This window comes from Halichoeres trimaculatus, unplaced genomic scaffold, assembly GCF_033239565.1.
Source record: "Halichoeres trimaculatus isolate MK-OKI-2021-1 unplaced genomic scaffold, fHalTri1.1 fHalTri1_scaffold_13, whole genome shotgun sequence".
NCBI classification, from domain to species: domain Eukaryota; kingdom Metazoa; phylum Chordata; class Actinopteri; order Labriformes; family Labridae; genus Halichoeres; species Halichoeres trimaculatus.
The window spans coordinates 4,772,080-4,844,168 of record NW_027437191.1 but is presented as its reverse complement, the minus strand read 5'-3'; the positions used below and the strand labels follow the sequence as shown (position 1 = coordinate 4,844,168).

Here is a 72,089-nt window from a genome sequence, read left to right as displayed (position 1 = left end):
TTTAAACCTGTACTCTGTTTTTACAGATTCAGGCTCTGAATGTCCTGGTAGGTGTGTGATTAGCTCTTGTTTGTCTGCAGTACCGTGACACAAAGTGGAAACACACCTTGGCTTTGGTTAGCTGGAGCATATAGTCACTCTGTGGTCTTTATAGCCTTTTCTCCGTTCAAATACCAACAAAACAATAACTGAAAATGCTACAGTGTGCTTCCAGACCAGCAGAGGGTGGTATAACTTAAAAGTGGACACCACCAAAGAAAGACCACCTTCTTAAAGGATAAGTTTGGTTAATCCAGCTTTTACATTGTTTATAGAATGAAGTAGAACAAAAGACTCACCCAGAAGGCTTATCAGATCCAAGCAGTGCATCAGGAGATATTTAGATCCAAAATCGTGCAGCAGACGTCTGTATAATGGGATCCATCGGGGCATAGACAGCGCCGCTCCTAAAACTGCATTTATCGAGAGCTGACTCCACTTCCTCCTTTCTTTGAGGCAAACGTAAACAAAGTCTTCGTCAGTTCAGAGGTCAGTACAGCCACACAGTGCTGTCTGGAGTGACACAGACTGCAGCAGAGGACTAACCCGGAGCGGACCATGATGGAATATTGGTGAGAAACATGAGTTTTTGGACGATTAATGCTGGGTCAGAGTCTCCTCTTAAGCTGCGTTTCCACCAAGCAGACCTGTTCAGTTCATCTCAGTATGACATTTTGTGGTGTTTCCACTGAATTATCCTGGGACAGATCCCCAAATAACCAAGAAAAAAGTTCCAGACTGAACCGATCTACTCTGGGAAGGTGGAGCAACACACTGCAGACCGCTGATTGGTCAAAAGAATCGTCACTGATCCCAACAGCGGCTACATTTCTCCTGGCAGCACACACTCTTCTCTGAAACAAGACTTGATTGTTCTTTGTATCAAAGAGCTACATGCCAATCACAGAGAGGACGAAATGCTGCATGTCTTCCATCTGTTCTCTTTGTTTACTGTGTCGCATTTTTCTTCTTCGTTGCATATTTGTGCTACTACGGCGTCACGCTATTGTTTAACAGCTGCAGCTTTCGGCATCTGGCTTACAAGCCGCTTACCACGAGAGGGCATAGTTTGCTGTAGAAATGCAAGCGGGATCAGGCTTAACTGTACCAAACCGTGCCAAACCGCACTGAATTGAACCAGACTGCTTGGTGGAAACGTGGCTTTTGATGGGCATGCCCTCAACACCTCTAGATAAAAGTGTCCAGGAGGCATCATCACCAGATGCCCGCACCACCTCATCTGGCTCCTCTCGATGCAGAGGAGCAGCGGCCCTCCTCCCAGCATCTCCTGGATGTCCGTGATCCTGTCCTTTCAGTCACTACCCACAGCTCGTGGCCATAGGTGAGGGTCAGAGCATAGACTGACCCTTAAATTGAGAGCCTTGCCCTCTAGCTCAACCCCTTCTTCACCACAATGGACTGGTATAGCGTTCGCATCACTGTCAATGCCACCTCGATCCATCTGTCAATCTCTCACTCCTTTTTTCTCTTACCTTTGAACAAGACCCAGGGATACTTAAGCTCCTCCACTTGAGGCAAAGACTCCCCTCCAACCCGTAGTGGTCAGTCCACCTTTTCCAGCCAAGAACCATGGCCTCGGGCTTAAGCCCCGTTTCCACCAAGCGGTTCAGTTTGGTTCATCTCAGGATCGCACAGATTTTATGTAGTTTCCACTAATTAATCATGGGTCAGATCTCCAAACACTGACACGAGCCTTTCCACTTTTTGGCACCCTTCTGCAGGGGTGCAAAACGAAACCGATCCAATCCCAGAAGGTGGAGCTACAACATTGCAGTCAGAATTGTCACTTATCGTTTCTCCTGGTGGCACACAGCCTTCCCTGAAACAAAACTTGATTGTTCTTTGTATCAAAGAGCTACATGCCAATCACTAATAAGACGAACTGCTGGATGCCTTCCATCGTTACTCTTTGTTTACCACGTTGTGTTTTTTTTCTTTGTTGGATTTATGAGCAGGGTACACTAATAAACAGATGTGGCTGTTGGCATTTAACCTACACGCTGCCTACCGGGGGGGTCACAGTTGGCTTGTGGAAACGCGAACAGGATCAGGCTTAACCCAGTCAGCCCGTACCAAACTGTACTGATCTAAACCAGACTGCTTGGTGGAAATGGGGCTTTTGAGGTGCTGGGTTTTATCCTGGCTTCTCCAAAATTGAATCGTCTATTTTTTCAGTTTTTCAGCTGTACGACACCACGCAGGAACTCGGGCGCCCCTTAGAGCCAATAATACCAGATCTCAATGAAACACAAATGAAACTTCGACGTAGCCAGATTTTGTAGACATTATGCTGTTGACATGTATTATGCACGTTTCAAATGAAACAGTAATTCATGTAAGAAACAAAACAGAAAACAAAAATTTAAACCAGAAATACAACAAAAAATGGTTAAGAAACACAACCAGGGTATAGCGCCAGTCTGAATTCTGTTAACCATAAACAGGAAAATAAAAACATATTTTGTTATGGAGCCCCGAATAAAATCTTGAATATGTCCAACTTTCAGTTTAATGAGAGCACCGTAACGCCAAAAAAGTAAAAAAAAAGAACACGAATAACATTTTAACTTTTCTTTTTCTTGTGTTGTTATGTGTATATTTTTGTGCATCTTTGTTGGATGGTTGCTGTATCTTAGCCCCTGGCTGCAACTATGTGTATATTGTTAATTGTACTTCAGTAGTACCAAAAACAGAAAAAAAGGACTCCAAAAACAAAAGAATCTCCAGTACTGTAATAACTTTAATTGCACATTCTTACATAAAAAAAAATAAAATAAATAAATACACGAAGAAGACCAACTTCTGGTTTGCCTTTTCCGCTATGTGTTGATGATATGGCGATGCTCAGTCCCTGCAGATGCTCTTGCTAAAATCAGGGACGTGAATCATCAGGTGGACTTGGATTTAACAGCTGAGTATGAAGAGCAGTTAAAGAAGCAGACAAGCTGTCAGTTAGCTTCCTGTCTTCAGAATCGACTATTTCACAAATAATTCAGAATCCTGAGAACTGACACTGTGGATCTGAGGAAAGAAAAGTGTTTATTCTCAGAAAAAATCTAGTAAATCACAGAATAACAATCAAAGATCCCTGTTATCTTCAGACGGTTGTGTGCTGACTTAAATCTACATCTTTTTTAATCTAACTCTTACAATCTGTCAGTTTTTCCGAGCAGCGATTCTTGAGTGTGTGGTCACCGTCCCTGAAACGTGTGGGGGTTTATCTTCCACATGCTCTTCTATCTGCAAACAGACTGGTTTCATTTCTCCTCCATGACTCATGACGTCATCTGAGCAGGGAGAAACTGGTTGACCAAAAGTGATGAAATTCTTAGAAATATATTTATTGAAACGTTTGATTTGAGTCTGACATCAGAGACGGAGCAGCTGCTCCCTCTTCCTCCCTTTCTTCCTCCCCTCCTCCCCGTCCCTCGTCAGCGCTCGTCCAAACAGACCGGCGGTGAAATTATGAATGAGAGCTGCTCTAAATAACAAATTAATTCATGATCCCAATTAGCGCGCTCAGGCTGCTCCTGTGGCTGAAAAGCAGTGTGTAATTACATCATGCATGAGGCAGAGTAAACAGAGACTTTGGTGCTTGAACGTGCGCCTCTGTGCTCCTCCAACATCTTTGACTCTGCAGAGGAGAGCGCTCGTCGAGCCCTCAGATTATCTCCTGCAGACACTCCCAGGAGCGACCAGGGATTCATGCAGATTAATGGAATCCTAAGTGGCACACGGTGCAATTTATAGACCAACAGGCGAGATATTATGACCCAAATTCTGTCCATTATTAAAAACTGCAACATCCCTCTCTGCCACCGCTAGCCTATTTATGTCACCCAGTTGCCATGGCTACCATGCCATAGATAAAATCTAAAGCACACACAGGTTTCTGAAGTGCAACACCAACTTTCCCCTGCAGAGAGGCCTCACATTCATGAAAGCATCATAGAGGCAGACACGGAGGAGGTTAACGTTTGTTCTCTCAGATAACCTGCATGAATATTTAAAACACTGAAGGAAGGAAACGCTGGAGGTTTAAAGAGAGGGAAGCAGAGCCAAACATGCACTTTGATAGAAACCCTGGCTGAGCGTGAACAGCTTCATTCAGTGCTGATGCTGAGGTGCCTGTGAGTAACGCAGGACTCAGAATCAGAGGAAACCTTACCTAGCATGGGCTCACACATTCAGACCTGGCCATGGAGGACAACGCTGTGTGGTATTGTGAGCAGGCGTCACTAAAACACAACTACAGCAAAGTGGATGAACTGAGCGTTTACTGTCACATTTTCAATGAAGGCTGATGTAGAATGATTGTTTCCTCCCAGCCAATCACAGCTCTTTCTGACGTTAAGGTGGTGTAGTTAAACACGTCTTTACTCTCTATGATCCCTGCTACACCTATTCTACACCAACGCTACTCACACTCTCCTGCTGCTGCTGGTTAAACTCCCCCTCCCGTTGAGTCTGTATGTGTGTATTTCACCACGTGGGGGATTTTCTAAGGCACTTCCTGAAAAAACAAAGCAGGCTGCTTGGCTAACCCAGGGGATAGTATGAGCAAAAGAGCCTAAAACACCAAACCCACTACACAAAAATAAAAATAAAACACTTTTTCTATTCCTCAAATTTTCCACGAGCTGAACTCTAGATTTCAGATTTTTTTCTACGCACACTAAGGCTGTATTCAGACCAGAAAAGTCCTTTGGTCCACTTGTTTGGTCCAGACCAAAAGCGGACTTTATTTTTTTTGTTTGGTGCGGTTCGTATTCAGATTGTACTTTTTGCAAGTGGACTATATTCTGTAAACACATCCACGTGTGTGACGATCAGTGCTCTCATTGGACAGCACTGACAAAGGGCGGCACACAGAATACAGACCCAGAAATGGAGGTAAACATGTGTGTTTGTGCTCTTATTAGAGCTGCTAAATCATTTTCAGTTTCAAGAGCAGCTCCTTCAAAGAGGGCTTAACAACACCGTTTACAATTTTGGAACAACAAAGACGAATGTGCGCAGCAAGGAGACGCTATGCTCTGCCTGTCCTGACCCACAACATGCTAGCAACAGCATGGCTAAACAGAAGACAGAGGATCAGGTATGAACCAAAGACGGTTAGGTTACAGTGGCTTTATAGGCCCAAAAGGCGCATGTATCCTGTAGTTAGTTCAGATGGACCTTGGTTTGTATTCAGACCTGCACCAGAGAACCACAAACCGCACCAGAGTTCCTCTGGAAGCGGACCGAGACCACCTCAAAAAGTGGGTCTCGGTCCGGTTGTTTGGTCCGCACCAGGGTTCTTTGTGTCTATTCACACCTGCATGAAAAGTCCGCACCAGTGTGGGAAACGAACCCTGGTCCGTTTGAAGTGGACCAAACAGTCCAGGTCTGAATACGCCCTAAAGGACTATTTCTCTCAAACATTGCTCACTAATGTGTCTATGTGTATGCCTTCATGTAGCTGAGTATCTGGAAAACTGCATATATTTTTTTAATACATTTACATATACGCCTGTCATCCACGCAAAACTGCAGTCTCATGTCACTTTGAACATTTTTTTCTGAAAACTCTGGCCAAAGTTAAGATTTTGGAAATTCTAGTTTTGTGGTTTTGTGTGGACAGAAACAGTTTTTGGCTCTTAAACCTCAGAGCTGAATAATTAGGGTTCATTCTGATTGGCTGGAACAGGTTTTTTTATATGGGTTTGGAATGCTTCAAGGCACACCTATTTGCTGATTTTCCCAGTGTGTGTGGTAAGAAGTATTTTTAAAAACCAATGACTATGTGTGTACAAGGCCTAAATCTGTGTCAGTGTGCACTTCCCTTTTACTGAGGCCATGTCCACATGTAGCTGGGTATTTTCAAAAATGAGTATCCCCCCTTGTTCATTTAAAAAAATACTTCCATCCACACGCAGTGGGTAAATCAGCCGGTGAGTGCGGCTCCAAGTAGGCCAAACCCATAATGGGCAGTGTTTTTTCCAGATGTAAAACCCATGCCAGCCAATCAGAATGAGCCCCTGTCATTCAGCTGTGACGTTGGAGAACCGAAAACTCTATTTACCGGTGTCCACACGAAACCATGAAACTGGAGTTTTCCAAAATGTTCACTTTGGCTGGAGTTTGCAGAAAACATAGTTTCTGGAGACGTAACACTGCGGTTTCGTGTGGACGACAGGCGTAAACGTATAAAAATATATGCGGTTTCCCAAATACCCGGCTACTGTACATGTGGACATGGCCCGAGATAATCCATCCATCTCACAGGTGTGGCTTATCAAGATGCTGATTGGACAGCATAATGATTGCACAGGTGTGCCTGAGGCTGGACACAGGGGCTGTTTCCCAAAGCCCAGGTACCTTGCCTTGCCTTGGAAGGCAGTGCCTCCGAAGCCACTTCCTTCCAATCCAAGGCAAGTGTTCTGCCTCTGCTCAAAAGAAGATGCTAATGGAACAGCCTACAAAGGCATATTTTTTACCATCAGATTCCTGTCACAAATGTTTGTGTAATTGGAGTTACATTGTCTCACATAACATGTGTTGCACTGTGGACAGTGCTTGGAAAATTTATACAAACGTGGGAGTAGACTGTATGCTTAAGCGGCTACAAATATTGTCATGGCTTGCCACTTTTGTACGCTTCATGCGGTTTTATTGTCACATCGTTGACACTCTGCAGGTGCAGCTTCTCAGTAATTATAGTTACGTGAGTGACACACAAAAGAGTTCGGTGTTGGACATGGTATAAGTTGTTATTTTCAGAGGTGTATTTTGTTACTTACGTTTGATTTGGAATTTACTGAGCGCCTCCACTGGAGTGTCTCTCTCTGGTGCGTCTTTTCCTTCCATTCTTTTCCTTTTTTTGTAGATTCGCGCATTGCGTGTTGGGTAGCCATGGCAAGGCAGCGAAGGATACACCCGTGTATCCTTGGTCATTTAGCCACATGCTAACCAAACGGAGGACATATGCCTCCAGAGGACATGAACATTGGAACAGCACTTGGGCAGCGACTGATGATGTGGATGCCTGCCCACGCCCACATCAGACCAAGGCAAGGCAAGGTACCTGGGCTTTGGGAAACAGCCAATAAAAGGACATGCCAAGGGAACAGTCACACAGGCCATTGGAACCATGCTGTACTCAAACATGTTTGTGACATGACAGTGCTGACGCAGTGATCATACGTCATGGATCATACCTGATGATGGCATGAAGTGAAACGTGCCAAAGCCCACCTCTTCAAAGCACGCCAAAGCAGCACAGCACAGCACAGTTGTGTTTACACTTAACAAACAAACTGGATTTTTTGGGGGTCTGAAAACCAGTCAGTATCTGGAGTGACCACCATTTGCCTCAGGCAATGGGACACATCTGTTAGGCATAGTGTTGATCAGGTTGTCTCTTGTGGCTGTACCTGGATATCAGCAGGAACTGACCCAGAGAATCCCAAACATACTCAGTAAGTGTGTGCTGGCCATGCAAGAACTGGGATGTTTTTAACTTTCAAGGATTGTGTACAGATCATAGTGGCATTAGGTTGTTTGCTATCACTCTGCAATATGAGCTGATGGTCGTGGATGAATGGCACCACATCAGGCCTCAGGATCTCATCACATTCAAAATGCCATCAGTAAAATCCACCAGTTCTTTGTCCATCCCCACCATGGGCCACCTCATTCACAACAGTGACATCAGCAAACTACTCACCCACACAACACCACACCACAGGTTGTCTCCTGTCTGCCCTGTATGATGAAAACCAGGATCCATCAGTAAACAGAACGCCTCTCCAAAATGCCAGGCGCCATCCAAGGGCCACATCCAGTCAGTAAAAATGAAGCCTATGCGGTAGTGCTAAATGTTGCTGTTCATTGAGAATTCGCTTGAGGCTGGCTGAAGAAAGATCTGAAGTCACTTAAACATCCAGCCATATATACAGACTTTTACGGCATCAAAAACATATTTACAGCCTTGTTCAAAAAACGTCCATGTTTTATGCATCCTATGGCGCCACTGATTGTTGCAGTTGGCTGGTCCCAGACCATCATGGATATAAAGGTGCTGGATGTGGAGGTCCTAGGCTGGTGCAGTTACAAAAGGTTTGCAGTTTTAAGGCAGGTTCGATGAACTGCCAAACTCTGTGAAAGGCCTCTCAAAACTTGTGGCATGTGCGGCATTGTACTGGGTGATAAAACTGCACATTTTAGAGTTTTATTTTGGACGAAAACTTAGCATGAAATACTGAACTATTCAGTCAAGTTTGGGATTTTTATTGCTGGAGGCGAGTATTTGGGGAAGTTGGCGCTGGAGAAAATCTGTGTCTGTTCATCCTGCTCAAAGCTCCAGTTTGGTTTTTAAACTGCTTGAAATCTAAGATACCTGGGGTTAACATTCAGACACTCATTCAAGTAAAGGAAAAATGTTTTTCCAAGCAAATGAACAAAACTGAAGCTGTCCTGCCGTGTCAGAAGTGACCATATGTAGACATTAGGGTGAAGATAGATAGATAGATAGATAGATAGATAGATAGATAGATAGATAGATAGATAGATAGATAGATAGATAGATTGGAAGGATTGTCGAGGTATTAAAAAGGCACAGCAGACTCTTCAGGGTGTCTTTAAGTACAACCAAACAGAACATCTTTGTTATCTCTGTGGTAGAAACTTCCCAACCTGGGAATACCTCCTTAAATCCTTCTGCACTTTGTGGCTTCCTCTCGTCTGAGTTTCAGAAGAAATTAGACGAAAGAGACAAAATCTGCGCAGATAGCGAAAGATGTTCCTCCAGTGTTGGATTTTGCTCAGGTTGGTTATTTTTGGTTGAGGCTGAAAAATCTTTTGGTTAAATTTTAAATTACAGTTTTCATTTCAACATCTGAAAACCTGTTGTTGAATCACTATGGTAAAGATGATGATTTATCTATGTTACATAACCCTACAATGCATTCACATTGCTTCAATGGTGTTCATAGGGTGTGAGTGTGGGGGGTGGGGTGGGGAGTGGGTGCTTAGTAATTTCATTTATTTCAAATCAAACTCAAAATTTAGACTAAACTAACCTAAAATTTCCAAACTGTTCAATGAAATATTCGCTGTAACCAAACCAGATGTTGCACAGGCAGCACAAGCTGTCTGTGCTTCACATAGCATGGACAGGCTGCCTGTGCTAATATCATAGATAAATCAAAGTTGAGTGATTGTCAGAACTGAAAATCATCGTTATTTCCCTGTTTTTCTATGTTTTTCCATTTGGCCACTTTGAACCTTTTTCAATATATGACTCTGATGTTGATTCCAATCTTCAGCCTTACAGTATCACAATGCTGATTCAATCACTTTTAGCTGTCTGGGTAATGAAGAAATTGTTTAATTAGGAAATCAATCAGCTTTTATGACCATTTTCTACGCCTTTTCATAGACTTCTTTACAATAATTTTCACTGGTAGTCGCCCCCTGATGGATGGAAAAGAGAATCCAGGTCAAAGACGTTTCCAGGATGTGTTCCTTTGTTGAACCTGGAAGCTGTGCTCACCTCTGTGGTTACCTGTCCTGGAAAAAACAAAGCCCACATAAAATTAAACCAGGACAACAGGAGCTGCTCTTTGTTTATAGCACACACATACACACACATACACACACACACACATGCACACACACATGCACTCGCACACACCGTCCCTCTGAGAACAAAGAAAGGAGGACAAAGCTGGCAGCAGAGCGCTGTCTTCCTCCTTCCCACCAGTTCAGTGAGGACAGGCAGCGGCTCGCACACAATACCTGAAGGCTGCAGGAGGAAGATGACATCATTTCTCCACAATGAAGTGACTCATTCTTCCCTATTTAGTATCAACTTCACACACACATACACATACACACACACACACTCTCTCTCTCACACACAGCAACAAAACAGAAGCCTTTGTCAGCAGAAAGATATTTCACTGCAGGTCTCATTCAGGGTCTTCACTCTCAGGACTGCACTGATGTAACTCAGCCTTTTTTCCTCTTTAGATAAATGAATAAATAATCGCTCGTCTGCTCGTCTGTTGCTCCACCTCTGCATCAGGTCAGTGCGGCCTCAGTTTGACATCAGCAGGATTCTCTTTGATCCTGGACCGTGCTGCTCGGAGGATGTGAGCAGCCTCTTTGTCTGAGAAAAACAGCTCCACATGCACCACATGCACAGCAAACCCTGGATCTGTAGCTCCACCTGCTGGATCCACCAGGCAATGGCAGGCAGCTGTACACTGATGTAATATGTTTTTTGACCCTTTTAAAGGAGCTGTGGGGTGTAGTTTGAAAGTGATCTTGAAAAAGTCTCCCTTCTAGTTGTATAGGGGAGAATGGGGTAATGTGAGACAGTGGGTTATGTGAGACACCTCCTGTATCCTGGCAATGGATCATATTTGTGGTCATCTGACCATTATGTTTTCAAGCCCCTTCCATTTCCCCTTGGCCATGAAGGAGTAGAAGTGTAAAAGTAAATTTTATTGCTGTCAAATTAATCAACTGTCTTTACAGTCTGGTGTATTTCCTGAAAAGATGAAGATTGCAAAAATGATCCCTATCAACAAGGCTGGTGATAAACAGGAATTCACAAATTATAGGCCTATTTCTATATTGTCACAGTTTTCTAAGATACTGGAGAAGTTATTCCATAAAAGACTATATGATTACATAGAGAAACATAATTTACTCTGTGAAGAACAATATGGCTTTCGACCCAATAGGACCACTACTTTAGCTATAGTAGATTTAGTTGAAAAAATATCTAATGCAACTGACAATAAACAATACTCTGTTGGAGTGTTTTTAGATTTAACTAAAGCTTTTGATACTGTTAATCATGAATTATTACTTGCAAAACTGTACAGATATGGAATTAGAGGTGTGGCCTTATCTTGGATGGGGAGTTACTTGAAAAACCAATCTCAGTATTTCCCCATTAAGGCACAGATTCACAAATGCTGACAGTGACCTGCGGTCTCCCACAGGGGTCAGTGTTGAGCCCTTTGCTATTTATTATGTATATTAATGATTTATGCTTAGTTTCAAAAGTAGTACATTTCATTCTATTTGCTGATGACACTAACATACTCTGTAGTGGGCCAAATTTAAATACACTGATAGAAACAGTTGGGAAAGAACTAAGTATGGTAAAGAAATGGTTTGATTCAAATAAATTAACTTTAAATTTACATAAAACAAAATTTCAAATTTTTGGACATCGTACAACTGTTGTGGACAAAAAATTAGTAATAAATGACACTGAGATAGAACAAGTGAAAGAAATCAAATTTCTTGGAATAATTATACAAAATAAACTTAGTTGGAAACCTCACATAAACCAAATTAAAGCAAAGTTATGCAAATCACTAGGAATAATTTCTAAAGTCAAAGAGTTCCTGAATGAAAAAAACTTATATGTTTTGTATTGTTCCCTCGTTCTCCCTTATATGACCTATGGCGTAGAGGTGTGGGGGAATACGTATAAAACTAACCTTGATCCGATTTGTGTGATTCAAAAAAGAGCAATTAGAATTGTAAATAAAGTGACCTACAGGGAACACACAAACAAACTTTTTATCAAATTGAAAGCTTTAAAATTTAGGGACTTGGTTGTCTTTAAAACAGCCCAGTTTATGTATAACATAAAGAACAAGTTACCTGTTCACATTCAGGGATTCTTTCAAAAGAGAGATATGGTTTTTAATTTCCGAGGGGGTGAAATATTCAAAAAACAGATTGTAAGAACAAACATAAAGCAGCACTGTATTTCTGTTGCTGGGGTTAATATTTGGAACAAGTTGGACCCAGAGCAAAAAGACTGTTTATCATTATTTCAATTCAAAAAGAAAACCAAGCAAAACATTTTAAATTCTTATGTTGAGAATGACCGATGACTGTTAAAAAAAAAAAAAAAAAAAAAAAAAAATGCTGAAAAGTCTTTGCATCCAGCATATTTTGTTTTGTCTCCTGTTTTAAAGCATTGTGATGCATATCGGTTTAAAATGAATTGTTAGTTTCTCTTAAATTTGTGATGTATGGACTGGTAGCCATCCATATGTTTTAAAAACTGTGTAATTTGTGTTGGGGGCGGGTAAAATAAGCTTCAGCTTCAGCCTGCTCCTTTTCAGACTACCATGTTGTTTTGTTGCTATTTCTTGCTCAGTAAATAAGTTTGTCTGAATAAACTTAAACTTAAACCTTAAAAACAAAACAAAAAAAAAAAAAAAACTGTAGTGCCAAAACAAATTGATTCAGGTAGAAAAACTTACATATGTTAATGAACTATCAACATATACAACCATGTGGTGATGCTAGCTGAATATTAGTCTGACTTGCTAAGAGAGGTTGTTTTTCAAAAATTGTGGCAGTGGGGTAAAGTGAAACAAATGGTGTGGGGTAAAGTGAGACAGTGATCACATAATTCTTTGGGTTAACTAAGGCCAACTGATGTTGCCACAAACCTAAATCTTATAGTAATGAATTGTATACTGTAGGTAGAGATTGGTTTGGCAGCTTCTTAGCACATCTCCACCTCTCTGTTCAAACTCCAGAGGCAACATCCCTGGAAAGGGCTACAGCCTTCAATAAAACAGCTTGGAGTTCTTTGGGCAATTGTAAACTGGTGATTGAGAACATGGTCCACAAGTGTGATGCATCTTTACTGTCCTTTACAGGTAACTTGTTGCCACTGACTGTGCAAAGCAAGGTTATAATAGTTTTGGATTTGTCATTATATTTTAGTTTTAGTTAGTTTTGACATTTTTTTTCCATTACAGTTTAGTTTTAATTAGTTTTAGAGCAGGCATTCTAGTTTTTATTTAGTTTTGATTTTTGCAACAAGGCTTGGATGGATTTAGTTTAGTTTTAGTTTTTCCTTATTAACCAGGTGCAGGATTCAAAAAGGTCAGAGTAAGTATTTTGTCATACTGTTTATTATCAAGGCCATCATAGTGCTCACTGCTCAGTCAATGCTGATACTGAACTGTTGGCTGCTGCCTTAAACACATGAAAATAATATAAACTTAGTATAAAAAATATAAGCTTAAAATGAATAAAATAATGTTGACAAAAATTACATAAAAATAATATTAACATAAATTATAAAAAAACAATATAATATAAGCTCCAATAAATAAAAACCTGGACTCTGTAGCAGTTTAACTATTACAGATGCTCTGATTCATTGCTCCACTACGTTTGGTCGCAGCACAGTGCACAGCCAGTCAGTGCAGTAAACAAGCATGTCCCTATACGCCGCTATGATGGTGCTGTGCAGCACTGACAACTGCCGAAAACTGTCTAAAATTGGTTGGGAAAATGTGTCGGATTAATTTAAATCCTAAAGGCTATTAATATTGTCAAAAACTATAACTAAGGGAATTTTGTCCATCATTTTAGTTAGTTTCAGTTAGTTTTGTGAACACAAGATACAGTTTTAGTTTACTTATTGTTTTTGATTTCTTTTCTACTTTTTATTAGTTTGAGTTAACTGCAATGTATTTTAAATTTCAGTTTTCATTTTTAGTTTCGTTTTAGTTAACTGTTACAACCTTGGTGCAAAGGAAAGTACACATATATACTTACCACTTGATGGTTCGTGAGATGAACCTTTGAGCTATTTCAAAAAACTGGTTGATCATTGGTTGATCTGATGCTTCACACATTTCCATTTGTTAGAGAAAGTCACGATTGACCAGGGAGAAATTTTCCAACTCAGACAGATTTAAAAAAAAAAAACAGTTTAATAGAGTTGTGTGGAAAGATGTTTGACATATTATGATAACTTGTTCAACCTTTTTACATGTAAAGACTTATGAACTAATGGCTAAATGTTTTGTAGGCTGAGACTATTCAACAGAGACCATGATAATCCATTTTGATCACATGACAAAAGCAGTTGATAACGTAGAATATAGCTAAAATTTGTACATATTCATTTCCATGGATGTCCCAAACCATCTGCAACTTGTTCAAAGAAATGAGAAACTGCTTTTTGATGTGCACAAGTGACACAATGATGTGAAGATTTAACTAGTTTTGAGAATTTCAATTCTGATCTGAGTAATGAATCAAAGCAACTGAGAAAAACTGTAAAACATTTTGAATTATATTACGCTGTATTTGATTTTGTTCAGAGTTACTTTTAAGTATGTACTTTAATGACTGAACCCCATGATTCGGTTACTAGTCTGATTACTATTTTTTGCAACAATCGTATTTTCACTGCCCTTCGTCCTGAACATGTTCTGATGATTTCCATTGCTAGGAAACAGCCTAAATCAATGGGACATGTGTAATTTTGCTGATACATAGTTTCAGCTCCCTTACAGAGGCGCAAATGTAAAAACTGTCTCACATTACCCCGTTCTCCCTACCTGATCATAATCCACATTTTAAAATGAGATTATCAGCACAAATATTGATTTTCCTAAATGCTACTACTTCACTTCCTGATTAGTTTGAACAGGACTGGATTGATTTACAGCACGTATAAGTCTCTATGACAACACCACGCCGGCTGATGAAGTTTAATAGAGAGAAAAAAGATCTGTGTTTTTCTTTGCTGAAAAATGATTTCTGTGATTAATTTTGTAGTGATGGTGGACACTGGAGCCTAACTGTCAGACAGAAAAAGGACAGAAGAGCAGAATCTGTGTTTTTCTTTGCTGAAAAATGATTTCTGTGATTAATTTTGTAGTGATGGTGAACACTGGAGCTTTAATGCCAGACAGAAAAAGGACAGAAGAGCAGAAGAAAGATGAACAGGGGAGAGATAGAGCACAAGCTAAAGGCTAACACAGGAGCTTAACTGTTTGTGATAATGTTCATTCCAACCAACATTGAGTTATTCTACAGTGGTCTGTTCAAACTTGAGAGTCTATCAATAAAATGAAGAGTGAGATTACATTAGCTCTGATTGATAAGGTTGGATACCCTTTCAAAAATTGAAATATTATCAAGTGTTTTTGTCTTATTTTCAGTAGGAAATGTCCTTTTAGGCTGAATATAAGCTATAATCACCTGACCAGCGCAAAAAAAAGTCTTCTTTTACATTATTCAAAGATGAAAATGCTTGTGACAAGTAAACAAAAAATCTGCCAAAGGAACAAGAAAAAGTAACCTGTATAAAGACATTATTCAAGTTTCAAGCACATTTTCCGTAACCCATTGGCAGATTCTGTTTGTTTGTTACAAGAAACTTAGACAAAATTTTTGACTTGAATAACTTGAAACAAGACATTTTTCTGTTCTGACCAGTTGGATGTGGCTCATATAGTGTAAACTAAGACAATTTTTACTTAATAAGATTTCAGTTTTTTGGATTTTTTAATATTGCATGGTGTTAAGATGTCTCAGAACAATGGGCTTTGATTAGCGCTAAATATTGACAGCTACTAAACTGCAGTACAAAGTTTGCTTGTTGTCACTTTTCAGACTGTAGTGCTTTGTAACTGTTGAGAAATACCTGTCTTCAGTGTTGAGTGTGAACGAGTAGAAATGATTGCCTTCTCTGAGTGCGCTTATATTTTAAAGACTGTTGAACTGAACCACTCAGTTTGTAACTCATGAACGGGACCGTGAGCGTAGTTCACTCCTGGGGCGGTGAACGGCAGGTGCAGAGAGATGCCGAGCACCGTGATTTATAGCAACAGAACTTAGATCTACTACTACAGCACTCTGTGCATTCAGCAGTTCATCCTGCAGACAGGTCATACAGCATGGTTATGATTTTTGAACTGACTGTCTGTGCTCCCTGCAGTAACAGCATACTGAGATTCATTTCTTTGAGGAACTGGCTTGAAGGATGGGGGTTAAAGCATAGATGGCTCTACTGAAAAAGAAGAAAAAAAAATTGAATGTGAACTAGTTCATTTTTTAAGACCATGAGCTAAGTTCAAATTTTTCAAAAATGAACCATATACATGAACCAGTTCATTTAAATTGATGTGAACTGAACTTTGAGCTGGCTCACTTTCTGTGTGAGCTGGAACAACACTGGTTGTCTTAAGCAAAGAAAATCGGTTTGAAAAATAAGATCTGATCTCTATTTATTTCCAAAACAAACACACTCCTTGTTAAGTGTCACGTCATCGCCACAGTGTGATTCCAGCCAAAGGTTCTGCTGCAAACCACTTCAAACAAATAGTCCTCACAGCCTCTTTAAGCAGAAATGATCTTTGACTTTCCAAAATGCATTAAGTGCAATAACAGCCTGTAGGCTTTGGTACAGAAGATAAAGTCTCACTGACTGAGATTATGGAGTCATTATAACCAGAAGATAGTGAACCACCCCCTCCTCATGTGAGCTTTATTCTTCTCTCTCATCTGAATCCTTAGGGTCTTTAAGAAACTTGGAACACAGATTTACTTTCTGACCTGAGACTGCAGCAGCCAGTTTGGCCCTGACCTGGTTCACTGGTCCTGCAGGGGCTTCTTCCTCACTGAGCTGACACTCTGCTGGGACTGTACTCTGGAGGAGTCCTCCAATCCTTTACAGCTAGGGGGTCAGAGTGGGTCCAGTGGATGTGGACTGCAGAGGCTCCATTGTCTGTGAGAGATGTGAGTCCTGGGGGTAGGGGGGGGGGGGGGGGGGGGGGGGGTCAGGGTTAGAGGGGAGATCCAGAGGAATCCAACTACAGAACTGATTTGACTTAACAGAGACCTAAAAGGGACCTGACAGAGACCTAAAGGACACCTAACAGACACCTGACAAAGACCTGACTGAGACCTAAAGGAGACCCCGAAGAGACCTAACAGAGACCTCAAGGAGACCTGACAGAGACCTTAGGGAGACCTCAAGGAGACCTGACAGTGACCTTAAGGAGACCTGACAGAGACCTGACAAAGATCTTAAGGAGACCTGACAGAGACCTAAAGGGGACCTGACAGACACCTGACAAAGACCTGACAGAGACCCCGAGGAGACCTGACAGAGACCTTAGGGACACCTGACAAAGACCTGACAGAGACCCTAGGGAGACCTGACAGACACCTGATAGACACCTGACATAGACCTGACTGAGACCTAAAGGAGACCTGACAGACACCTGACAAAGACCTGACAGAGACCTAGAGGAGACCTGACAGATACCTTAGGGAGACCTGACAGACACCTGACAAAGACCTGACAGAGACCTAAAGGAGACCTGACAAAGACCTCAAGGAGACCTGACAGTGACCTAACAGAGACGTGTTATTAGACCCTGCTATTTTTCAAAGGCCTCAAGTCTCTTTTCAGTCTTTCTAAGGTCTCTGTCAGGACCCTGTCAGGTCTCTGTCCCATGATGTTCTACTATGGTTTGCTGGAGTCTTTAGGCCTCTATGTCTAATATTTAACGAGTGGGTCTATCTGCATTTACTCTGACACAGTGATGTCTTGAGCGATGCTTACATGTCAGGTGAGATCTCAGAGGTATTATATTCAAATTCCACCAGAGATATTTCCTGTTTATTCTGAGCCTCAGGTCAGGGAGCTCAGGGAAGACCAGGTTGACTTCTGAATCTCTGTTTGAGTCAGAGCCACATGGTGCCATCATATCACTCTGGTTTAAGCCTCTTTAAGGTGGCCCCTGTTGGTTTAAGGATTGGCTATAAGAGCCCATTGACTACCTGTTAGACCCTTCATGACCCCAATCCAGATTATATTTCAGACCTTTTAATCCCTTATGAACCTTTGCCTAGTTTGAGATCTCAGAGCTGTGGTCTTAACTGGTTTTGAGAACCGAGGTCAAGTTATTAAACCTTAAGAGCAAGTGGATAGAAAAACAATAATTACCCATTTTACTTTTTCAACAAGGTTTTATATTCCCTCTTTTTTTTTTAACCTACTGCTTCTAAATCTAACCTGCTCTTTTATTTGATTTTAAAATCAGGACTTGATTCTAAGATGTTTTCATGTTTTTAATGCCCAAGTTAAAGGTGCCTGAGATTTAAAACGGATGATACACACAACAGAGAGCAAGACTCTTTTCACCATTCAGTTTATTACATAATGCCTTACTCACTGTCATATTCTGTATGTGGGCTCCCATTCACTGAAACAGCACTAAACCAACTGTGTGTGTTTGGGTGTGGTAAATGGACTCTTACAGCTGAAATACACCGGATGTGTCTGGTGCGGCTCCGTTATGGCACAGGATCAGACGGGTTTCCATTCAAGTCAATCTGTTGACTTGCACTGTGTTTGCTTCATTGAGGTCCAGCTGTGTGCCTGGTCCGGCAAGTTGCAGCTAATACGCAATGCATGTGAAGAATCAATTCAGTGTAGGGAATATTGAGCAGGACAGGAAGTTGTGACCAGAAACTACCTAAAAACATCCAGTGACTTTCAAAATAAACTGTGTCAAAATCAGTTTGTGTTTATCTTGACGACAACAACAAATGGACATAATGAGCGAAGCCAGACCAGGAGTCAACAGGTTTGAGGTTTTACAGCCCAACATGACTGATCAGGCTTATCAATGGAGTAGGAAGCGTGGGAACTTCTCAATCTGTGACTCCAGCTGTTGGACAGCTGTGCAGCTTGCTGGACCGTACATGCAGCTGGTGTGAGTTGACAAACGCAGCCAACACGCAACACAACGGAGCTGAACCACAGATGCCTCTGGTGTATTTGAGGTGAACAGAAACTCATGAGGAGAACTGGTGAAGAATCACTCCCGTACAGTAACAGATTTAAAGTCAGACTCGTCTCTCTCTTTTAAAAACAGAGTTTCTAAAATGAAAATAAAATCTGAAACATGAGCAGACAGAACCAAAGTGATTGTGCAAAAATACTCCAGGGTTATGAGAGAGAAACAAAACGAGAACATCCAATCCTTCTTTCAGGGTACATTTTGAATGCAGAGCTGGTGGGAAACATTTTCAGCATACATCCTTCCCACTCCCCTCAGGAAAGACTCATTCAACGCTCATTACATTAAAAATAGCTTCTTTTTTGTTTGTTTTCTGCTTTTACCCCAACTAAACATCACATAAAACAAGCACTTAAAATGCAGGCAACTCCTAAGGCAACATGTGAACTAAAAACAAACTAGATACTGAAGAGGGAGCTACAGGCTCCTGTGTGTTGTGGGTAGACCCACACCAGATTAAATATGTCCTAATGCAGAAATGACACCAGAGCTATCGTACAGAGAACTACTGAATAGAAAAGACAAAAAAACATCGACACACAAAAACAATACTGGAGTCAAAAGAAAGGGAATCCACAGCCCCCAGCAAACGCCCCCCAAGAAAGAGTTTTTACAGAGCACAAGAGGCAAATTATTAAAGGGGTACTCCATCATTTTTAAACCTGGGTGCTTTTTCTACACATTTTGGGGGGCCAAATAAATAAAAGGTACAAAAAAGTGAGAGGGGGCTAACCAGCAGGTGTGAAACAGACCATAGAGACTGCAGTAGGAACATCTCAAGTAAATGAAAAGAATGACTAAATCTATTAAATCTTAGTCGCCTAAGTTCTTGTTTTTTCCCTGACAGGCTCAGATTGTGGTTCAAATGGAGCTTTTCAACTGCAGAGGCTCTCTCCAGGAACTAGGGTCTGAAGTTACCCCTGATAACAGCTGATTCTGTTGTTGTCTTACTGCCCTCTACTGGTCTGGTGATGTGCTGCAGTCATTTATATTTTTCTCCATGAGTCACTGGCCTGGGTGTTACATCATCTACCTGGGCTGAAACAGACCTGCAATGATACCCAGGGACCATGTAGTTCCTGGGAATATTTTACTAATAGCTAATAGTTCCTGGAACTTCAGATCAAATTGTACCAAGAGTGACATCAGTACAGAGTGGATCCGTACAAAGAGAGAAACAGCTGTCACATTGTGTTACAGTAACAGTCATTTTTCTGTGTTATATATTGGAGTTGCTGGTCTGCTGGAGCAGGGAGGACTCTGTCTATTTAAAGTTTGGATCAAAAGCTGGATTTTTGGTTGAAACCTGATTAAAAGCCAGTCTCTATTTGAAACCTGTCCCAAACTGAGGCAGGATGAATTTATAAATTAAAAAAACCAAAAAAACCAAAAACAAAACGTAAGAGCCACCAGCTGAAGTTTTACAGCCTGGTTACAGTATTGGATATGAAAACAGCTCACAGCTGAGTTACAGCTGAAGACAAACCAACATCCAACATTAGAATTTAGGGCCAATCCCAAGTGTCACTCTTTTCCCTTCCCCTTTGTCTTACCCCTTCATCTACCTTTGGCCCTCTGTTTTAAGGGCCAAGGGGAAGGGGTGAAAACACATCTCTTAGAAATGAGACACCACTTGAATATCGCTACCTCATCACACCTAGATGCTGGCTGGCTGTGTCGTAGGTAGAACAACTGTTTATTGACTTGAGATGAGAAACTGATGTCATATTAAGGTGACAAGCTCACTGCAAACAAACTTCACTATGATGTACAGTATTACACCAGTGATTGGACAGCTAAGCTATAAAAAGGGACTGTTAAGCAAACCCTACAGCATTCAGAAGTTATATGTATATGTAGCTTCTGAATACTGTAACGTTAGCTTGTGTAGCTGATGCAGCTCCTGAATGCAGCTTAGCTGTCCAATCATTCATGAAATACAGTTCATTGTAGGGAAGTCTGTTTACTGTGAATGTGTCACCCTGGTGCGACATCAGTGTAGATACCATTAGCTGCAGTTGCCGCTAAAGCAGCGATAGCTAAATCGATATAATGAGAGGTTAAAAATACAACCAACAAGTCAAAACATGGATAATATAACATGGAGTAGCAAACGATTGGATATCTATAAAAAAATATTGATCTCATCAGAAATTTGTCATACCCCTTGGTTTCAAGTGAGGTGCTGGTTTGTCTTTGTTTTAAGGGCTGAGTAAGCCTTCCCTTGATCTTATGGAGAATTGGGACACCACTTCACTAGACGTACACAGGCAAAACCAAGGGCTAGGAGTAGAATTGGAATTGGCCCTTTAGGTTTGGGGGATCAATTTTTCAGGCATATTGGATGAACATCAGAAAAACTATCTCTTAACTTGTAAAAAAAAGAAAGTTCAAGGTTTAATGTGGCCTGACTGGTTTGTTTTTCAGTGTTTATAGGTTTCACAGGTGCTGATGGGAGACCTCTGAATTTGCACTGACTTCACAGGTTAAATAATTACTCTTATTAGTGGAGTCTGATGATGTTAAAACTGTTTCACATTAAAAATACATCCTTCCTTTTAAAAACAAAATTAAAAATACTCCACAGGGATCATATCTGTTGTTGGACACACAGATTATCAACCCAAGCCAATCAAGGACGTCTATAAAAACTTTTAGTACATGTTTTGCTTTTCAGGGCTACACTGCAGCCTGTTTCATGGCTCCGTTTTTTTTTTTGTACCAATTAGTCATTCAGACACAAAACGTGCAAAAAGCAGAGGTGCAGCAGGTTTAAAACTCCAGGAGTTCCCGTTTAACTCTGCATCTCTGTGACTCACACCCAGAGTTTTCCGTCCCTGCCTGAAGTGGATTCAACAACTGAAGGAAACTCGCCTCATGCTCAAGACTGGAACAGAACAAAGTTAGAGATAAATACGCAGATTTTAAGGGGTGTGTGTTTTGCATATCGGGGTTTCCACGCTCACACACACGCGCTGCAGAACAGGTTTCAAACATCCCCACTGCTCTCAGACAGTCTGCACACGATTCACACGTTTTACTGAGACGCCTTTTTCACATTCTGGAGGACGGTGTGTCTGTGTGTGCGTGCCGCTCAGCAGAGGACGCACACTGAGTGAACAAGAGGAAACACGCACTCGTATCGTCCAACGGTCCGTCCCGGGGCACAGCAGCAGGGTCAGGGGTCAGAGGTCATCATAGGGGCAGGGGTGCAGTGATTGTTTGGTCTGCAGTCACAGGAAACTGTGACGATGTGCAAATGTTCAGAGGACATCATCTTCCTGCCGGACAGACGTGAGGGTCTACGGTGGGACATGCAGGACACAGTAGAGTGCAGGTCTCTTTACAGAGCTGGGTCAGAGTGTGTATGTGTGTGTGCGTGTGTGTGTGAGGGGGGGTAGTGTTACAGTGAAGAGGACAGGGAGGGCAGAGGAGGGTGATGGCAGCAGTTCTCATGTCTCTGTCTCATCAGGACGTGCCCTGTCTCTTCTGTTGCTGCACCCGGATCAGCTCCAGCTGTTTTTTGCACTTCTGGTAGTACGTGGACAGACTCTTGTTCTCCTCCATCAGCTTCTTGTGCTCCTGAACCAGACGGGACGTATTCTGCTGGTCCTTCTCGTCCTGGTCCAGCTCGGCGATCAGCTCATTCCTGCACGACATGGACATAAAGACACATTAGTCCTCTGAGACTAGAAAGACGTGTGCGCACATCCAGCCATCAGCGATGAAAACAGCATGGGGAAAAAAAAAGCAGCATGCATGGGCCAGGTTACAGCCCAACTGAGCATTAAATTTAATGAAGGCTGACCCCACCATTACAGGCGCTGAGGGCAGGATTACAGCTCTTTAAAGACAGACATTGTGCTTATACGTTACAGTCTCAGACTAACGCCAAGCTCACATTGGCTCCGGAACCGTTGCAGTCCAGATACCCTGAGGATTTTCCGCAAGCTTCCACTCACATCAGCTCCAGATAGAGGCTGCGGCTGGCTCTGGTGCCGGGTGCGGAAACTGCACTCGCGAGAGTAGAAGCTCATGTGGGTTCACTTTCTTGTCTGGACTTGCGCGAGAGCTTTATTCCCCTAATGTTTATTATTCTTAATAACGTTACTTTTTTCTTTTCTTTTATTATTCTTATAATAGTATGGGATGTGTAATATAAAATGGGATGACTTTCCACTTCAGGGATGAGTCTCTCGTTGTCCCTTGTTGTCAAAATGCGACCTCCTGTCACCGGGTGTAATAATATTTACATTTACTACTAGCGCGACTGTGCTGTCAAAGAAGAGTCAAGTAACATTTGTTCGTACACTGATTTTATTTTAAAAAACAACGGATCTTCATGCCACCCGGCAATTCACTTCCTGTATAGCTCGTCATATTTCATTCAGCTTAACGCAGGCCCTCTCCGGCATCGGGAAAAGATAGACTTCTTGGGGATTCTTTCCGTAGTGCCATACGGCTCCCGCTATGGACTCGCACCGCGCGGGGCTAATGTGAGCCTACAACAGTGATTTTAATGATACGGATTACATGCGGAAGCCGCACCGGACCCGCACCGGATTCAGTGTGAGCCTGGGGTAGATGTGCAAAGACAACGGACACAACATTTCTCAGTGAACAGATGAGATGAGGGAGGCAATAAAAGTCTCAAACTGGCAGGGCTTGCTGTCATCAGGTTAATGGTCCTGACTTGTGTAAGGACTGGACACCCACACAGGCCCTGACTATCCACACTCACCAGGCTAATCTACCGATAAGTGCTACTCGAAGCATGCAAACCCATATTTGGCTGTTTTTTAAGATGTAAAACCCACACTAGCCAAACAGAATGAACCTCCGTCACTTAGCTGTGACGTTTGAGAAACAAAAGCCCTGTGTCCCAGATTATAATTCTTAAAATTCTTTTTTTTTTTTAAGACAAAAAACTACGGAAGTGAATGCGTGAGCCCACTGCGCAAACAGACATTCAAAGGACGTTCTTCAAGGGTCCCATATTATGCAAAAACCCCTTTATTAAGTCTTTTAGTGAAACTTGTGGGTCTTTGGCTTTCCTCCCAGCCCACAAAATGTGATATTCAAAGACAAAAATTGTACATAGCAGCGCTCGTGAATGTAAAATCCTGACCTAAAACAAGCTGTTGGGATTTTGGGGATTTGCTCTTCCCGCTGCTGGAGAGAGGAGTGTGGCTGTTGTTGGCTGTAAACAGCCACAGAGTTCCATGCTCAAGGTTCCCATCTCAGAATAAGACAAGACTAAGTGGCTAGAGTTCATTTATGAGGGAAATGTTCCAGCTACACTCAGTAAAACTGTGCATGTGTGTGCTAGTCACTTCACGGCCGACTGCTTTTCCAACTTTGGACAGTACAACAGAGGGCTAGCGTATAGACTGGTCCTGAATCCAGGTGCATTACTAACCATCCGTCAACAAACCTTAGACCCTGGAAATGTGAGTATTTTAAATGCTGTGTGCTGTGGAGCAGATGTAAGAGCTTTTCCTCAGTGTCCCCCTGTCTCTGTGTTAGCTTCAGGATGCTAACTTTAGCTGCGGTCAGCCTGTTGTTTTAGCCTGTAATGTTACGGTGAACAAGCTTTGCTGTTTTCTAAACATTGTGCACTCGGAGCTTGTAGCACTGCTCTCAGTGACGCAGAAGAGTGGGGCGGTATCAGCGGTGGCTCATTTACATATGAAGGTCACGCCCACTAAATCAGAGCGTTCTGAACAGAGGGGCTATGAGAGCCTGGAAACAATGCTGCTGTTCTTGATTTATTGGCTTTTTGGACCAAAACATGTTACTACCATTTCATGAAGACATCAATGATCCATATTAAACTGCAGAAAGGGAGCAGAATATGAGACCTTTAAACATCAAATTTTAAGCATTAGTTTTGAATAAAAGTAATATCTTGTTGGTTTCCATTTCCTGTTTTTCCATTCTAAAATGGTGATGTATTGTTTGGCTCAGCAGCAGCTTAGAAGTGGAAATGTAGAACACCTTCGTCTGTATTTACAGTTACCATCTGCTGCTGAGAAAATCAAATAAAGCAACAAGAAAATGAACCAGACCAGTCTGAAACCTTCAGAAACTGGACTACAGTTAGACACAGAAACAGGAAGTAGCATAAAACAATAAGAATGCAGAAAATGGCTGCAGTGGCATCAGCAGTGACAAAAGCTCAGTTCATAGAGACTTGGTTTTGGAATTGTAGAGATTCTAGTTCATGGCCTGGCATGGACAATTTTTTTCATTTTTTGAGTAGCTCTCATACAGAGGTACTGTTGACATCATGGACATCTGAAAAGACATAATCTGGAGTAACAGTCTGCACCTTCAGGAGACCAAAGTTAGACGTCCAAATGACATGGAAAGAACATCCTTTGAACTTCTCTTCAGGACGTACATTGTTTATTCTGGTGGTCTAGAAACTGGACTTACTTCCTCTGGATGAGCAGGGCAATCTCCGTTTGCACTTTCAGGTATTCCTGAGCCATCTTACAGTGCTGCTCGAACACCGCCATGGACTCTTTGGAGTTTGGACAGGGAGCAAGAGGCTGTGGGTAAAGAGAGGACAGTGAGCACATTTCAGAACACCAACTACCTCAGAGAGCCTGTTTTTTGAGGTGGCCGTCTGCTGTCCTACCTGCAGCTGGTGATCCAGGGTCAGATAAGCCATGGGAATGGAGTTGTCTGAGCCATTGGTGTCTGAGAGGACAGACAGGACAGGTTTGTTTATGACCGTACACCAACAAGTCAATGTCCAGGAAGAGGAGCGTCCTCTGCTGGGGCTGACCACAGTCAATACAACCACAGACTAATCCTGAACCTAACGTGAGCAGTGCAGTCTAACAGATTTACAGCACTCCAAAATGACACTGATGCTATTCCAGCTGCTGTGATCCACCCTGTTACAACACATTAGCAGCTTGTGTGTCTAAAGTACCGTTTGTGGTAAACGCTAAAAAGCTGCAGCGGTCATTCCTGTGCAGTGGAAAGCTGAAACTAAAAAAAACTGCAACAAAACTATCGTGCAACATGGAATGAGAGGTGATAAAAACAGCCTGATAACCAGGAGACACTTTTTACTGTTAAAACTTTTCCTTTGGGGCTAAAAGCTGAACATATTCTCTCTCTGTCCACAGGAGTGCCGCAGCTCTTTGAAAGTTCAGTACCTGTGGGGTCATCTGGGGAGAAGTAAGCCCTGCCGCTCGTCTTGTCAGGTGGCCTCACGCTGGGACTGGAGGACCGGCTGCTGTTCCTGCTCCCCTGAAAGACAGAGACACTCACTTGAAACCACCGAGAGACGTATCTACCCTTTGATGTGTGGACTGTTTTAGGTTTGGAGGTAAAACTGATCCGCTGTGGTGCTGGTGATTTACTGGCAGTTCCTACAGGAGCCTATAAATGAACTTAAGTCGTAGACTGCATCAGAGCGATGTTACCTGGGAAATCAATACAAACAAAGCAAAAAAAAAACCCCTCTTAGGGCTAGATGGAGACTGGCGAACTTAAGAGTGGGGAACTGTGCCTTTTCTTTAGTCTTTATTCTGTTCCTCTGGTGCTCCCTGCTGTCTCTTTAGAGCCCTGTTTCTGGTCTAGATCAGAACAGTTTGGTACGGGATGGCTCGACTAAGTCTGGTCCTGTTTGTGTTTCCACAGAACAACCGTGCCCCCTCGTGGTAGGCGGCGTGTCAGCCAGATGCCAATAGCTATTGCAGCGCGACACAGAGTGTCCCCGCTATATAAATCCAACAAAGAAGAAAAACATGACACAGTAAACAAAGAGCAAATATGGAAGACATCCAGTAATTTGTCTTCTTTGTGTTCGGCATGTGTCTCTTTGTTACAAGGAACAATCAAGCTTTGTTTCAGAGAAGACTGTGTGCTGCCAGGAGAAATACAGCAGCTGCTGTTACACAGGAAGTAATGATTATTTTGACCAATCAACAGTCTGCAGTGTTGTAGCTCCACCTTCCAAGATTGGATTTAGTTTAGTCTGGCACCCCTACGAAAGGGTCCCAAAAAGTTTGTCTTTCGGGATCTGTCCCAAGATTAGTCAGTGGAAACACCGTAAAACGGGTGCCGAGATGAACTGGGCTGAACTGCTAGGTGGAAATGGGGCTTAAAGTGATACTCTGGGATGGAACAAGTTGGGTCCTATCACAAGGTTTAGGGCAGAAATTACCCCTACAGCAGTGTTTTAGTGCAGCAGAAGCCCAGAGCGCTCGCACCAAACACCCCCTCCCTGCTCCTCTGCCGGTTTCCTGCACTCAGACAGAGCCACATTTTACTTGACCAAAAACACAAATAAACGGACTCCCACCGAAAAAATCTGATATCGGTCTGCATTCACGCTTCATTTAGTGAATTTTCAGCGCATTACTTTCACACAAAAACACCGCTAAATAAGGCTCTAGTTCTCATCGTGTCTCTTCGTCCTGGCAGACTACCTGCGTTTGTTTATATCTGGCACGCCGCATGCGGACTGATACACTAAGCAGCGAGCGCCTCGTAGCCAGCTGTGGCTCATTTGTATGCATTTTCAACCAAGAGTCACTTTGCATCGATTAATGGTTAATTATGGGCGTGCCAGGGGCAAAACCTGCTGCTTCTCCACGTGCACACTTCTCCAAGTGGATTCTGATCTTTAAGGGAACTCTGCATGCAGGTGTGCGTACAATCAGTTTTATAAATCTGAATAATTTTGGGCACACATAATTTCTGATTTCCTCACACATATATTTTTAATGAGGATTCTACGCACTCTCTTATCAATTAATCCCCTGTTGAATTTCTGGTGCTTTTCTTAGACCAGAACGTTTTGATCAGTTTACAAACAGTTCAGGGACTACTTCGCCACATGGGGGACTTTTCAAAACCTGGTTCGTAAAGTTTCTACCACATAGGCTTTTAACTCCAGCGAGACTTAAGTTTCTTTGCTTGGTCTTATTCTCTTTTATTTTCTTTTATTCCCTTTTACTTGCTTTTTATTTGCTTTTTATTGTTTTTACAATGTTTTTCTTTTATTTGTCTGTTTTTACTTATCTGTTTTTATCATTTCATTTGATCTACCTGTACAGCACTTTGTCTACAGCTGTGGTTGTTTTTAAATGTGCTCTGTAAATAAAGCTGGTATGGTATGGTATGGCATAGATTTCATATATATATGAAATATAAATCCTCTACCTTTAAAAGCAGCAGGTTCAGTTGGAGTTTTTAAAAGATGTCAGATATCTTCACCAACACACCTTTGGTCTGATTTGAGAATGTCTCCAGAAATGTTTCCATTAAATTCCTGAACATCTTAAAGTCTAAAAGTAAAGTTTTGTATGCTGCAGTAAAACATGAGGTTAACCCCGTGTTAGCAACAACGGCTGTCTCAGAGAATCTTTGTGTTATGGGAATCAAACACTTGACGATCAGCGAGTGTCTCGGCTCTGTGAAGCTGCAGGGCAGTCAGATCTCAGGTATATTTATCTCCTTTGGCAGAGTTATATGTGTTCAGGCTTTGAGGTGAACTCTGGGTGAACTCTGACTGCACAGAGCTTCAGGTTTTCCACCAAACAAACTGAGACAAATGTTTGTGGAGAGCAGGAGAAACACTACCAGTTGGTAACACGGTTTGATGCTGTGTGTTTGAGAAGAGAGCGCAGAGCTGGTCCTGCACTCGTGTCTTCATCTCGTCAGAGCTGACATATCAAACACACGTCATGTTCAGAGACCTCTCCCTGTGGGTTTCTCTCTCCTGACGAAGAACGTACGAGATGTGTTTGAAAGCAGACAACATCAGTGAGACATCTACTGAGGCTTCACAGCAGCCTGTTACAAACATGTTTTACACTCTGAGAGCAGAAACAAAACCCTCTGGTCGGGGTCGCACGGAGTTCAACTTTTATCTTTTATCGAAAAAATAGTTTGTTTCATTTAAAATGACACTTAATGCATCATTAACCTCACATCAGATAAAACATTAGAAAGCTTATGTCGTGGGTGCTCATAAGCTACGCTGTCTAAATGTTCAAGTCTCTTTCTGCTGTTGAGAATAAAGTGAGTCAAAGCGAGACGCAGATCATTCAGAAATGTCCCTTTAGTCAGGTGGGTGGGACTGCCTACATGTTTGACTGACTGGAGCTCCGAGAGGTGACGAAACAAACTTTTCTCTGAGGTTTAACAGTTGAAGAGGGCATGGGGTGTTAAGTTCACAGCCGTGTTTAAGTAGAAGGACTGAACTGTCAAACATCTACTCTGACAGATGAACTTAAAAGGAGAGCCTCCTGCTACACAGGGTATTAATCATAATCCAGACGTGACAACATGATTAGAGTGATTCAGTATGGTTTAGTATTAAAACATCTCTGGTTTTCATTTTTACATTTTCAGTCTGAGTAGTGTTAACCAATCAGGTATCAGCAGACTGTGGTGTCTGTAGGGAATCATTCTGTGTCTGTATGGAGAGCAAAAGCAGACGCAACACACTCCACTTTTATGACTATCATTATATCTTAGCAGTAGGGGTGGAAAAGAAAAATATGTATGTATTAACAAATTTTAATCCTTCATTTTAGTCATTAAGTTTGTTTATAAACTGGGTTGTAAAAAAGTTACCGCTTTTCTCCAGCAGAGGGCGAAATGTTTTTCTAATGGTACGGCCACTCCAAACGCGAATTTGCGGCGAGATTACATTCAAAGTCAATGCAAAGACGCGTTTAGACGCCAATTCGCCCCGGGCGGTGCGTTTAGGGCATTCACGCGTTTGGGCGGCAGATGCAAATTCGCTCAAGTTGAAAATATTGACCTTTTGACGCAAATTCGTGAAGGCTTGCCGCGGCCGCCAATCGGTGATGACATTCCCCCACGATGTCATTGATTTGATGACGTTGGGGGGGGAACCGCCACCTGCTTCGGCTCCAACCCCGCTGGAAGATGGAGGAGAAAATAATCTGTGCGGTGTGTCATTATCCAAAATTATACGATACGACGTGTGTACTTTACAGTGACCAGGAGCAGGCTTGGGTGAAAGTCTTTGAAAAAAACCTGGTGAAAGGTTTTGAAGGCAAGTTCTGTAAATATTTGTTTCCAGCTGGATTTGCCTGCATGGGTCATCACTGAGTCCGTCTGTGTTTTCCTCAGCGGAGTTTTGAGCCTGATGGAGAGGAGGAAAGAGCGGGGCAGGGGCAGAGCCAGGGAAAGGATGGAAGTTCTCTGTGCTCCTCTCTTTCTTCCACCCCTTCACTATCCCCAGGGAGACCTCCGGGAACATGGGTCACGGGTTCGGGGGGTCAAGGATGAGATCGCAGTGAACAGCCAGGCAGGGCCGGTGGATTACCAGGGAGAGGCTGCAGGCCTTGATTGTGATCTCCAAAGCTTTCACACACTCTCCTGTCATGCTTTTGAAACCACAGCTCATTGTCTTTCAGATGCTCTTTTGGGCTTTCTGTCTTTAAATGAACAGGCTCTCTACTCCGCATGCACAGTACCGCGCTAACGTGCGTTCGCCCCTAAGCTTGTCAAAATAGTCCAGCGGCGAGACTCGGGCGTTCACGGGGCGTGTTACAGGCGTTAATTCACAAGTTCGCGTTTGGTGTGGCCACAGCATTAGACTCACGTGATGTGGAATTTATGGTGAATTCTGGCTCTTGATAAAGTCTGTATACATCTGTTTTACGATTTTACATGTTCTAGTGTTAAAGAAGCAAAGTGAAAATCACTAAATTGAAAGACTTTAATTGGGGGAAAGGCATATTGTCCCAGCCCTACTCAGCAGTGATCTGTAGAGGACACAATTTCCCTCTATGAACAGATATCTGCATTAAAAGCAGCTAACAATCAGTTTGTTTACATGTACGCAACGGTCCAACTAAATTCATAGAGAATCAGAATTCTGGCTAAGAATTTCTCACCCAGCTTGGACAGGGGGCGCTGTGTCCTGTTTTGATAAGCAAAGTTGCGTGTGTATCAGATTAGTTTTGGTTCAACCAAAGACAAAGCAACATTCTAACAACAATGGCGGAGATGGATGCAGCTGTAGCTCTTTATGTTTCTGTCTGTATGTGCCATGGTGATTATTTGCTGTGTTTGAGCCATAGACCGTATGCGACCTATTTATCATGTTGATGTACTCTTAACACTTTTGACAAAATCACTCTTAACACACCCCACATCACAGCAAAATGAGACACAATGTGGTTTGAAAACATCAGAAAATCTGTCCTTTTCTGGCTTTGATAATAAAGGGGACATTAGCCACGTATATATGGACCCAAATATTCCACTTGCATTCAGTGTATTTGCTCAAACGGAAAGAATTTAACCTTTGTATACACCTCATTCTGAAAGAAAAGTTCCAACCTGAATGGACATTTAATCGGTTTCACAGGGGTGGAATATTCCTTTCCCCAATCCAACCGAGGTATCATGTATTCACTCAGATGGAAATTGTCAGGGTGCGTTCTTTCAGCACATGCTCAGATATGACATAAGACGCAACTAGAGACGTTCCTCAACTTTAAAAATGGCGGCGAGCCGTTAGCACTGGACTGCTGCGGAAAGTTTGTTTTTGATCCAAACTTTGAAAGAAATGAACATAATTTCAAGATTGGACGGACCGTGATAAACAAACTGTCGTCCTCCAGCTTTGATAAATCTTGTGATGTTTACGTTTTTCTGCGCATGCCCCATTGACTATTCTGTTTGATTACAGCGGCGCATGTAGACCAGAGATTGGAATATCCCTCTCCATGTGCATATTGTTTTCGGAAAAAGTCATTCAGAAAGATTCCATTCGGAAAGACGAAAAACTCCTCATGCAACCGTGGCTATTGAGACAACAATCAGCCTGATTATCTTGTAATGTGTACACACCTCAAGCTTAGGAGGGATAGAACTTATTTCCAAATGTTAAACTAAACAGCGGGGTGAAAAACACTGGTGCACAGATACTCTTCTTCAACACAGCACAGGTAACAACATGGCATTCATAGAGAAGTACTGTGCAACTTGTACAAAATATTAATCGAAAATAAGCAAACAACTTAAACAATCTGTTAAAAAAAATAAATGAATTAATATTAATGAATCTCCACTGAGTTTAAATTTATAATTTATCAGCAGTAATACCGACTAATATCAACTCTATGTATCTGAATTCTACACCCCTTTCTTACCTGGCTGGACTCAGACCCAATGCCGGGCAGATCCTGCACAGATCGGCGTCTCTGGGACTCACATGTTGCTGTGGACGGACAGAGAGAGACAGATGAGAATGAAACAAGTTTGTAAACATTGGGGAGGTAGACTGTTTTAGAAGGATACTCGCACACACAGATACACACAGAGGAACACACAAACGCACAGCTACACAGGCATGTCTAATTCTTTGAGTTTCCCTTAACTGGTGCTAAAAAAACACTAACAGCATGTGGGTGGTTTGAGCTGACTATCTGCTTTCAGTCACAGGGTCTGGACCACAGGTACTAGATTAGTTTTTAGTGACATAGAATCATGTAGAGCTGGATGGTGTGGATGAAAAAATATATATCGGGAATTTTTTAAGACTGTGATGGTATCACAGTATTTCTCTTTCACAAATGTGTTAAACCGGTAGTTCTATAATAAAAAATTAGACCTATTTACATGGGATTAAAACTAAATGGAGACCTCTGGTAATTTTAGAATCACACCCTGATGTCAGATTTTGGTGTGGCACATTCTCACACCTGTAAACCACTTGGTGTTAGCAGCAGCACCTCACTCTGCAGGAAAGAGGACCTCCACATTCGGCTTCAGTCAAACAATGTGCATTGAAATTTTCTGAAAATGCGTAATAGATTTAATTACCTTAAATGTAAAAGCTACTCTGCAAAGACCAGTTCTTATAGAGTCCTATCCCAGAGATTCAACCCTCAGAAATGTAGATTTTGACGTGTCTGTGCAAGTTTGTGAAGCAACAATAACTAAAGCGCTGTGATCTTACTTTGATTCTGAAGTCTTAAAGAAGGAAACACAGTTCACCCTTCACGCCTGTGCAGGATCAAAAGTGATATAAATCTAGTGTTGGCGTTTTTTTATCGTGAAGATTTATTGCCATTACTGATGGAAACTACAGGCGCAGTTCATGTGTTAAATTGTGTCAAACTGTGACTCTGCTTTGTTAAGGGGTCAGAGCCCGTGCAGCACTGACACACATACGAAGCACACGGAACCAAGAGTCAAACGCATCAGTGAAGAAGGATGATGGATGAATATCTATAGCAGATTTTAATGACACGCAATCTAAAGAAGATACACAGTTGATAGGGAACCGCGCCACGTAACTGTGTAACAGGCGGTGTGACCAGAGTGTGCTGAAAGCAAAGGGGAGCTGAATAGCCTGCATTAAGAGCGTGTGGAGGAAAGGGAATAATATGAGACGTGATGGTGAAGAACAGAAATATTCATCAGGCCAGGAAGGATTTTTGTTTGCATTCTGAAGTTAAGCAGTGTTTAAAACAAAAGGAATAATCTGAAAAGTTAGGACTAAAGCACGACAGTTGAGAGATAAATCATAATACCAACCAATCAAAAATAAAGAACATTTTTTCCTACTTATGGTAAAACCTTGGCATCAGTGTGATGCAGCTTTAATCAAGGAAAACTTCTAAGAGAGTAAGTGAGTCTTTGTAATCCTGAAGTTGAGTGGGGATGGATCAAAAACTAAAACAACAGCCTGGGCTCATCTTCTCAATGCTCACTACAGTCTATGACACAGTGAAAACACAACATTTAACCACACACACAGACCAATACAGCACACACCACAGAGGACTGGAGCAGGTTAAAATGTTTGTGAACATTTGGTTTGACAAAAATAGCAATACACTGCTTTTCTGAAGGTTTTCTGCAAAATAATTTTATCCATACACTGATCTTTAAACACTGACTCCTGGGCACATTTTCATTAAAAAAAAGGAAAAAAACTGATCTTTATGAAATATGTCAGCAGATGCATGCAGATCTTTGAGCAGTATTCATTTGGATTTTCTAGAAATGTGTTGGGTTACTTGCACTGCCAAACTGCGTTTGATGTCTGTATGCACTGATCCAATCCTGGTATCAGACACTGGCCTGATGCAGTCTCATAAATTTCAGTGACTAAGGACTGATCCGTGGGATGTATCTATTGAACTCAGTTCTATGGTCTATGGCAGGGTTCTTTAACTCCTACCCTGGAGGGCCGAGACGCTGCAGGCTTTCACTCCAACGAAAAACTCCACCAGCTGATTTCATTGATTACCTCACCTTCAAGCAGAGAGCAGGAACTAATCAGTGGAATCAGCTGGTGGACTTTTTGGTTGGAAAGAAAACCTGCAGTGTCTCGGCCCTCCAGGGTAGGAGTTGGAGATCCCTGGTCTATGGTCTGGGTCCTTGCATGTAGGCTAAGCAGGGCTAAAGCATTTCAGCAGTTTGGAGGTAAATGGGGCTTGTTTCTCCAACAACGCTAACAGCAACTTCAATATGTGCAGGTTTGATACCTGATTACAGTTAAACTGTAATTCCTGTTAGTGTTGGGGATTTACACACATCTTGCCTCAGAGCGATGCTGAGAAACTAGTCCATGCTTTCATTTCTTCTAGGCTGGACTATTGTAACTCTCTTTGATCCAGCTGTCCTAATAAGTCTATTAGGACTCTTCAGCTGGTTCAGAACGCTGCAGCTCGGTACTGACTTGGACTGGGAGGAGAGAGCACATCTCTCCAGTGTTAGCGTCTCTAAACTGGTTACCTATAAAATCTAGAATAGAGTTTAAAATTCTTCCTCTGACTTACAAAGCTCTTCAAGGCATCAGGCCTACCTTAAAGTGATACTCCGGGATGGAACAAGGTGGGTTCTATCACAAGGTTTAGGGCAGAAATTACCCCTACAGCAGTGTTTTTGTGCAGCAGAAGCCCAGGGCGCTCGCACCAAACACCCCCTCCCTGCTCCTCTGCCGGTTTCCTCTGCACTCAGACGGGGCCATATTTTACTTGACCAAAAACACAAATAAACGGACTCCCACCGAAAAAATCTGATATCGGTCTGCATTCACGCTTTATTTAGAGAATTTTCAGCGCGTTACTTTCACACAGAAACACCGCTTAATAAGGCTCTAGTTCTCATCTTGTTTCTTCATCCTGGCAGACTACCTGCCTTTGTTTATATCTGGCACGCTGCGCAAGCAGACTGATACATTAAGCGGCGAGCACCACGTAGCCAGCTGTGGCTCTGCAGCTGAGGTTGCGCCGTTTTACGACACTTGTGATAGGACCCAACTTGTTCCATCCCGGAATATCACTTTAAAGAGTTAATTGTTCTGTATTATCCGTCTAGGTCACTGCGTTCCAAGCATAGAACTAACGGGTCTAGACCTGTTAATATTTTTGGAAAGTGTCTTGAGATAACATTTGTTATGATTTGGCACTATACAAATACTGATTGATTGATTAAAATAATAATAAGGACAGTTTAATATATCGTGCATCCCTACCAGTCTTATCTCACAGTAGGGTATCTAGGTTATTATTTAACACTGATGTCAGACTGGTATCAGTATAGGTCAATACCCAAAGCCCAAGTATCACTAAAGGGACCAGAAAGATTGGATCGGTGCATCTCTTGCCCAGGTATCAGGTTAGGTACCAGGACTGTGGTGCGCACTATGACTGTACTCGAAGCCCCCATCACTTCAAATATGGCCGTGACAGCTGATTGGCTTAAAAAATCGTTCCAGAAACAAATGGGTGACCTCAGGGAGACTATGTCCATACAGTCTACGATTGGATGTGAGGGGGGATTTACTCATTTGTAAAAAATGTGTATAAAATGGCACAACCTGTTCAGAACACACAGGCTGAGTTCTTAAAAACAGATATCATGCCGAAATATTGATTTACTTCCTTAATAACTTCAATACCAAAGCTCCAGAGCTTCATTTTTCATATTATAACAAGGTCAGTGAGCCAAAATGACATGTTCTGGTAAAAATAAAAGAATATTGAATCTTCAGTTTTAATGTCTACTGAAATAATCTGCATTAAGAGCCCTTACCGGATCCACTCCCTAGATTGTGCACTTGTGTACCACTCCACTCATACCTACTGACTGCGGCTGATTTATGAGCTGTGACCAACGCCTGACGTCCAGGTGTGCACATGCCAGGATAGGTGCCCTACCTTCATCAACATGCACAGGCTGACTGCCTTAGTCACTGCATTAAATCAGCCACTCATTCAACGCCTCTCCAGAACAGCAGTCTTTTGTGACATCCAGAGCTGTCCCCGTTCCTCTCACCCGTATCTCTGCTCGTAATAATAGCTCTGACCCTCAATGTGGGAGAAATTAATCACAATGACTTTTCCAAAGTTAATGGATGTAAAGAGAGCAGGAGGGAGACAGAGGGAAAAAAAAAACACAGCCATGCTTTGCTCTACGCCCTCTAAGCGTGAAAGGCAAGGACGAGCTGGATGCAGAGAGGTGCTGCTCTGATTTTAGCCCCCTCCCCTTCCCCATGATGTGCTGCAGCCAAGCCAGAGAGACGACAGAGAGGACAGGGCCATGAGTTAGGAACATATCTCATCTGTGCCACCTCATCACACTCAGTAAAAACATCTTAGGAATCATCAGAAACTTCAAATGTGTTGAACTGACAGAGGATATGAAAAAACTCAGTAGATGTTGACATAATTTAGTGGCTGGGAGCAGATTTGAGGGATGAAATGGGACACAGGATGAGAATATTAACTCATGTTCTGCTTTTCAACTGAAAACCACAGAAGACAGAAAGACACTGGACCCCTCTGATGTGTGTTACTCCTAGACAAGTTCATTTGAAGCATTTTTTGTTTGTAGAGACTGTCCTGAAGATGTGTTCAGACCAAAGCAAAAGCACAGTTTCACCTCCTGATACTCGCGGAAGTTTTACTATTTTGCACAGCTCCCTGGGATTTTTTTTTTTTACCTCATTCTCTGGTATGACCAAAGTTTCCCCCTTAAGTCTGCAATAAAGAGTCATTAAATATTTGATGGGGCAGATTATTACTGCTATGAATAAGTTTTCTCTTCTTTAGCATTTGTTTAAAAATCCCTTCCTTTGGGGATAAGTTTATATCCAGAATTTAACATTTAGATGTTAAAACCAATAATGAATGATTAAAACAGAAGTTAGAAAATGAAAAACTTTAGTTGACTTGTGTTTCTGTACATGTTTGGGAACATTAAGGCCCATTGTGTTTGTACTGTCATACATATCAGGGTCTCATTGACACTTTAAGGGGATTTTGAGGTTTCTTTTGCTGAAGAGGCGTCTGTAAATGATCCGTGGTTACGCTTTGAGATGTGGTGGAGAACCAGACTTTTGTTTTCTGGTTTCAAAACATGCAGGGTGAACTTTCTGAGTCAGGATTTTCAAATAGCAATTAACTGATATGAAAAATCCAACAATGACTGACACTATTTCCTTGTCTTGAAAGTATTTCCTGAATTAAGTGTTTACCAGAAACAGCTAAGGCTAACTCAGCTGACACAAAGTTCTGTGTGGAGCTTCTTTATATATTAAACAGTGCTGAGATCAAGTGCAGACTATTTGGTCATATAAGCATCAGAGAAGTGTCAGACAACGGAGCGCACCGAGAGTGAGGCACCTTTTTTTTAAAAATGTCCATCCCAAGCAGCTAGGTAGTTATCAGAGTCCAGTTTGACCTGTAACACAGGGATAAGACTACCAGACGTGTTTGACGTGCTGTGTTGGTTGTGTAGTTGCTTTTCAAGGGAACCTCAACTAAGACAACTAATGGATATTGTTTGATAAACATTTGTATCAGCGTTAAAATGGCTACAGACTGTTAAATTTCTTATAAATGTCCAACAATTAATTTTTGCTCAGGGGCCACCATTGTTGTTTGATTGCAATGCATTTTAGGTCTGCTGAAACTCTTAGTTCATTTAAATCCAGGTTGAAGACCCACCTTTTTACAGCTGCCTTTTATTAGAGCATTTTAACAATTCACTTTAATATCTTGTCTTTAATTCTGCACTGCAAATTTTATCTTAAAATCTGTTTTTTATTGATTTTTAATTGTTTTATTGTATCTTTTTAATTAATCTCCTTTTTAATTGAATTTAAATTGTTTTCTATCATTTCTTCTGCCTGTAAAGCACTTTGAATTGCCATGCTGAAATGTGCTATAGAAATAAACTTGCCTTGCCTTGCCTAGGTAATGATGTCAAATGGTGTATACCACTGTGTTGAAACTCGTAACAGTATGTCGCCATCTAGTGGCAAAATGTTCCTGTGCTCCTGTGAAACACGATACAGCGTTTGTATTTTTGTCTGTTCGTTGTTAAACACAAGTTATCGCTTTTTTGAAAAAAAAAGAAAAGAATATATACACACACACACACACACACACACACATATATATATATATATATATATATATATATATATATATATATATATATATATATATATATATATATATATATATATATATATATATATATATATATATATATGGTTTCCTTTCAGGCTATATGAAGAAAACTGTTAAACCCATCACTATAATGACATGTGAGGTCCCGGATATATGGGAAATGAGTTGAAATCCAAAGAAACCTAACCTGATCCAGCTATTGATCCTGACTATTTCTCTAACAGGCACCAAGTAACATTGTAGCTGTGCAGCATTGATCCACCTGTCTTTGCTCGGGGGGCAGAGTCACCTTATTTACTACTGATTTAAATGTCCCAATGCTGATCAACTCAAAAGTACACATTCCAAAAGACTTCTAGGTATCCACACCTTTCGTGTGAGGAAAAATATATTACTTAAATGGTAAGATTCTAAACCTCCAACAGTAGCTGGATGGCACAAAGTTATCTTTGATATCTTACCCATGGAATATCTGACTTACAGATCTAAGTGTATGATAAATGTTTTCTATGACATCTAGTCCCCATTTCTAAAATTGATTGGTTTTAGGCTTATAAGTATTGTAATGAAAGGTCTGATAGACCATAGGAGTTTGTGACTAACTCTTTATGAAGTTTAACACATTATGATACAAGTAGGTGTGTTATAAGGCTACCACATGCAGGGTGGTGAAGCCTGGATGCTGTCTCTGACTATGTTGTATTGTGGTTTGTAATTTTCCATTTTTGAAGTGTAACATGGCCCCCCCTGTTTTGTTTTGTTTTTTTGCCTTTTTTTGTTTGTTTTGTGTTATATCTGTATATGTGTCCATAGGTATGCATATATATGTGGATATATGTGTGACAATATACACCTGTTATATACCATACATATGAAAAAAAAATCTATAAAGATATTTGGACAAAAAAAAATGTCCTAAAGCATCACTTAAAGTTCTGCTAGGAAGATGAGTTAATGTTAACACTTGCTTTGGATTGACTTAGGATTGTGTTATTAAAGGTGTACGATCCTCCCTGAATTTATGTCCATGAATTAAACATACATAAAGTTTATACACAGTAGAGGCTTTGCACTGACCTGCATCATCTTTTCTTATCTTTTTGCTTATTTTTGGTCTGAACCCACCCTGAGGCACAGAACAGATTGATGTAAATGAGCAGTTTGTATTTGCAATCGTATGGAGTGACACACGTGAGAGGTAAAGTCACAGCACTGCAACCCACAGGTTCAGCTAAGCCAGCTCCACCCGGTCACCATGAGGCCCAGTGGTTCCAGTGATACCTGTGACGACGATCTTGGGGATATCCAGAATGGTGCCGTGTGATGCCGTTTTACGGTGACCTCGTTTAAACTGGGGATGTGCTGCGAAAACACACACACACATACACACTCACACTAACAGCTGCAAACACAACTAGCATGCAGACTTAAGACAGACGAGGGACCCACAGCTTGTCCTGAACTGTGGGCGACACACATGCAGAGCATACATGGTAACGTGCAAGGGCAGCATGCACCGCATCCATTCAAGGCGCTGCAGAGAGGTGCTGCAAACACTGTAAGCAGCTGCTGCATTTCTCAGCACCAACAGCAGCAGGCGTTCAGCTTCCATGCTGTTTGGATACAAGGTTTAACCTGGCAATGCACAAATAACAGAAACTTCCTTTGTTTTAACTCTGGGATTCTTCAACAGAGTCCTGTTTTTACTTATTTCTGGCTTTAAATGTCTAAAGAGAACAAACAAGTTTGGATTCACTCCTGTAGATTGCCGCAGCTTGCATCTGTGAAAGACTCTGGACTGACTACAATGTAATCTTAAAGTACAGAAGCTTCAGGTCAAACTGTGCTCACTTTTAGTTTTTTTTTGCCACCGTCAGTCTTTGTTTCTCATTTTAAGTTGCTGACAACTCCATCTAAGGAGACTACATCAACAAAAGAGTGACTTCAGAGTGCGGAACCAGGGGCCTGTACTATGAAGCTGGATTAGCTCTTAGAGAGATAACTTCCTGGACAAGTTTCGGGTTTTCCGTACTACGAATGTGGATCTCTTTTTATCCCCGGTAACTGATGCTGAACGCCAAACCTGGTCCGGAGCAGGTTAAGTTCCAGGATAAGAGCTCACGGGGTGTGACAGACTGCTCGCTGACCAATCAGCTCTCTCAGGCAGGCATGAAAGAGTCCCCAGTCCCCAATTTGCTCAGCCGGAGTGAAGTCCTCCAGCACGGGACCGCCCCCTGTCTTATTGGCCCAACATTTTTTCTTATGGGCTGTGAACAAACAATATCTTACTGATCATCATAACTGAGACATCGTCAGGGAAAAGTAGAAATGTGTGCAAATGGAATCTTTCATACTGACCACTTTGAAGGATGTTTTTATATTTATTTTTTATTTGATCCCACGTCCTTTTTCCCCACTGCTATTGCATCTGCAATACAAACTGCCTATAATCAGCGTTTTCCTTGGGATTTGTAGGAAAGTGGACTCTTTCTAATTATAAGATCGGATATGATGCTGATCACACACACACTGACTGACAACATGAATGAATAAGGACCTAACTGCCCGTGTCGTCACATGATGAGATAGGTCTATTAATATTTTGGAAATTTACGCATTCACAGAGTCGGTGATTTTTTGCCAGCAATCCCTCCAGCTTCTCGCGGCCGCAGTCGTGTTGCTCCTGGCCTGGATAATACTGTGGTACTCCTCGTATTTTTGCAGTATTATTTGCTGCTCCTCTGCCGTAAAGTAGGCTGCTCTCTTTTGAATTTTGGAAAATGCTCCGGGGCCGCTAACCACGCCCATTTTATGTGTACGCGCACAGATCCCAGTCGGATTCACTTATCGAGTTGATAACGAGCTTCGTAGTACAGCAGTTCTAGATAACGGAGATCCGGTGAAGTTCAGCGAGTTGTCGCAGAGTTATCCTGGATGACTTAATACAGCTTCATAGTACAGGCCCCTGAAGTAGCTGGTGGACCGCTAACTTGAATGTTTAGCTTTCTGTGCTACCATATGCTAACACAAAAAAGGCACCTAGTTTTACAAACATTGTACAAACGACCAGCAATTAATGACTAAAATGCTTTAGGATCTAAAGTTCCTTTGTCTATTAACAAGGTTTGGAGCTTTTAAGAGTGTGACTTGAAGTTGGTTGTAGTTTAAGATCCCACTCAAGACAACTTTTCTGCTTTGTTGTCAGACACTTTTCATAACACCCTTAGTTTTTGTGCTGCACTCTGATCAAACAAAATTTTGCCCTAAAGCCTAAAACCAAAATTATTGGTGATTAAGGCTCCAAACAGCTTTCAGATGTAAATATGGGAAATTACCTTTAAATCTTTAAACACAACATCACCTACTGTACATTTTAACAAAAACTCCTAAAATGTACTGTTATTTCGTCTACACAGATGAGCCTCTGTTCCAGAGCGTACAGGAGAAGACATGGCTGACCGCTCCGTGGATTTGTGTTAGGAATCACTTTTATCTTCATGGGGACTCAAGCCTTCGATGAGAAAATAAATCCTGTTTCTGAGGAAGAAGTTGCTTTTGTCATGACAGAGCATCACTCCTTCATTCCATCTCCACATGCTCGGTTGTCCTGTGCCAGTTTCTTACAAAAACAGAAAATCTAGAAATAATAGGAGCGTGCCAGGTTTCCTCATAAAGCTCCTGCTCTGCCTCGGTTTGGTTTATCTTGAAATGTGTTTGTCTGGTGTTACCTGAAGGTGCGAAGGGCATCTTCGGCTCCAGCTCAGACAGGTCAGCACTCATTCTTTTGCTGTCAGATGATGCCAGGCACTGAGTTCGTGCAGGCAGACTCTCAACGCTGCCCCCCCTGGACAGAGGCAGAGTCCTCAATGGGTCTCCCTGGAGGAGGGAAGACATTTTGAATACAAATAAATAATACAAATAATACAAATAATTACTCACATTGTTTCAATGCTTCTGATGATGAGGAGCTGATTTACCTTTGGCTTGAAGTGAGGAGCGAACTGTGGCGTTATCTTGATGGTGTCGTTGCTCCCTTGAGAATCACTGTGCTCCATGTTCACTTCACTTTTGTTGCTCGTGCTGGTGCCTGTATAGTCCACATATGAACCTGTTTGCCCCCAAAGACACAGGACAAACAAGACGTTAAGAAGTGAAACAACTTCTACCTTCCTCTGGATGCATCATCTAAAGGCTTCTCTGCTTTTTGAGTTTGTTCACTTCACTGAAAACAGACAGGAAGTAAATAGCCTTCCTGCTTCAGTCCTTTGACTATATTTGTTATTCATCATATTGGATCTTGTGCAGCTGTGCATTAAATGTGCACTATGAGACAAAGCTGTGCATTTTCTCAGAGCCTGGGTGAGGCTCTGAGATTTTCTTGCAGCACAGGTGAATCCAAAAGTCCAGACTTCTTTTTCTTGAGGATGACTCTTGTACCTGTACTCGTTGCAGAGTTGCTCTGTCCCTCATCTGAATACTGGTATGGATACTGCAGCGGCTCATCATATCCAGGGAAGTACTGCAGGAAGAAAAAGAGGAGGATGTTTTCACAACTTTACCCGTTAACATTTTTGGATGATTAAAATTTGTTGTACTGCAATGTTTACACTGTAAGCACACAAGGGCTGTTGCGTACATAACTTTGATGTCTGAGAGCAAAAGCAGCACGTAGTCCGTCTCACACAACTACACAGCCTCTGCTCTGCCTCCCTGGCTCACTGACATGACAACAATGGTTTGTACTGAAAGTATGACGTCACCAGCAGTAAAATATGTTCTGCAAAAAACATCAGAGTGTTTGGTGCATGATGGAACAGAAAAAAAGAGGGATTCTATGGAGAGTCCTAACAACCAAAACTGCCATCGGGGAAAAAAAAGAAAAAGACATTTCTTTCCCATCTCTCAAAAGTGCACCACATCAGCCAATCACAAAATGGTATGGTTACTAGGACAGAGACAAAGTTTTAGAAATTAGGGAGTAAGCAGAGAAACAACATGCTCCAAAGTGAGACTTGATCGACTTGTGACTTTTAGCGTTTGGACTATAATGATAAGGAGTAGTGTAGTTTTTGGTTTTGTGCGTAGAACAATCAGGCATTTCATGACAATTATTCTGTAAAATATTATTCAGAGACTTAATGGTTTTGGAATTTTTTGTGTTTAATGCAAATGGTTGTATTACCTTCTGTTTGTTTAATTTTTACGTTGGTGTTTGTAATTTTCAATTTACATTTGCATTCCAAGTTAAAATATATAACATTAAAATGATTCATACAGGTTTATGGTTTTCACAGTAGAAAAATATCAACTTTTTCCCTACTCTTTTTTGTGTTTTTTTTTGTTGTTGCAATTTTAGGTTCAGTGTTTTCATACATTAAATGAAAATAAATTAATTATTGGAAAAAATATTGATATGTGTAAAATATTGCCTTTCTGGTTGGATTGTATGCATCACGGCATCACTGCAAGAACTTAGACTAAATATTGACATACAGTATATCATAAACCGTAATATGGGCAATAAATATTAAGATATGAATAAAATGCCATATCACCTTGCCCTTTTCTGCAGCTCAGGTCAGAGCCTCCTGAGAAAATGAAATGCATTTTGTCTGCTTGGATGAGTATCACACACTGAGTGACTGATTCAGCAGCTTCTGCACCCACCGAATGTGCAAATGTGTCAAGGCGCATTTATGTTCACAGAGCTGACAAACCCCAAATTCTCAAGGATCAAAACAATGATTCGCCTCTGGATGAGCTAAACATAACAGCTCTACAGGAAGTGCTAATATTACTCTGAAATGACTGTAAACTCATAGGTTGCCAGACATTTTTAGAGTGTTTTGACCGATCTTTTACCTACAGAATATTGTGTTCAATGACAATTTAAACAGTGAAACTACCAAAAGAAGAGCAGGCTCTCCACTTTTATGTCTCTCTTGCTGTTTTTGATCCTAAAACTAGAGCCAAAACTTTTGCAATGTGCAACGTCTCCCCATGTCTCATGTCTCCCATTCTTTTCCGTTGCTAGGCGCTACCCAAGTAGCTGCCTGTTGCAGCAGCTCTCTCTTTGTCCGTTTCTTGTCATTTTTTCGTCTCTTTTTCGTAATCTTTGTATTTGGAGTGGATCATCACTTTGTATGGTTCATTGTCGGTCACGGACACCAAACTTTTTGTGGCCCCGGCGGTATTTTTTACTACTTTTCTCCTGTGTTTGTCTGGAGATCCTACATGTAACCATGGCTGCATTGTTTACATGTGAAATTAGCTGTTAGCAGCCTGTAGCATGTCAATGCTAACTAGTGTAGGGCTTGATGATTTCCCTCGAGCTGAGGAGGAGGAGGTGAGGACGTCGTGCTGGTTCTCGGATGTGAGCTGGGAGGTGACGACGTGGACCTGTCCTTCCATCCATCGTTGTTGGGAACGTGGGATCTAGCCCCGGGGGATGGATGAGCTAGCTGTGCTAACCCAGCGGCATCGTGCTGTTCACGGACGTGGCTGACGGAGCTGACATCGGACGCTGGCCCCACATTGGAGGAGCTTCGCCTGCTGTGAGCAGACAGGATCCAGGAGACAGAGACTGAACAGACTGCTGGGGAGGCTGAGTCCTGGACCCTGTGGAGGTGGAGACTGGCTGGGCAGGAGAGTGGTGGACGAGTGGTGGACGGGATGTCGTCATCTAATTTCTTATGGACCTTTTTGCACTTTCTATACTCTTTCTTACTTTTGTTTTCTTAAATGCTGCGGTGACTCCTGAATTTCCCCTCGGGGATAAATAAAGTATTTTCTATTCTATTCTATTCTATTCTATTCTATTCTATTCTATTCTATTCTATTCTATTCTATTCTATTCTATGTCATCCCACATCTTCTCCTCATATTCATGCTGATCTCTCATCCAAAGAGAGCGCTGCTGTCGCCTACAGTGGTTTACAAGCCTGATATTGATGGACAAGTTCTGTCAGACCCCGCCACTGAGAAACTTAACTGATGTCTACAGATGCAGATTTCAGTCTACTTTATTTATCCCTGAGGGGCAGTTACATTTCAGCTTCATCCCTTCCAGAAACACACAATAACAGTGACATAAACATGGGGAGACAGGAACGGGAGAACTGGGCAGTCAGTGGTTGTAATTGAATGAGGTCTATAGACGTCAATAGCAGCCGATGAGTTAATAAAATGATCAGGAGTTAAATCAGTCTGGATCTGTCTGAGGACCAGAAACCTGCACATCCAGGCTGTATAAGTGAGCACAATGAAGTGGAACTGTTTCTTCCTGTTACCACCTCTGTTCAGACTTTCAGAATGCTCTGTCTGGACGAGCTGTCTGGTTTCTGTTTGCAGGAAGCACCAGAAAAGCAGCTGAATGTCACATTTAAGATCAATGTCTTGTAGTCGTCTAATCCGGTCTGTGATGGTTACATGATTTATCTCCCAGCCGTAGTGCTCGTAGCTCAGTGTGTCTGGAAACTTTACCTCCAGCGTTCATTACCTGGCTCTGTTTTCACATCACACTCTGCTCTATGTGATTTGTGTTTTTCATCACAGGGAGTGTGTGCCGTGTGTGAGGACAGATTACCTTCATTAGATGAGTCATGATCTTTACGATCTCCTCCATGGAAGGCCTCTGAGAGGGGTCTTTGGACCAGCAGCGAGTCATCAGACTCTCAATGGGCTTGGGCAAATTTTTGATTAGAGGAGGTCTCGTCCCTGAATGAAGAAAGAGGGAAAAAGAGTAATGGCTCACACAGAATGAAGAGAAATAAATAACTTCAGGCCAAACTCCAGACAAGCAGAGAAATAAAGAAAATTTATGCTTAAATCCCCGTCCCCCCTCTCTTCAGGACTGTAATGATTCAGGCAGGTGAGAAATATCAAAGTTGACCTGTGGTGTTATTAGTGGCCCATTAGTATTCTCCTCCATTCATCTCTGGGATGAAGATAACTGCACACAGCGCTGCATAGGTGAACAAGCTGTACAGCTACTTTCCTTTGACAGACTCTAAAAATGCCCAGGCCTGTTTCTTAATACTTCAGGGGGTAAATGGTTGAGTGGAACAAAAAGTTAGGGAATCACTTGACTGAATTTGAGTTAGATTTTCATCCAGCGGTTGAGAAACAGGCTGTAATGGCTGCAAATGTCTCCCATTAAAGCACGTCCACAGCGTTCTGTTTTTGTTTATCAAAGCGTCTGACGTTAGATGATTCGTACACAGAAAGAGCTTTGTGCTCAACAGTAAGAGGCCTCTCTCATTAACTAAGCAGCCGTTACTTTGTGCTCTCCAGAGACACAGAGCCTTTTAAAGTGGACATATCATGCTTGTTTCTCCTTTTCACTATGCCAGACTAGGATGCCTGTAAAGCATTTCTGCCCTCAGTACAAGTCATTTAGTTCCTTCATTGCCCCACAATAGTGTTCTTAACATCCTCATTTTAGGCCATTCTGAAGATCTTGTTGAAACGCTCCGTTTCCAGAATGACCTCCAGTAACCTCGCAACGTCACAGCCCTTTGTACTCTGATTGGTCAGTTCTATCAGAGGGGCGGAGGGGGTAGAGCCAGGGGGCGGTTTTTGCAGCATGGCAGTCACATTGAATGGGGCAGACCGAGCGAGTTTGCCGTTTGCCAAAACTTCACTGTAAGGCATTGATAGCACTAATAAAATGGCAGAGTGTAGGATACGTCCTTTTGTATTGGACCCCGAGTCAGACCCGGACGGTTCTGCAGCTCAGGAGGAAGAAAATCCACCTGGACACAGATCATCTCAGGACGCTTCAGTGTGGTGAGTCAAACCGGTACTGTAACATGTATAGTTTATACGTGGAAATATAGGCAGACTTCACCAATAAACTATTTCTATAACAGGGCTCCATCCTGCTCCTTCACTTTTCTCTGTCTGTTTTATCCATCATGCTGAAAGTGTAGTCTAAAGATCGCCTCTACCGTCAGTTCCTCACTATGTTATTACCGCAGCATTATTGTGGTCCAGGTTCACAGTGCATGTCAGAACAAGCATGCAAATATCACAGTCTCACAAGTATTACGACATCTGCTAAAACTGCAGTGTTTTAACTGCTAATTCACCATGTAAAGCCGAGCTGCTCAGCAGAGCAGAGTCCCTGCATCCAGCACTCAGTCGGCTCTTGGTGGGTGTATCCCTCGGTGGTGGTTGTGTGACTAACTGACATCACAGAGGAGGAGCTGCTTTATCAGATTACTCCAATAAAAAGAAAGGATCCTCGTGTCGTCATGAAGGTCGAAATCACGCGACCAACTGGCAATGACCAATTTTCAGAGGCATCAAATCTCATTCTAGCATATCAGAAAAAATACAATATCTCATTTTTTGAAAATTCAGGGAGTGTAAGGTCTTGTTTTCAAATTTATTATATTATGTGTAAGTATTAAATCACGGAACAGCATGATATGTCCCCTTTAAAGACGGCCACAAAGATCTGTTTAGTGAGCAGAAATTTAATGGTTAGTTTTTGATAATTTTATGGATTTGTTAAGATGATAACTGTCTTTAGATTTGTTTTGAAAAACTTGCGGTTAAAAACAGGAGCAACAGCTTAAACTGATGTGATAAATAGCAGAAGTTGTGTAAATTGTCTGTATACTGATGAAAGAGGAAGTGTCAGGGTGACACAGTGAAAATGAATGACAAAAACAAACACTAATGGAGATATTATGAAACACTGGTCTATTTTAGACAGCTAAATGTGTGTCTCTGCTCCAAAAGGCTGTACATTTCTTTGAATATTGATAATACTGATAAAATATTCTTGATACACCAAAGCTGAGTTTTCCTAAAGAAAAGTTTGGGAACCCTTGAACGAGTCTATCAACACAACAGCTGATAATTTCCATTTGTTTCAAACTGCTGGTGTGAGGCAGGTGTTGGCTGAATGAATAATCTACATGCTAACCACTTAGCCATTTTTGTTGCTGTTAATTTTTCATATTTTCCATAGGAAAAGTTGAAACCTGTGTCAAAGAACAAAATTTTACCCTTTGAAATCCCCAATCCCCGGACGCAGCCACATTAGCTATGACGTTGGCTGTGAGTTTTTCTTCAAGCAGCTACAGGGTGCCTGGCGGTCACGTGACCTGAGCTGTGCCTCTGATTTGAAAATCAAATGATCCTTATGACTTCTAAATTGCAGAGATAGAAAAAAAATCATTCACCGTACAGTGAGAGTGCCAATAGTGAGATTTTAGACCCAAGCCGTTTTTTGAACCAGGCTGCAAATATGCTTTTTAATGCATTAAAAGTCAGTTTTTATGGCTGGGTGTGTACGTGACTTCAAGTCTTTCTGCAGCCAGCCTCCAGTGGATTCTTGACAAACAGCAACTTTTAGCATTTCTGCATGGGCTTAATTTTTACTGACCAGATGTTTTCGCACCATTTGTAAAGCCAAGGTCAAAGCTTTTCAAGTCACAACAAAAATAAAAATATTAAGGCCCCAGAGACATCCAGGAAGCTCTTTTGAGGGTGTCAAATCAGATCCTTCTTCAAGTACACTCTGTACTTGCAAGAGCAGTGCTCTAATGTTTACAGGCTAGTGTTTCCTCAAATCAAACACTGCAGCTTTGCACTTTCTGGAAAAGACTTAGGGCTGGGTGATTATGGCGAAATTATAAATCACGACTGACTGAACCTTCTACCTTGATTTTGGTTAATGCACGATTATCCTGCTCTCAACTCAGTTTATTCTGTTAATGCTAGTATGATTTTAGAACAATTAGGTGAAATAAACATGAAAACTTTCGGGTTATTTACTGAAACAATGAGACTGGAAATGTACATCAGCTGAAATGGACGTGTTTGTGATAAAAAAACAAAACATCTACGCTGTTATCGTGCATCTTAATATTGCAATCTTGTACTGACTAAAGCCTGGCTCACACTATTCTCGAACCAGTTTAACCCAAATTCTCCCGACAATCGTCAGAGAAATCTGATTCACAATCAAAGTCAGGCCTGATGTTCGGTACAGATTATCTTCTAGTATGAGCGGGTGACGTATCATTTTCAAGCCCACGATGGTCACTCAGAGTCGTCCCAATCATTTTCATACATGTTTGATATTTATTGGGATAATCAGCTATTCATTCTCTCTGAGGATGACAACACCCAATCAGAGAGAGCCCCCTACAAGAGACCGGACGACAGACAACAAACTCAGACAGCTCATTGTCCACTAACCACAACATATGGTTAGATAATCTTGGGGAAATCCTGTAGTTTGTGCTGGTCATTATCTTCAAATCTTGTTGTTATAGTATGCTTAAGATTTAAGAGAAGATGATCTGTGAAGATTCTCTTTATGTGTCTGATAAAACCTAGTTTCTAGATCTTTTAAGATTTTTTAAATCCTGTAGTGTGTGCCCGGCTTAAGCTCACAGTCTGATTCCTCAGGCAGCATGTAAACACACTGTGTGTAGCAGAGCGGATGAAACCGAATTAAGTGGCTACTTTCCTTCTTCTGCTGGTTTTCTGGCAGCATTCATGCTTTGCAACACCTGGCTGCCTGTCATGTAACTACACAACCAGTAGTGTATTATAAGGGGATGGTGTATTAGCAGAGAAAGAACAACAAAGGGAAAAAACGAAACAATAAACACAGCAGTTTTACATCGGTGAAAAGCTCTAAATGTCAGTTTCAATTATTTTTTGATTCGTCGCCCAGCCCTAAAATGACGGTCATATTTCACAGCCATTCACAGGTCTTCTTCTGCTTTTCACTGATTACATCCATGTTTGATTTGTTCCCACCCCTTCAGCTGCGTTGGCAATATAGCGACCATTGAGGGTGAGAAGTGTCCAGTGTTCCACACTCAACTTTTTGACTATTTTGAGTGAAACTTAGAAATCAAAGTGCTTTGCGTTTTTCAATATTGTCAGTATGAACTAGGGGTGTAATGATCCATCGATATACATCGATATATCGATTGATTAAGCAATGATCCAATCACATCGATGGAAAGTCGAAACATCGATCAACATCATGGTCTTTAATGTACGACTTTACGGACACGCATGTCCATTTCCGTCCAACCGCAAGTCGTTCTGAAGTTTCCTCTCAAGCCTCACACACTCAGCGTATGAGACACACATTTGAACCTTTTCACTCTCTGACACGCCACGCCTGATATTTCTCCTGCTGTAAAACGTACTGTTTAGCGCTCACCAAGTCACAACGCTGTAGGCGAACGTGTAGCAAGACGCTGTTAGCATCACAGAGCTAAAGTGAGCCAGACATATCGGCCAATCATAAAAGGAGTGCATCATCACACGACTGCAGTGAGTTATCTCATAATTTGATTTTGTAGCCACTGACTCATGAAATTTCACATAGTTAAAAAGTCGAACGGCGAGAGCTTAGTGTCATTCCTCCTCCACATCGACTATTCCACAGTGAAACAAAGTCTGATCACACTGACATACAAACTGTGGTTATCAGGCTTCACAGTAAAAAAAACTATCAATGTTAACTTAGTTAAGTTGATAGTTCTAATTTTGAACAATAGAAATGTTTGGGTTTAATTAAAATCAAAGCTTCACATTTTTGGTTTGATAGAAAATGTTCAAATGTTGGAGGTCAATAATAAAGTTTGTGTAATCAGTAATTTTTTAATTATAGTGTTGCATCATTACTTGATATAATAAACAAACATTACAGTATAACAGTCAGACCCATAAGGTAATTGTGGGGGCAAAAAAGCACCTTACCTGAATTTAACCAGTTTTAATTTTAAAACATAATTAGATCATACAGATGGCTATAATCCTCTACAAACGGTCATACCCAAAGGTCAGCACATCGTTCCACATTTCAGTAATAAAACTATCAAAATTGTTTTGTATTTCTTTCTTGCCTCAGGTGAAATGGTGCTGATTGTGTTCAGTGAGGACATATCGTCTTAAATCAATCGAAGGCCTCTGTATCGTATCGTATCGTATCGTATCGTGACAGACTTTGTGATATCTGCAAATATCATATCGTTGTCCAAAGAATTGATATCGTATCATATCGTCATGAAACTGGTGATTTACACCCCTAGTATGAACGCACTCAAACACTCCAGATGTACCTACCTGTTTGGACCTACTGGAAATAAATGTTCAAATTCAGCTATGGAGTGAAAAAACACAGATCACAGACAAGACTCTGAACCGTAAAACACCCAAACATGTTTAAAAACAGAGCTGAGGTGTAAAACTGGTGGAATAAACCTTTTAACTTTCACCATATCCCAGCATTCCTAACAGAGCAGCTACCTCTGAGGACTCAGTGATGGAAAGACATAGCTTTAGCATTGCACATACACACCGACACACCGACACACCGACACACACACACACACACACACACACAGTCAGTGACTCACCGTTGTGCACAGCCCACATGATGCGGAAAGCCGGTCCTCCTATTTCATCAAAGGGCTTCCTGCGTGTGATCACCTCCCAGAGAATGATCCCCCAGCTGAACACATCACACTTCTCGCTGTAATTGCTGCCTGAGTTACAGAAGAACACACAGCAACACTTAGGTCCTTTTCAGGCGAGACAAACGCTCTGTTTGACATCGCTGACTGAATGATGAAGCTAATTCTCCGAGGCACGTTTGAGATGAGTGTCTGGGAAGCACAGCAGCTTTTGTCTCATCTTCGCTCTCACAGAAGGGATGAGGAGGAAAATAGGGGAGCAATCTTTATCAAGAAACAGCTCCTGTGTTGCTTAATTACTGAGTCTATAATTGCTGAATTAAAGTGCACATCACACACCCATTAGAAGTTGCTGCGCTGAGATGTTCTGGTTGCATTTCACTCTGATGCAAATTAGTTGTGCAGAGTTCATGCAGAGGGCAGGAGTGAGATGTGTAATTGCACAGGAGGCTTGTAACTTGCCTCCAAAAACAAGATAATGACCAGAGCTTAATTCATTTTTTCCTCCTGACCCTCTTTGCCAAGAACGCGTCTCATCATGTAGAAATACATTAGGCTGAACGAGAACACAAATTCTACAGCGTTGTCTCTCGAGGGAAATAAAGCCACCAGCATCACTCCATTCATCTTCCCAGCATGCTTTAGGAGACGACCATCAATAACGCAGCAGAGTGAGGCTGCTGATGATGAATCAAGAATTAATGCCTCCATGCTGGGAGCGCTAAGCTGCTATTAGTGTGAAATGTGACAAAACAAAGTTGGCCGCTTGAAAGAGCAGGAGAGAAACGGCAGAGCGGGATCTTTGTGGGGATTTAGAGAAATCAAACTGGATACACATGAAGACTTTTCAGTTAAAAACCATCTGACAGGGAAGGTATCCAAAGCTCTTCAGCTACTTGGAATGCCGCTCATACTTGCCTTCAAATACCTCTGGGGCCATCCACGCTGCACTTCCTTTGTTGTTGGTCATGTGGGTCTGAATGTCGCATGCTGTTCCAAAGTCGCATATCTTCAGCACAGTGCCGCCTGCCACGAGAAGCAGACTGGGACAGAGAAAAGAGAATAAAGCCTGTTAGCAAAAGCTTGTTTGAGTATAAGATACAGAAAGAGACTGACAGTGATGATGGTTCTTTCTCAGATTGAAAGCTTTTAGTGTTTCTCAGTTTTTATAGAACAAAAAGAAACACTGAAATTAAGTTTTTGCTTATATATTTTTGCCTATATTTACACTAATTGATTGAGATACAGATGAGTTTGTGTTTTGAAGCATCTTTACATCCCTGCATCAAACAATAAAATTCTGCAACCACTTCTTCATCACTGCAATCTCACCCTTCACTATACCATTCTATCCGACTCTTATAATGATGCAGCACATAATTTATGTGTCTAATTAACTTAGCTATATTTCTGTCCTTATATTAGATGAGGTTTATTTTTTACATTTTCTTAACTATGAAAGAAACCTACATTTTCCCCCTTACTGGAATAAAAAAAAAAAGAAAATGATTTCATCATCAATTAAAAATGCTAAATGAAATAGTTTCTCTTGGCAGGTCCCACTGACAAATCATCCTCTCCTTAAAGGATAAGTTCGGATAATACAGCTTTTACATTGTTTATAGAATGAAGTAGAACAAACTACTCACCCAGAAGGCTTTCCTGTTCCAAGCAGTGCTTCGGGAGATATTTAGATCCAAAATCGTGCAGCGGACGTCTGTATAATGGGATCCATCGGGGCATAGACAGTGCAGCTCCTAAAACTGCATTAACCGTCCAAAAACTTGTGTTTTTCACCAATATTCCATCATGGTCCGCTCCTGGTTAGTCCTCTGCCGCAGTCTGTGTCACTCCAGACAGCGCTGTGTGGCTGTAATGACCTCTGAACTGAAGAAGTGGAGTCAGCTCTCCAGAGAGTACTGCGCATGCGCGGAGGGGCAAACGTAAACAAAGTCTTCATCAGTTCAGAGGTCAGTACAGCCACACAGCGCTGTCAGGAGTGACACAGACTGCAGCAGAGGACTAACCTGGGGCAGACCATGATGGAATATTGGTGAAAAACATGAGTTTTTGGACGATTAATACAGTTTTTAGGAGCGGCGCTGTCTATGCCCTGATGGATCCCATTATACGGACGTCCGCTGCACAATTTTGGATCTAAATATCTCCCGAAGCACTGCTTGGATCAGGAAAGCCTTCTGGGTGAGTATTTTGTTCTACTTCATTCTATAAACAATGTAAAAGCTGTATTAACCAAACTTATCCTTAAAGTATTTTAATAGCACAAGTGGATTAAAAGGTCTAATTTCTAAGCTGTATATTTATATTCTAGAAATGATTTATGTTTCTTTACACTTGGATTCTTGTTGGCAAACGGATGTCCCTATTCCTCATGATTTTGACTGGGAACTAGTATGGGACTCTGTATTACTCTCTAAGAACCCCGATCACCAACAGATTCATCTAATTCATAGGACCTACACGACACCTCGTAAACTTTACAATATGAAGCTGAAGGCCGACCCTAACTGTTCTCTCTGTCTTGGTTCAATAGGTACCTATTTTCACATGGTGTGGAAATGCCTAGAAGTGGCATATTTCTGGGAGGTGGTGAGGAACAGTATGTCCAGTTTGTTGTCTTGTGATATCCCCCTTTCACCTTTGGTTTTGATTCTCAGTGGTCACGGTTACTTGAGGAGTTTTTCGTCTTTCCGAATGGAATCTTTCTGAATGACTTTTCGGAAAACAATAGTACACATGGAAAGGAATATTCCAATCTCAGGTCCACATGCGCCGCTATAATCAAACAGAATAGTCAATGGGGCATGCGTAGAAAAACGTAAACATCGCGAGATTTATCAAAGCTGGAGGATGACAGTTTGTTTATCACGGTATTGCAATACTCCGTATTGCGAGTTTTTCGTCCGTCCAGTCTTGAAATTATGTTAAGTTCTTTCAAAGTTTGGATCAAAAGCAAACTTTCCTCCAGTGCTGACGGCTCTCCGCCATTTTTAAAATTGAGGAACGTCTCTAGTCGCGTCTTACATCTTATCTGAGCATGCGCTGAAAGAACTTACCCTGACAACTTTCTATTTGAGTGGATACATGATACCTCAATCGGTTTGGGGAAGGGAATATTCCACCCCTGTGAAACCTATTAAATGTCCATTGGGATTGGCACTTTTCTTTCAGAATGAGGTGTAAACAAAGGTTAAATTCTTTCCGTTTGAGCAAATAAACCGAATGCAAGCGGAATATTTGGGTCCGTGGTCCGTTTGTATACGTGGCTATTGAGAACTAGAACTGAATCATCAAGCAGTGGAAAAAGGGGGTCTTGAGGGACTGGGCAAAGGGATCAGGTGCTGACTTGGTCTTCAAATTTCCCAGATCCTCATCTAGATGAGCATGACGTGCTGACGACCAAGACCAACCCATGGAGGCTGGCTCACAGATGTGAACGTCTTGGAGCCAAATAATGCAGCACACCTTCAGAGGTCAATTAGAGTCCATGTCTCACCAGTCAAGATCATTTTGGTGCTGCGTTGATGAGACGGGGGACAACATTATATCAAGCAGATTGGGCTGATGTCATGGTTGATCAGTCTTTGTCTTGCTGTACAATCAAGCACGACTAACAGCCTATGTAGGACAGTGTGAGTTCTAGAGCTGGGACAATGTTTGCAGCAGTAAAATGCTTGGCTTCTTCATGTGTTAAGCATATGATCTGCAGCAGACTTCGTTCACAGCAGGACATATCTTAACTCCTGTCAATAGTTCGGCTGACTTCCCTGAAAGGAGGCCGCCGTCTACTCTGGGTAACAACTTGACTATGAGCAGGAACCTCATTCCACCTCCATGAAGGAATAAACAAACCGTCCCTTCGACAGCGTCATTAAGGCGCTCTACACCTCACAACAATTAGCATTTTTACACAAACCAATCGCAGGACGTGGGATTTTAAGCACAGACTCAACCTGACAATGGTCATTAACAGAGTGTAGGATTACTTTCCTGCACAATAACTCAGAGTTGACAGTTTGTCACGATGCACGGCCTTGTTGTTCCTAGAAACTCCACAACAGTCCTCTAGGAAACGGAGCAGCTGATCATTCCCTCAGAGTCCTGCCAGGAGCTATCGCTCCAGCACAGTAAACAAGCCTGAGTATCACCATGTTACCGGGTGTCCAGCCTGATAACAGCATGGCTTTAAATAAATGCAAAGGCTTAGCCCATGCTGCTTTATGTTCTTTTAAGATTAAGCAAGAAGATTCTCAAAGTCCAGTTTGAGTTAGGGGTACATCAAAAGTCAGAGCAGTGTCTACAACTTTATAACACCATGAGAAAGTACTTAAAACTTATGAGGCGGCAAAGAATTAGTAACTAAGAGGATTTGGCTCTGTCATGTAGGCTAATTAACTTCAGCTTTTACACCCACACCCTGCATTTTTCTGCAGGAGCCCTCTGTGTCTGATACTTCACTGCATCTCTGCAGGGATATTACTGTGCTTAGAGACAGCCCAACAATAGGTGTGTGAATCTCCTCAAACACTGTGTTTCAGCACTTTAAAGATAATGCATGTGATTTTTCCTGAGAACAATGTTAAGTAATAACAACAAAACAAAGTTCATAGAAGGATAAAACAATAAGTGTTTTTAGAATGTTAAACACACTGCTCACTTCTGGATTTTAGGAGGAAACAGACTAGTTTTGCTCAAACTGTATCCATATACACACTATTTCCCTTTATTTTAAGGGTGGGCTGCATGTATTTACAAGAACAGAAAAAAATGTCGCCCCGAGTTTACCTGAAATTCCTCATAAAATTTCTGATAGAAACAGGAAGAGACAGTTTGTGAACACAGCAGGAAATATTCCAGAAAATTCACCATGGGTGAGTGAAAAGATGTCTGCTCATCTGTCTGTTTACACAGAGCACTGTTATCAAGAACAGAGATCAAAGTGTAAACCTCTGTTGCCCCGTTCACCATTGTGTCCTTTACACTACAATATTGCTTTCACAGTGTGCTTTCAATGTCATGTACTGCCCACAGATTGTATAATATATGGACATAATGTCTGACAGCACCCATTTGTTTGTGATACGGGGTTTTAAAGCCTGGATGAGGTAAAAACGCAAACTTTCAACATATTTGAAGTTACCTGCAGGATGTCCACCTGTCAGCCATGTCAGCCATGTCCTTATATGGGCAAAACTCAAAGGTTTAAGAGAAAGGAGATACTCACAGCAATTTTTTTCAGGAGCCCAAATGGCTGAAAAGTTATGGCAATATCAAGAGCTTGCTTTAATGATTGTCTGTGATGGGAGTATCATGTCACGTGAATCATGTCACAGTGCTGAAATCCCCCAATCTCCCCATAAAGCTTGTCTTGTCTTTAAAGGGGCTGCGAGGGTTTTGTTTTTTAAGTGATTTTGAAAAAGTCCCCCTTCCAGATGTGCCCGATCGTAAACCACACTTTGAAATGAGATTATCAGCACCAATATAAGTTATTTCAAAAAGTTCTATGCCTTGTGCAGACCTGGGCAAACTACGGCCCGCGGGCCACATCCGGCCCTTTGTACGTCCCTGTCCGGCCCGCGTGAGGCCAATCATAAACATAAACATAAAACTTGTGCGGGTGCATATGTCTTAATACCCCATCTACCACAGGCACTGAACAAGACATTGTGGATTGAATTCTTCCTCTCTTTCACTGGCTCAGTCTGTCTCCTCCACCTGAACTCTCTGCTGTTCTGAAGACAGAGTGCCGTCGCGTACACGCGCAACGCGTATGCGCATCACACACCGAAGACGGACAGAACTTAACAACGACACGCGTTTCACTATTTCAGAGTCAGCATTCTCACTATAAAATTCACGCTGCTCTAAACTCTCCTGATTGAAGAGGATGCTGCGTTAGAGCAGAGCTACATTAGTTAAGGCTCTGACAAACTCTTCATCAATAAGTGCTGCACAGTTATCTGTCTCGGTCTCTGAGGTCTCCTGCAGCGTCTCTGGATCAAACCAATTAAGAGAGAGGGGTGGATGGTTTCTGAGTTTTCGATATAACGCCCAAGTACGGGACTTGATTTGACTTAGTAAAATATTAGAGCTCACAGAAGCAAACTTAAATTTTGGGGACTATCAGGAGAAATCACAAGCGAAGAGATTTGCGGGAGAAAGGGTTTAAAAAATGGGAAATTCCCTCCATATTCAGGAGTGTTGGCAGTCTGCCAGCACTCAATCGGTAAAAGTGAGTTCATGTATGACAGATATTGACAAAGACGAAAACTTAAGACATTTTCTCTTTCATTTTAGGATTCAATAATTGTTTTTTTCTACTTGACCTATACACCACAGTTTTACATAACCTAAAATAAACATTTACAGAGTGCTTTATTCTTCTGATAATCAGTTCCAGCTATTCAAAATATTTAATTTAGAGCATTTTACGATGGAAGACAGTTGGTGGCCCTCTGACACAATTCAGGTTCCTCATGTGGCCCCTGGTAAAAATTAATTGCCCACCCCTGGCCTTGTGGTTCTGTTTTGGTTCCGTCATGTGTAAACTTTTTGTTACATTTATTCTTAGCGTTTCAGTTTTTTGAGTTTATCTTTGTTCCTCAGGCTTGAGTTTTCCTGTGTTAGTCTCAAGCTGTATTCAGACCAGAAAAGTCCTTTGGTCTACTTGTTTGGTCCGGACCAAAAGCAGACTTTATTTTTTTTCGTTTGGTGCGGTTCGTATTCAGAATTCACTTTTTGCAAGTGGACTATATTTTGTAAACACATCCACATGTGTGACGATCAGTGCTCTCATTGGACAGCACTGACAAAGGGCGGCACACAGAATACAGACCCAGAAATGGAGGTAAACATGTGTGTTTGTGCTCTTATTAGAGCTGCAAAATCATTTTCAGTTTCAAGAGCAGCTCCTTCAAAGAAGGTTTAACAACACTGTTTACAATTTTGGAACAGCGAAGACGAATGCGCAAGGAGACGCTATGCTCTATGTGTCCTGACCTACAACATGCCAGCAACAGCGTGGCTAAACAGAAGATGGAGAATCAGGTATGAACCAAAGACAGTTAGGTTACGGTGGCTTTATAGGCCCAAAAAGCGCATGTATCCTGTAGTTAGTTCGGATGGACCTTGGTTTGTATTCAGACCTGCACCGGAGAACCACAAATCGCACCAGAGTTCGTTTGGAAGCGGACCAAGACCACCTCAAAAAGTGGGTCTCTGTCCGGTTGTTTGGTCCACACCAGGGTTCGTTTGTGTCTATTCACACCTGCATGAAAAGTCCGCACCAGTGTGGGAAACAAACCCTGGTCCGTTTAAAGTGGACCAAACAGTCCAGGTCTGAATACGCCCTCAGTTATTTTTGTTGTGTGTTTTCCCTTGTGTTTCTTGTTCACTTTGTTGCACCTGTGTCTTGTTTTAACACCTGTGTTGATAACCCCTCTGTCTCTATAGGCCTTGTACACATATAGCTGTGTGTTTACAAAAAAGAATACCCCCCTCATTTTAAAAATACTTTCACCACACACCGGGAAAATCTGTTGATAATGGCGCCTGAAAGTATAAAGATATATGCACTTTCCCAGACACCCTGCTGCATGTGGACATGGCCATAGTCTCTGTGGTTCCTTGGTTCTTTGTCAGTTCATTGTGGTTCACCTGTGTTGCTGTTACTTGTCACCTCATTAGGTCTTTGTCTTCTTGTGAGTTTTTCTAAAGTTTGGGATTTGTTTTTGTCCTGATAGAATTTTTGCAGTTTTTGGTCCCTTTTTGTGTTTTTTAGACTTTTAAGTTTTGCTTATTAAACACTTTTGAGTTATTTGCACCTGGGTTTTGCCACCTCTTCTGTTTCCTGCTGCGATCCTTGACAGAAAATCTCTCAAAGCTCTTGAAATTTTCTGGAAACCTTCAGTAAATCCAGTCAGAAAGGGGCTTCACTGTTCCCCCTTAACTTTCAGTAAGGACACAGCTAGAAAGGGGCTTTAGAGTGCTTGGAGGACATTATGGTGTCACATTAAAATTGACATTTAACCCTTTGTTGAAAAGCATCTTCACTGCTTCACTACACCCTGATAGATATTTGAATGTTTCATATTCACTGAACTTCATCAGAGTTTGCAAAGATATTGACTGCCAAATAATCAGCAGTTAACCCTCAAGTCCATGTCGATGGTGCACCAAATATATTGTTCTTTCTAACATATGCAGAATTAAACAAGACTATGAAGTGAACAGAAACACCCAAAGCCTCCTCATACAGTCACTGTGTGTGAAGGCTAGATTATAACAACTTACCCGACCAGAAAGTAAAAGGGAAAATTATAAGGTTTTGATTTTGCACTAAAACACAAAAGTAATCTTGCTGAACTGGTGACAAACTGAAACACAGAGAAAGTGTTTTTCTAGCTCTGAAGCATTTCAGTGTTTAAAATAAAAAGGAAAATAAAAAACACATTAAAGGAAATCAAAAGGCACTTTGTAGGCACAGTGAAACAAGGAATCAAGAGAGTGTGAGGTGAGGAGGAGCATACTTGGGTGGCTTGAGGTCCCTGTGAATGAGAGCCTTTGGTTTCATGCCATGGAGATAGGCCACGCCCTGGGAACACTGAAAACACCAGCTCATGGCATGGGAGGCAGTGTAATAGGGGAGGGGTTCAGCACCATGCAGCACTGTGGACAAGAGAGTACAGTCACAACCACCAGCACAGACAGTAAACCTCCACAGGAACCAGGCAGTCATACACACTTTGACACAACCACACACACATACACAGGGCTGACTACCTCTCCTACAGCTCCTCTAACAAGTTCATTCCAGGAGGACAAACTGACAATTCACCGTTCAATTACAACACTCACAGCTCCACTGAATGACATCAAAGTTAAGGTACAGTGGTGTAGCTCCCTGGACTAACTTTGATAGAGATTCAGTAACTTGGGAGGAGAGGTAATCATGAACTGTAAAGCTCAGCACAGAGTCCCAAACTGTGGGAGTCAGCTCCTGGAATATTTTTTTTAGGATGACTGTGACCACAGATACAAACCCTATTCACAGACTCACACACTCATGCATACTTGTTTTAACATTCATGGGCCCTCAACATCTGTAACTACATCTTAAACTGGTCAAATCAGTGGTGTGTTCTGGTTTATCAGTGCTTGGGCTCCATTTGTACAGCTTGCAGTAGGACAGCTAATATCTGGGACCACGGCAACATCATAGCTGTTATCAGAGTCTTGTGTCATTACACACACAAGAAAACAACAGTCAGGATGACTGTAGTCAGATTACTGAGACTGTCGTCCCACCATAGTGCCAGTGTAGGCCTATTGAGGACTTTTAAACCCCTGTTTATTGAAGAATAACATACTTTTTTTTTTCAATTTAACGTATTCATTCTTCATTCTTCAATATATAACCTTGCAATGCTGTGTTCATGTCCAGCATGGAAAATCTCCTACTCTTCCACTCCCTCACAGTCACAAGGATGCATTTGGGTACCTAAATATGGTACGTTTTGATTTTATGTGAATTAGTACTTTTGACAGAATTCGGTCGGTACCTATAAAAGTACCTAACTCGGTACCCATCCCTACTTTAATAGGTATCAACTAAATTCCATCTGTTGTGCCGAGTGATGATTCATGTATAATCAAAACCCTACTAACAATTTTTCATTCCCAGAACGAAAGTTCTTAGTTGCAATTATGCTCCCAGAAGGGAATTTTTGGTTGTGATTTTAGGTTGCCCCTTGGTTCCTGTGGAAAGTTTGCGTTACGTTCTCTAAACATAACGTGTTGGTCAGATGTTTGGTTCTCCCAACGTTCCCCTAACGAATATAATGTATGGTATCTTAAGGTACCATGTCCAGGTACCTAAACCCATGCTTGTGACTACGAGAGAGTGGAAGAGTAGGTGATTTTCCACGCTGGACATGAACACAGCATTGCAAGTTTATATATTGAGAAATAAATATGTTAAATTGAAAATATTTGAGATTTTATTATTAAAAAAATGAATGTCTTTTACCACATTTACACACAAAAGTACCATTGAGTACCAATACTGATTGCCAGGTACCAGGCATTGATACTGTCTAGTTTCATATGTAAAAAGTACCCATCCTTACCTAACCTTTAATCTTCAATCATGTGACTGCTAGTGCTTCCTGAACTTTTGGACTAATCCTCCACCAGCTGTGTTTGAAAAAGTTTTGCAAAGGTCAAATTTAAGAAAACAAGAACCAAACTGGAAGTAAGACATCTATTTATTCCCTGAGAGACCAAAGTGCCAGCTGTATTTTAGGATCTGAGAGTGATCCGTTGATATTATTGTGTGCTGAACCTAAGTGGTCCCTGTTCATTAAGACAAACCTGTCTCTCAGCACCGTTCTCGCTGGGGATAAGCTTACAGTCCTGACACCAGGTCCCATGGCCCTGGCACATTACGGTGTGTATCTTTAAAAAGTCATTATAGTAGCACTTCATTAAAGGGGTTTATGATGCCTCATTATTTCCAGGTCTCACTCTAGATACTGAATACAGGGGCAGATGAGGCTGAACCGCATATCACTGAGCAAACACGGTCACATCAGGGAACTGGACAAGTGACTGAACATGCAAACAGTGAGAGGGTCAACTGAACAGGACAGCTCTTCAGGTCTGTGCAAGGCTGTGGTTATTTCACTGCTAGCAAAGTGGGACAGGTGCCTTCATTTATTATAAAAACAATAACATTTTTAAGACTCACCATTGTACAGTGACCCCCCTTCAGCATATTCCATCACAAGGCAGACCTATAAGACAGGGAATCATGAGAAACTCAAGCAGACACTAGCCACGTTTACATGGAGCCAAATACTCCAAATATAATCGGGTTAGAAGCCCAAACAGAATGAAAATACTCCATATAAACACCTCATTCGGAAAAAACAGGCCGAATCCGAACGGAATTTCATTCCGATGCATAGGGGTGAATTTTCCTTTTCCCATTCCGATTAAAAGCAAAATCCTGTCATGTAAACGCTGAATCGGAAAGTTATCAGGCTGGGTTCTGTCTGCGCATGCTCTGTCCTGACGTAAACAAGCAGTGACGTATGACATTTACTCACATGGAACCATGGCGGCTTCCAAACAGAGCACACAGCACTGGCCTGCGTCAGAAAGTTTGTTTTTAATACAAACTCTCAAAGAACTACACATTGTTGCACGCTTAGACGGCAGGAAAACAAGAAATACTGAACTATTTAAAAAAGTCAACGAAAAACTCAGCGAGGCAGGGGTGGACCCTAACGTCGAACAAATTAGGAACCGCTGGAAAACACTGAAGGCTGGCTCCTATAAGGCTAAACAGCACAATAGCAAAAGTGGGTATGACCCCAACAACTTATAAATAGCTGTTCCAATTGAATGCTGTGGCACAACACCAGATCGGAATAGATCGCTTAACATGAACACAGTTCGTCTGAGAGCTTCAATCGGAATGCTTATAATCCGAATGAGAAAAAAGTCTGCATGTAAACGTGGCTACAGACAGCACACACAGTAAAGTGCACAGACACACCACCACTCACTCTGACCAATATAAGGGGAATCTGAGTACTTCTAAGAGCTGTTTTTACACATAATAGGGTCTTTGATTACAATCACAAAACACAGATGATTATTTTTGTACATTGCTTTACCCGTAAAAAAAGCATGATGTAATGACAGCAACTTAATCTTCAGGAGAAAATGTTTTTTTATCAAACACTCTCTTAACAAATTGATTTTTTATATGCTCAGAGTGTTTCTCTAAGTTTCTGATACATTTCGAGAAATAAACCAGAGACAGTCCATTTTATTAAGGTCAGACTCTTTCTCAAGCCAAGAGAACAAGACCAATGGTGATAAAACAGTCTGTTTAATGACTCATGGGAGCTGCATGTAAACAGACTATTTAGATCTTTTTTTCAATTTGTGCAGCACTTGAAAAAGAGGAACTGGTTGATTAATGTAGCAGCAGACCAGCACCTCCTGTTCTCTGCACAGTGAAATGATTGGTTAATGGAGTCGAAGCACTGAAGAAAAAGTTATCAGCAGCTTCCAGTTAAACAAAAATTTGTCTCTGTGACACGAAGAATCATTTTTGTTTCATTGCCAGACACTAGGAATACAGGCATTACAAAAATGACCTTTACAGGACATTGTTTTGGACCCAGAGGATTGTGTAACACCAATACAGTCCCTTTCTGGGCTTCAATTCTTTAGCCCAAGACTCAAAACAGAGAGCATCCATATTTGATAGCATATTAAGTAAAAGATAATGTAGTGTAAGCAGGTGATTATGAAAAATAAAATCCCAGACAAGACCTGACACAAGGGTCTAACCAAACGGGATTCAATTCCACAGTCAGTACGTTTACATGCAGCTTCAGAAATCAGACTATGAGCTGAGTGAGCATGAGATCAGGCTACTTGTATGTATGTTAACAGCTAAGTGGGACAGGGAACATACTTAGCATGGCTGGATTGACACAGCTAGATAATACAATTGCTATCAGACTTTTCTGCATGTATGTGCAGACAGGACTTGATCTCCTGCAATGACTTCATGATCGAGCTATGACCTTAATCAGACCACCGCTTGCATGTAAACTAGGGATAGACCGATTATTGGCCAGGCCGATTATCGGGCCGATATTTGGCATTTTAGGGCATATCAGCATCTGCCTTTTTTTTTAATCTGACAGCCCATATGAAACCAATTGAAATCTGTTTTGTTTTGGCTCTGCTGCTTCTCTGGACAGAATTTCTCCCTGTCTACACTATGGAAGCCCTAGACGGTCATTAAAAATCAGTCATGTAAAACCAAACAGAAAATTAATTCAACTGCATAACATGCCTGTAAAAAGCAGCACAAACTCAATTTTGTCCAGTTTTATTGCAGTTACATTGCAATTTTGGAAAACTTTATTTACTGTAGAAAACTTTATCTATTTATTTTTTTAAGTTTCATTTAACTTTATAAAACATGCTGCTAGGCCTGGCAGCTGTTTAATAAACATATGCTTGAAGGCATTTGAATGAAGTTAAGTGTTGGAGTTTGTATTGTTCATATTTTTTTACGCCAATATTTTCACTTTGACTGCAAATGAATATCGGCTTTGAATATTGGTTATCCGCCTCCTTGCCTACTAATAATCAGTATCAGTATCGGCCCCAAAAAATCCCTATCGGTCTATCTCTAATGTAAACATCTTGAGTATCACCTGTTAACTTTACATTTTAACACTTTTGCCAACGAGAGATACAAACAACTTGACACTGAACTCACCGGATTATGACAGGAGCCATACAGCTTCACAATGTTTGGGTGATTCACACGTGAAAGCTGCCGGAGCTGTAGACACAAAGAAACATTTCACTTGAAGTTAATTAATATTTCCCAGCCAGTCTGTCATTATAAGCTCTCTGATCTGCAATTTGATGGCACAAACAATATCATTTTATCAAACTTCAACTGTATGCAGTCATGAGACTTTTTGTTGTACCTCAACTTGGAAGGCTTTCCTCTCCGATTCACTCTCGATGGTCTTAATTGCAACATCATTGCCTTTCCATTTGGCTTTGCAAACAACTCCAAAGGCTCCCCTGCCCACCACCTGAAAAGAGACAGTGAACAAGAAAGTCAGTACTTGTCTTAACCCTCATAAAGGTATATTACACTATAAGTAAGAATACTGTGAAACAGTCAGCATTTTCTTGCAGCTCTTTAAAAGTGAAATTTGGATTGACTTGAGACAAGGGCTGAACGATTTTGGAAAATAATCCAATTGCGATTTTCTTTGACCAATATTGTGATTGCTATTTAGAATGCAATTTCATTTATTTAATTTAATTTTTTTTTTATTTGGGGGGGTATCTTTTGAAATACTTTCTAAAACAATTCATAAAATCATTCTATAGCATAACGGCTAGGCCTACATGTTGTGATGAAATGAAACAGACATAAGGTTTGTAAACTTTTTTACAATTTTATTTTTATAAATTGCAGACTCTGCACTCTTGCACTCTATTACATTGCGATGTTGGTTTGAATTTGATTAATTATTCAGCCCTACTTGAGACATTCAAACGGAGTAAACACCATGCCTGTCTTAGAGCTTGTAAACACAATCATGCTGACTTGACAGTTGTCCAGAAGACAATCATGGACATCCTCCACAAGACAGGTCAGTCAGGAACCAACAATGCTGCAAAGTGACTGTACACAGAGTGCTGTATTGAGCCATATGAATGGAAAGTTGACTGAGAAGGGGGGGTACAAAAGCAACTGATAGTCAAAAAATGTTCACTTCAGAACTTTGGGGCGCTTTATGAGGAGAGGACTGAGGCAGGACTCAGTGAGTATTTTGTTCTACTTCATTCTTTAAACAATGTAAAAGCTGTTTTAACCGAACCTATCCTTAAAGAGACTACAACTGTCTCATTCCTATTATCAAGAAATTCCACAACACCAGAGGTGTCTGGCATGACAAAAGAACTGGACTATAGCTCAATGGTCCAAAGTCCTCTTTTCAGATGAAAGTCATTTTTCAACCTATTCGTGAATCAAGAACCCAGAGGCTGGAGGAAGAGTGGAGAGGAACAGAATCCAAACTGCTTGAAGTCCAGAGAGGAGTGTCAGCTGTCTGTGATGGTTTGGGGGGCCATGTCTAGGAATGGGTACCGAATTAGATACTTTTATAGGTACCGACAGAATTCTGTCAAAAGTACCGAGTACCAATTCACGTAAAACCAAAAGGTACCATGTTTAGGTACCTAAATGCATCCTTGTGACTGTGAGAGAGTGGAAGAGTAGGCAATTTTCCATTCTAGACATGAACACAGCATTGCAAGGTTATATATCAAAAAATAAATATGTTAAATTGAAGAACTTTCATACTTAATCATTTAAAAAAAAACATGGTATTTTTTACCACATAAACACAAAAAGGACCAAAAATTGGTACCGTTTGGCACCGGTGCCAATTGCCAAGTACCGGGCATCGGTATCGTATCGTTTCAAATGTGAAAGGTACCCATCCTTCCTGCTATTGGTCCACCAACACAGCTGTTCATCAGGAAATTCAAGAGCACTTATGAGCTTTATGAAGATGCTGATTTTACTTTCAGCAGAACTTGGCTCCTGCCCACACTGCCAAAACTACCTAAAGCTTGTTAAATGACCATGATACTAGCTGAGCTTGACTGGTCAACCAACTGGCCTCAGCTGAACCCTGTAAAGAATCTGTGCCACGTTGGTCAAGACAAGGATAAGGAAAAACCCACCAAAAGAATACAGACCAGCTGAAAGTCACTGTTAAAGCAACCTGAGCTTCAGTAACACCTCAGTAAAAATATGGCCTGTTTATCTTCAGTTAGTCATGGGAAATGAGCCTCAACCAAGTATCAAGTGTATAAATAAAAATACATGTCTTTGTTTTAAATACTTATTTAGTGACTTTAGAAGTTTTTAAATAAGTTGAGAGACACAATTTCTGATTTTCACATGAGCCAAAATCACGGCACAAACAAAATAAGGCCAGAAATTTTTAGTTAAATATTCAGTTTATTATTCTTATCAGTTACTACTTTAAATGTTTAGGATACAAAAATCTAGAATCACTCACCATACTTTGACTAATAGAGATGCACCTGTTCACACAACTCACCTCCTCGACTTCAATATCCTCATAGTTGATTTCTGCAAACGGATATCCCGGTGGCGTTTCCAGTATTTCAGCGGTTGGTAACGACAGAGACATTACTAGCCAACGTCAGCTAGTAAGTTACTACAGGGATAGACAGATAAGAAGATATTTCATGTAAGAGATCAACTGAAGGAGCTGAAGGAGGCGCTGGATGGGGTCATATCGTCTACCACAATGAGACGATAACTAACATCACACTTCCCATCACACAAGAACACTGAAAGGTAACATAAAGAGTGGTTCGCTAAGTTACACACTCTGTGGCGAACTGTCAAGGCAGATACAATAGTTTAGCCCTCTGTCACCTCGTATGATGCTCTCTGCCAGCTGGCTAACAGCGGAGCTAAGTGCTAACAGTCAGTGACATTTAACACTGATGAAAGTTAGCTTTTCGTGTCCGTACCGCGGACATATATGGACAAAGTATCACTATAAACCGGCACTGAATACAATTTGACACCACTGTTTAAATGAACAACTGAGAATTAATATTTTAAAGAAACGTATTTTCTCTTGAGCTTACGTTAGCCTGCTGGCCTGAATGCTACCGGGACTTAGCTATTAGCTGCGAGAATCGAACCGTTCGCAGTTGACTCTTCTCCGCCGCCGGCTCTGTGGACATGAGGAAGTTTCCTTCTATTCATAAATAACATTCATTTTTTAAAAATAATCTTTCTACATCTAGTTGAGAGCCAGACATAACTTTTTCAGAACTCGTCTAGCTTGGAGTGTATTTTTATTCTCCATCAGGAAGTGTGTGCGCTCTGATATTCCGTCCGGTGAACACAAAACCGGAACCTTTAGCCAAACATTTTATGTATTTACAATTCTCACATTCTGAATTTCTTTTTCATTACAAAATAATATCGATACTCTCATGTTGTTATGATCAAAACTTTTTCATATATATATGTGGTTTACTGCGAAGCTTCCGAATTATAACATTTTAAAAGTGTTTTTAACTGTAGCAAGTTGTAATCAGACAAAACAGTTGGCTTATGCTTACAAATAATTATGTCTGTTAGTATTAAAGTTTTTCAACAAGGTTTATTTATTGTAAGAATATAATAATTTATTGTGTAGCAAAATATAAACCTGCATGTATGAGATAACTTACCTGCAAATTTTATTAGAGATACTACTTTATTAAACCCCTCAGAGAAAATTTCATTTTTTTCACTCTGGATCAGCCCAAGAACACTTGATCCATACCAGTTGCCAAGCCAAATCCTAATGGAGACAGAGCGACCATCTCCCTCATTAGGTCCGGCCCACAAGATGATTACTTGTCTGCACAGAATAGCTCCCTGCCCAGGGCCCTTGACAGGGTTAACGCCACTTCATCTTGTGCCAGTCTGACATTAATTCAGTTTAAAGTCCTACACAGGATTCATTTTTCCAAAGCTAAACTTAAGAAACTTTTTAACACAAGTGATATCTGCAACAGGTACTCTCTATCACCAGCCAGTCACACACACACACACACACACACACACACGTGTTTTTCTCTTGTCCAAGACTGAGCTCATTCTGGTCCTCTTTCTATAACACTCTCTCAAAAGCTCTAAACAAACCTGTGCTTCTGAGCCCTTTAACCTCAATTTTTGGTGTGCCTGAAGAATTCACACACTTTACTAACAGGGAAAGTAGCTCTAGTGCCTTTGCATCCCTGGTAGCCTGCAGACGCATATTACTACATTGGAAGGATAAGAACCCTCCTTCCCCTAACTCTTGGCTAAAAGATCTTATGTCATTCCTACACTTAGAAAAATTAAATATTCTATCAGGGGGTGCTCTGACAAATTTGGTTAAACTTGGAATCCATTTCTTAACTTTATTAACTCCACTTCCTCCTTAGATGATTAGCAAAGATGGATCTAATTGAGATTAACTGGTGTTGTTTTTATATCTCTTTATTTTTTTTAATTTTATTTTGTTTTGTTTTTATTTTTCTACTATCCAGTCTGGAGGCTTCAATAGACCAATTATTTAAAGAGGTGAGACACAACATATACAATTTGCTCTTGTCAATCTTTGTTTTTGTGCTTTTAACAACTTTGAACTACTCCTCTAAAAGTCCCTTTTATTTTATATTATTTTATATCATTTTATTTTATTTCTATTTTTGTTGTGTTTATCATTCACTCCTCCTGTTCTTTTTCATAAAGGAGGAGAGAGAGTTGTATTTGCTTATAATCAATACTTGTCTTTATTTGGTCTCTGCATTTAATTGTGAATGTGACTCTCCAGTTGGGGGAGGAGGGGGGTTGTTAGCGTTATAAAACGGGGGAAAAAAAGGCTAACTATATTCTACCTAATTGTACATGTACTTTATCCTGACAACCTAATAAACATATATACGAAAAAAAAGAATCGCTCCCTGCCCACAAGATGATAGCAGAATAAAAATTGTGTTCACAATTATAGTCCCATTTTATCACTTATATTGTGCACAAGATATCTTTTGTGCACTAGATAAATTGTTTCCACAAGATAACTATATTATGTGCAGAAATTATATTGACCTTCTTTTTTCTTTCTTTTTTTCCCCTTTTTTTCTGTGTAATAAAAAAATAAAAATAAAATTGAGACTCAAGGTAGCAAGAAGGTCACCAGTTCAAATCCTGGTTTAGGCACATTGGGTCTTTCTGTGTGGGGTTTGCATGTTCTCCCCGTGCACGTGTGGGTTCTCTCAGGGTACTCCAGCTTCCTCCCACAGGCTAAAAACATGCTGTTACGTTAACTGATGATTCTAAATTGCCTGTTGGTGTGAGTATGAGTAGCTCTGTGATTCAATGGAAATCAGTCCTCTCACCTTAAGACAGTTGGGATGGACTCCAGCTTACCGTGACCCTGAACAGGTCAAATGGACAGAAGTTTGTGTAGTTTACAGCATTTTTTCTCAATTTCTGTGTATACTTCAGTTACCATCCAGGGTTTGTACTGAGGGTAAAATTATCCTCAGAAGTACAGCTGGACAACAACCCATGGTCTGCTCTCGTAATGTCGTTGTACAACAAGGGACAGAGTTGAAGCCTTTGGTTCTGAGATACCAGCAGGACTCTTTTGTGCACCTCTTATCAGGATGGAAATCCCAGCGCTATAGTCAGACACTCTTAGCTGTGTCTGGGGCTAATTAAGACTAATAAACTTGACTTTTATTTGAAATGCAATGTGTTGGTTGGTCAGTTTTTCCTCTGTGAACTCAGAGTAAGAACAAGTTTTGCTGACCTTTGAAGCAACAATTCAGCACTGTAAGCAAAAGCCTCTGTGATCAGGCGAGTAACACTTATGTAATATCAAAATTACATTTGTGAGGAGAGGATTTTATATAAACACTGCACTGGATGAATGCTAATTACATGCTGCGCTCGTAGGGAGTTATAAAGCAAGTTCCCAGTGGAGCCTTTCCAAACCACTCAGCAAGCACAACTCATACTAATGAGCATGAACTAATTTGTTGTGATATTGAACAGAGGGTTGTTAATAGCCGGGGCCATCCCTCTCCCCTGAAATAATTATTCTAATCGCTCATTTCAAAGGTGATTAAAACGCTCTCACCTGGCTGTTTTATCTGGGACTTCCTGTATCGGCATATGGTGTGAGACCCACGGTCAACAGGAAGTTTCAGGTTTGTTTACTCACTGTGCTGCCTGGTATCTTTGAAGAGTCCTACCTGCTCACCTGTTCTCCTTCTGGACATCCTCACAGCCATGTGGTCTCATCAGCAGGCAGCAGTGGAGTGGAAGTGGAAATAAGGAGTAACATCCTGCAATACCAATGTGACAATTACCAGCGAAGAACAGAGCTTGGTGTGGTTTTTGAGAGGACAAATACAGCTGTCACAGAAAATGCCTCCGAGATATTCTCTTTCATAGAGCAAAAGCATCATAAAACTGCTTTTTTTTTACTTTAAAGTTCAGGAATGCTTGATACGTTCTCATTTTGTTTCTGCTGGCTGCACTCAAGTAATAACCTCTGAATCAAGCCAAATCAAATTTTTACAGCCTGATTCCAAAAAGGAGTAATAGGTGACACCACTGAGACTATGTCCATGTTTTATACAACTGAGCCAAAATTTATTGAGTCTAGCTTTATAAAAGCACAGGAACCTCACTCTGATTAAAGATGAACCATCCTAAATCAGGAGTATCTGAACTCCTCTGGACCACAGCAGCTCTCATTGACGTATCTATTTACCATGAAAGTAACATGTAAATGCTCTGTGTATTAACTCTTCCTTTGAGTAAAAATCAGTCTCAGTGTTCCATCATCACAGACTCATGAAATCAAAGCTCACCTGTCCCTCAGGTGTCTCTTAATACCAGATGATCAGTGGTCAGTTTTCTGCAGTGTTACGTGCTGCATAAACACCAGCAAACTCTGCTTCTGACTAAGGAACATGTTCTCCATTAGGGGGCGGTATGGAGAAAATATGTCAGGATGTTTTTATGTCAGGATCAGGATCTGGATTTTGTCAGGATTGTTTTTCAAATTCAGACTATTTTGATCTCAGACAACATTTTTAGACCCAGATATGTCAGATATATGATCAGAGTCTGCTGCTTTCAGGAGACTCACCCAAACTCTAAAACTCTAGAAGCATCTTTTTATCAGTCAGTGTAAACCATAGACTGTATAATAAAATGGACAAGGTTTCCATGATGTCATCCATTTGTTCCTCATGCAGGGTTTTGAAGCCCACCATCAATCGATGCTGTATTGAAA

At 41.3% G+C, this 72,089-nt stretch overlaps 1 protein-coding gene across 3 annotated transcripts; it reads right to left on the bottom strand.

Annotated features, from left to right (window-relative positions):
* Window positions 1–19,377: 19,377 nt before the first annotated feature.
* map3k7 (mitogen-activated protein kinase kinase kinase 7) lies at window positions 19,378–68,121 on the bottom strand. Of its 3 annotated transcripts, none has more exons than XM_074684912.1 (18): window positions 67,885–68,121; window positions 67,323–67,442; window positions 65,160–65,270; window positions 64,943–65,008; window positions 62,378–62,423; window positions 60,159–60,297; window positions 52,524–52,652; window positions 51,553–51,677; window positions 45,738–45,868; window positions 42,590–42,671; window positions 42,130–42,260; window positions 41,881–42,028; window positions 39,434–39,514; window positions 31,871–31,938; window positions 25,880–25,973; window positions 25,351–25,412; window positions 25,146–25,261; window positions 19,378–22,356 (listed from the first exon to the last, which is right to left on the bottom strand). In XM_074684912.1, the coding sequence occupies exons 2-18, from the start codon at window positions 67,413–67,415 to the stop codon at window positions 22,176–22,178; spliced, it is 1,803 nt and encodes a 600-aa protein (XP_074541013.1). In that variant the 5' UTR covers window positions 67,416–67,442; window positions 67,885–68,121; the 3' UTR covers window positions 19,378–22,175. The 3 variants fall into 3 exon arrangements, with proteins under 3 accessions (XP_074541013.1, XP_074541015.1, XP_074541016.1); XM_074684914.1 differs by having other exon boundaries at window positions 67,942–68,121; XM_074684915.1 differs by lacking the exon at window positions 39,434–39,514.
* Between the last annotated feature and the right edge of the window lie 3,968 nt (window positions 68,122–72,089).

What these genes read in the sequence shown, in the direction of transcription:
- map3k7 (XM_074684912.1), bottom strand. Translation starts at nt 67,415, where the DNA reads ATGTCTCTGTCGTTACCAACCGCTGAAATACTGGAAACGCCACCGGGA. An exon ending in TCATGACTCATCTAATGAAG is followed by an intron (nt 42,672 to 45,737) that starts GTAATCTGTCCT and finishes TTCTTCCTGCAG; the next exon opens with TACTTCCCTGGATATGATGA. An exon ending in GCCCTGCTCATCCAGAGGAA is followed by an intron (nt 22,357 to 25,145) that starts GTAAGTCCAGTT and finishes CATGTCGTGCAG; the next exon opens with GAATGAGCTGATCGCCGAGC.